The 72,089-nt window shown below is 39.9% G+C and overlaps 5 protein-coding genes across 5 annotated transcripts; all 5 read left to right on the top strand.

Annotated features, from left to right (window-relative positions):
- The first annotated feature begins 15,886 nt into the window (after positions 1 to 15,886).
- LOC127203070 (vomeronasal type-1 receptor 4-like) lies at positions 15,887 to 16,819 on the top strand. The gene has a single exon (XM_051161881.1). The coding sequence runs from the start codon at positions 15,887 to 15,889 to the stop codon at positions 16,817 to 16,819; it is 933 nt and encodes a 310-aa protein (XP_051017838.1).
- Positions 16,820 to 28,952: 12,133 nt separating this feature from the next.
- Positions 28,953 to 32,917, top strand: LOC127203575 (vomeronasal type-1 receptor 4-like). Its single transcript, XM_051162398.1, has 2 exons — positions 28,953 to 28,966; positions 32,014 to 32,917. The coding sequence occupies exons 1-2, from the start codon at positions 28,953 to 28,955 to the stop codon at positions 32,915 to 32,917; spliced, it is 918 nt and encodes a 305-aa protein (XP_051018355.1).
- A 10,895-nt stretch (positions 32,918 to 43,812) lies between these two features.
- On the top strand, positions 43,813 to 44,724 carry LOC127203601 (vomeronasal type-1 receptor 4-like). The gene has a single exon (XM_051162426.1). It carries the CDS (start codon positions 43,822 to 43,824, stop codon positions 44,722 to 44,724), a length of 903 nt encoding a protein of 300 aa, XP_051018383.1. The 5' UTR covers positions 43,813 to 43,821.
- Positions 44,725 to 51,434: 6,710 nt separating this feature from the next.
- Positions 51,435 to 52,337, top strand: LOC127203573 (vomeronasal type-1 receptor 4-like). Its single transcript, XM_051162396.1, has one exon. The coding sequence runs from the start codon at positions 51,435 to 51,437 to the stop codon at positions 52,335 to 52,337; it is 903 nt and encodes a 300-aa protein (XP_051018353.1).
- Positions 52,338 to 57,953: 5,616 nt separating this feature from the next.
- On the top strand, positions 57,954 to 58,892 carry LOC127203069 (vomeronasal type-1 receptor 4-like). The gene has a single exon (XM_051161880.1). It carries the CDS (start codon positions 57,960 to 57,962, stop codon positions 58,890 to 58,892), a length of 933 nt encoding a protein of 310 aa, XP_051017837.1. The 5' UTR covers positions 57,954 to 57,959.
- Positions 58,893 to 72,089: the final 13,197 nt, after the last annotated feature.

The raw sequence follows: 72,089 nt of genomic DNA, 5'->3' as shown, positions 1-72,089 counted from the left end.
AGGGAGTTCCTTGATAGAATTTTGGGTGTCACTTCTGTATACTATCACATCATCTGTGAATAGAGACACATTCACTTCTTCCTTTCCAATTTATATTCGCTTGATCTACTTCAGTTTTCTTATTGCTCTCACTAGACCTTCAAGAACTATATTAAAGAGATAGAGTGGACAGCATTGTCTTGTCCCTGATTTTGGTGGAACTGTGTTGAGTTTCTCTCCGTTTAATTTGATATTGGCTATTGGCTTGCTGTATATTTCCTTTATTGTGTTTAGGTATGGGCCTTATATGACAGATCTCTCCAAGACTTTTATCATGAAATGGTGTTGGATTTTGTTAAAGGTTTTATAAGCATCGAATGAGATGATCAGGTGGGGATTTTTTTCAGTTTGTTTATATAGTGGATTATATTGATAAATTTTCATATGTTAAACTATCTCTGCATCTCTGGGATAAAGACTACTTGATTGTGGTGGATGATTTTTTTATGTGTTCTTAAATTTGCTTTGGAATTATTTCCTTGAGTATTTTTGCATCAATGCTCATGAGGGATATTGGTCTGAAATTATATTTCTTGGTCTAATCTTTGTGTCATTTATGGTGACTGTAACTTTATAGAATGAGTTTGTCAATGTTCATTGTGTTTCTATTTTGTGGAATAGTTTGAGAAGTATTGGTATTTGCTCTGCTTTGAAGGTCTGGTGGAATTCTGCATTAAAGTCACCTGGCCCTGATCCTTTGTTGATTTGTTTGTTTTGTTGCTTGGTTGGGAGACTTCTAATGACTGTTTCTACCTTCTTAGGGGTAAAGGCTTATTTATATTAGTAATCTGACCTTGATTTAATTTTGGTAAATGGAATCTACAAAGAAATTTGTCCATTTTGTTTCATTTTTGTGGAGTATATAGTCTTTTGAAGTAAGACCTAAGGAGTCTTCAGATTTCTTTAGTGTCTGGTGTTATACCCCACTCCCATTTATTTCTATTTTGTTAATTTGGATATTATCTCTCTGCCTTTTTCTACTTTGGCTAACAGTCTGTCTGTCTTATTGATTTTCTAGAAGAACAAGCTTTTAGTGTCATTGATTCTTTGTGTTGTTTTCATTGTTTCTAATTTATTTATTTCAACTGTGAGTTGGATTATTTCTTGTCATCTATTCTTCTTTGGTACATTTGCTTCTCTTTGTTCTAGAACTTTCAGGTGTGCTATTAACTTGCTTATATGAAAACTCTCCAATATTTTATGAAGGCACTGAATGCTACGAATTTTCCTCTTAGCATTACTTTAATTGTGCCCCATTTGGATGTGTTGTACCTTCATTTTAGCTGAGTTCTAGAAAGACTTTAATTTCTTTCTTCCCTAACCCAATGGTCATTGAGTACAGAGATCTTCAGTTTCTATGAATTGCTATGCTTTTTGTTGTTTTTATTGTTGTTGAGGTAAAGCTTTAATCCATGGTGATCTGGTAGAATACACGGGGTTATTTCAGTCTTCTTGTATCTGTTGAAGCTTGCTTTGTGACTGACTACGTAATCAACTTTGTAGAAGATTCTGTATGGTGCTGAGAAGAAGATATATTCTTTTGTCTTTAGGTGAAATGTACAGTCGATATTTTAGGTTCATTGGAACCATAATGTTCATTAGTTTCAATATTTCTTTTTGTTTAATTTCTGTCTCTTTGACCTACCTATCCATATTCAGAGTCTGTATTTTGCAGGTTTAGTGACTGTGTAAAGGAAAATACTTTTCACATAGCAGCCTAGAATGAATTGTACATGGAGATTTTTAAAATAAATGTGCTTATTTAATAAAAAGTTTTATAGCACATTATATAAATTCTATTATAGATTCATGTGTTCTACAAATAAGTATATTTAGACTTTTTCTTGCTTATTTAACATTGGTTTTTTTGTCCAATTTCTATAACTATGCTTTCTCTTTAAAATGAATCAGATATGTTCATTTAATAACAGAAACACAGCTATTGTGGCAGCACATGTACAACACAAATACAAGCACATTAGATGCAAAAGAAGGTAGTTCTTTGTGGGTTCCAGGCTTCCCTTGTCTACAAAGTGAGTTAGAGGACACCTAGGGGTATATAGTAAGACTCTGTCTCATCCATGAAATAAATAAATGGAAGATGGATAGATAGATAGATAGATAGAGATAGAGATGATAGAAGGTGATAGACAGATGATAGATAAAGGATGATAGAAGATGATAGATAGATAGTTAGATAGATAGATAGATAGATAGATAGATAGATAGATAGATGATAGATGATTAAATTGAAATAAAAGCTAAGTTGATTAGACAAAATATACAGATTGCACCTTAAGACACATTGGGGTACACTAGAACTTTCTGAAAAGAACTTCAAAAACACAGACACAGGAAGTAGCCCTAGTTATAAACAGATGACACTATATGAAATTTAAAAGTTTCTGTACACTACAACAAATTCTCAACAGAGCACACAAGCAGCCCTCATAAATTGATAAAAAATGTTTATCATCTATAAATCAGACAAGAAACTAAAATGTAGAATATATAAAGAACTGTAGAAACTAAGTGCCAATGAGACCAAACTACCAATTATCAGAGAGTTAATGAATTGAATAATGTTTTTCTCTCGATAAATACAAATGGCTATTAGCTATTTTTAAAGTGTGGTCAACCATGCCCCCTGGAGGGGGAGACCTGGTGGCACTCAGAGGAAGGACAGCAGGTTACCAAGAAGAGACTTGATACCCTATGAGCATATACAGGGGGAGGTAATCCCCCTCAGGAACAGTCATAGGGGAGGGGAATAATGGGAAAATGGGGGGGGGGGGAGGGAGGAATGGGAGGATACAAGGAATGGGATAAACATTGAGATGTAACAAAAATAAATTAATAAAAAATAAATAAAATAAAATAAAATAAAATAAAAAGAATGTAAAATATTAGGTAATATCACTCAAACTCAGGGAAAAAACATCTTATTCCTGTTCACATACATATCTTAGCCTATAATGTATATATGTAAAAAACTGTAAATGTAGTTGCAGTATGCTCTTTAGAAAGGAAACTAGTTGGTAAGATAATGCAAAATTCAGACAACAGGACAATTTCAACATGAACTTGAATAGAAATATAGTGGTATTTCCCTTTTCAACTCTGTCAGTTGTCATTTTCTTTCTTTTGTTGTGAATAAGTGGAGAATATTCAATTATTGCTGAAAGGGTAAAACTCTAAACAAAGATCCATGGCTTTATAATTGTGACTCTAACAGCAAAAATGCTTTACTGACACGTACAGAAATTGGGATTAGCCAAGTATTTGCTTGAATGGCAACTTCATCATAATTGTATAGTGATTTTATTTTGATTTATTTCCTTACATTAAATTAATTTTTGAGACAAGGTTTCTCTGTGTAGCTTTGGCCCTGGACTCACTTTGTAGACCAGGCTAACCTCAAACTCACAGAGATCCACCTGCCACTGTCTGCCTGAGTGCTGGGATTACAGGAGTGCACTACCACGGCTGACTGATTTTTATTTTTTTTAAAAAAGGAATTGTTTATGACAATAAATCTGCCCCATCCTAGAGATGTAGATATATCTCAACATATACTCATCAATAAATATATTTCATCACATGGACCGTCTCAGAGACTGAAAACACATGATTATCTCATTAGATTCAGAAATAGCCTTTGATAATTCCTATCATCACTTCATTATAAAAATCATGGGGAAGATAAGAATGCAGCGATTATACCTTAACATAGTAAAGGCTATATGTAACAAATTTCAGGCCAATATAATACCAAACTGGGAAACTCCAAGTATTCCATTATTATTCAGAAGAAGACAAGAATATTTACACTCACCATGGCTAATCAATACAATGCTCTGAGTGAAACTCATAAGCTGAACAAATTCAATAAGAGAAAGAAATAAAGGGATGCAAATAGGAAAACACATTGAAATACAATCTATTTGTAAATAACATGATTAATATAACTTTATACATAAGAGCCCTCCCCTGCCCCAAAGTCTCTACCAAAAACTCCTAGTGATCTTAATCTTTCAATAAAGCGTCTACAGATTTATCACCAATATTGTCAGTCATGTTACACACATTATCAACTGTTAGTCTGTGTTGGTCTGTGTTGGCAAGAGATCACTTCAGGTGTCACATGCTGATTTCCCATTAGCTGTGAAGTGAAGAAGAACCTTGAAGTGAAGACTGTGATGTTCATCACTGATAGGTCAGGAGCAGGCAGAACTATTGTTCTTTAGTCAAAACCAAGAACGACAGCACAAGCCAAAGTAAAATTCCTTCTTAAGTTTCAGAGAATAGATAGGAGTCAAGAAAGTACACAGGTGATGTCATAGGAGACCAGATAATGCAAAAAAGTGGAATCCACAATCCAAACTACTGTCATAGCTCCCAGGAACTTCTTAAACTGAGGAACCAGGACTCTTAATAGCAAGACTCATTGCCTTCATTGAATGCTTCCAATTATGTTTACCATCCTAAAGTATGTATAGTCTATCTCAATATTGCCACAACTGAGCTATCACCTCAACACACAACTTTCTATTGGAAGATATTTTATATTTGATTCATGTAAGCAAAGAAAATCGTGTGGCATGTGAAACATGGATGGACGAAAATTAAACACAAAAAAATTCTTTGTGTAGAAGAGGTCAAAGAAAAGATGTACACATGATTTGGTTAAAGGTGTCCTAAAAATAAAAAAAAAATAATTGCTGTATGGTCATGGGTTGGTGATCAGTGGGACCCATGAAAGTGATGGAAGCACTGGAGATGTTTAAAACTTGAGCACCATAGCATTCAGAACTGGGACACAGGATGCAGGGGGATGAAATAAGGTAGATGAGTTGGAAAGCACAGACCAAGAGAATGGGAGACACAAATAATGAACAGGGACTGAAGGTTATGGAGATGACTTCTTGGTGTTTGAACTAAACAAAGATCTTTCCAAGGAGTTCACAAGATGAAGCAGTCACAATATAGAAGTGAGACGGTTGGGAGACTTTACAGGATGATGGGTGCATGGTGAATCTCTGCATGTCACAGGGATAGAAAGAGAGTCCATATACATAATGTTTTGGCAATGGTACCTGAAAAATTCTGAACTATTTTGTGACCCCAAATATCGAATGGTAATGCAAAGCACACACCAAATTTTAGAGAGTAGGTTGCATAAATACCAACTGTCCAGAATCTAAGTACTGCCCATGCTTAACTATAGGCATAGTGATAGCTGCCAATATGTGAAGGGTCTTTTCAGACATATGGGTGTTAGATTGAGTAATCTGTAATATGTATAGATGTGTCCTTGGAAGGACCCCTTCTGTGAGAGCCATTATACTTATAATAAATGTACTACAATATAAATCATTTAACAGGAAAGTCTTGCTATGTTGTTTACAAATGTCACATAGACAACAGTGTAGGACTGTCCGGACATGCAGTGACTACATTATCATCTCACTCTCAGATCACAACATTCACAGCTGTACATGTTTAGGCTCCCAAAGCAGATACTCAAATATTTTCCTGTGGCATATTTTAAGCCACTCTATCTGTGCCGAAGATGAATACTGTGATCACCATTTTCTCAAAATATTCCAAAGCACAGATTCTCACAAGTTCTTGAACCCTGACTCAGAAGCATCTCTACTGGTAAACTTTCATAGCGCTAGAAAATGCTATGCGGATTTAGTTAGGAGAAAATACATCAATGGTCTTACCCACCCACTGCTGGATTCTACATACTTCAATACTGACCTTCAGGCCATATGTGCCCATTGTTGCAATAGTGGCTTGAGTGGTATGAGGAGACTAAATATTCATGAACAGATTTTTTAGACCTCTTCTATAGGAATTACTTTTATGCCTAGCACTGTCATCTTAGTGAATAATCCATGGCTTGGACTCATAGCATTACTTCTATGTACAGAAAACCTTGTTCAAGGACTGTCTCCGCTAATGTATGGCTCAGAAGAACAGCCATGATTTAACTTTCTATGATTTAACCCCATTTATACTGAATGAAAAAAAAAAACATAACCTGGACATTTCCAGAAGTAATCTGGCAACATAGGAACTGGGGTAAGCAGAATAGAGAGTCAGATAATAGCTTAAGATTATTTTGCAGAACATATTGTCATTTAGGAAAGGGTGAAGGTCAAGACACTCTGGGTGTGGAACAAGGCCTATTCTAGGAAACAGAGAGGTTTTTTTTTTTTTTTTTTTTTTCCGAGACAGGGTCTCTTTGTTTCGCCTTGGCTGTCCTCCACTCATTTTGTAGACCAGGCTGGCCTTGAACTCACATCAATCCACCTGCCTCTGCCTCCCAAGTGCTGGGATTAAAGGCGTGAGCCACCACACCCAGCAGAGAGTTTTATAGTAAAAAGAAATGAACTTATTTTGAACTTATAACAAGAAGACTACTGATATTAAGAAGAGTTGGTCTCATGTCCCCTGGATGGGGAGACCTGGTGGCACTCAGAAGAAGGATAGCAGGCTACCAAGAAGAGACTTGATACCCTATGAGCATATACAGGGGGAGAAAGTCCCCCCTCGGTCACAGTCATAGGGGAAGGAGTAAGGGGAAAATGGGAAGGAGGGGGGAATGGGAGGATACAAGGGATGGGATAACAATTTAGATATAATATGAATAAATTAATAAAATGTATTAAAAAGAAGAAGAGTTGGTCTCATTTACTACATAGGGAATATCTAATAAAGTGGCTCCTATATTCTTATCTTTATATCAGAAATTAGTATATCTCTCAGCCCTCATTGGAGAAGCTTTTTGTTAGCATTCTTTGATAATTGATGCAGAGGCCCACATTTGTTCAAGATATTGAGAATAAGAGACTGTGGAATGCCCAGACAAAAATGGAATATGTATGTCCCACCTCTTCCTTTCACGACTCAGAGATCATTATGGGAGAACAGCCCATGTTCGATACTTTCTGGTGGTGGATGACTCCTAAGAAGCAGGTTTTGGGGAGGAATGGGAGGATACAAGGGATGGGATAAACATTGAGATGTAACAAGAATAAATTAATTTTAAAAAAAGAAAAAATAATAATAATAATAAAAGAAGGGAGACGCAAAGCCCTGTCTACCTGCGGCTCACACACACACACACACACACACACACACACACACACACACACACACAAAAAAGAAGCAGGTTTTGTCCAGACAGAACAGAGCACTTGCATGTGTGAATTCATGTGTTATGACTGTATGCACAAAGCCTGCACAAGGTCAACTAGAAAAATACCAGCAGAGTGGAGGATGTCAGGGCGCACCACTCCTAGCTGAAGGGCTAATGGCCATAAATGGCTTCTGGGAGAGAAAATGTCAGATCTCTTTAAGATGTCGATATTTTAGATGTTACACGGGATTACATAGATTTCCCTGCACTAGGCACGTAGTAGCACCACTAAGTAGACTCAGTGATTTGTCTGTTTCTTTGTTTTAAAGAACAGGTAAAGTTTGGAGGAAGCTGAGGTGGGTTGTTAAGAAAGGAATTGGAAGGGAATATTCGTTTACAGACTTTAATAAAGCACATGTGCATGTATAAAGAACTCAAACATTTTAAGTAATAAATGTTGTAAATTTCCTAAAAACTAACTATGCTGATTTGTGTTGGAAGGTATCCATGAGGCATGGACTCCAAATTAACACAGAGACTTCTCTCACTTTCTCATGAATCTGATGTCAACGTTTCTAGCACCTTCCACAGGAGACCTGGTCACCTTCTGGGATCATAAAAACACAGTCATGTCTAAAAGTATTTTATGCCTTTGGATAAACTCTCTCTCACACACACAAACACACACACACACAAAAAAAAAAAAAAAACAAAAAAAACAAAAAAAAACTTTCTCTAAAGTGTCATTGCTAATTAACACATGGAAGTTTTTCATAGATGACCTTATCTCCCAAAGCCAGCACTGTCATTGCCACTGCAACCTAAATGAAAATTGCAGCCCTTGAGGGAGGTGAGGTCATAGAGTCACAGACCCCTTCCCCAGGCTTGAGATGACTCTCTTACTCTCTTACTCTCTTACATCACTGCTTATTAACGAGTCTGGATCGGCCTAACGAACCCACCACCCTGCAGGGGCACCAAGCCAAGTGAGTACTTTGTATTTCAGTCGGAGCTGCTAAGGCAGCCAAAAGGAGAGGGCTGCATAGTTGCTCAGGTCTAGGACATCTGAGGTAGGAATAGATCCTTGGAACAGTCATGGAAGGCACAAGAAGAATTCCATAGATAAGATGTTAGCGAAACGAAACAGCACACCTAATGTTGTGCCAGTCCCTGATGTTCCCTCCAATAATTTAAGTTCCTAACTCAGGGTTAACTGTGCTTATCACCAGGAAACGAAGTCGATCTCTGCAGGTGCTGATGGATTGTGCTAATAAGTCAATATGATAATCCGCCTTACCTTATATGATGTGTAAACTATCTTTTAAGTATTATTATTATTATTATAAATGGACTTGTTATGGTTTCAAGCCATAGTCAATATTCTAATGGAAATATAAGCCGAGCGCAATAATGAGAAGTGTGGGGTATGAATATGTTTGTGAAGTGATAAAAATATTCATATGTCACATAACATTTATGATCTGGTCATAAAGCAGTAACTAAGTCTGTCTTGAATGGCCATTGATAGTTTGAAGCCTCTCTCTCTTTTGAACTTGGGAAGGCAGCATGGAAAGGGAGGTACAGTAGAAGTGTTGAGACAAGAGCCAGAACCAAAGGGGGCTTGAGTTATTTCCCTTGGCTTAATCATATTCTACCATTAAGCACAGCCTGGTGGCGTGTCTTTACCATGATTTACCATTGCTGCTAGTAGAAGACAGAGGCTTGTGCATGATACAATAGGGTTCTACCCCTTAGCTAAATTTGTATTTACACCAAGTGTTACATCTCATTGGACAATGTTTAAAGTTTCACATCCTTCAGATTTCAGTTTATTATCTCACATGCATCTCCTCTATTTGAATGGATAATAAATTTTTAAAGAATGTCACCAAGATAAGAAATTAGCAAATAAACCAAGTGTGTAGTGAAAACCTTTAATCCCAGCATTTGGAGGAAGGGGCAGGCAGATATTTGTGATTTTTGAGGCCAGCATGTTCTGCACAGTGAGTTCCAGGACAGCTAGAGCTACATTGTGAGATTCCCATCATGAGAAAAATACATTTAAAAAAGGAAATACATGCTGGATTTTGAATGAAGTGTTTTAGTGATTTAATCTTCATCACATGGTATTATTTGTTAAACATATGTTGGTGTTTTATGCTGCATTGTGTACAGGGTAATAGTAGTAGCAATACATCTGTTCTTATGATAGCTTTTACTTCTTCAATGACAATTCATATTTCTAGTTGCATATTAAATATCAAGTCCATAATGTACTTCTGATATCAAACTGAGGCATTGGACGAACACCTTTCTGTCAACTCAGACCACACTGAGAACAATGCATTGTAATAAGAGCTGACAAGAACTAGCACTTGGCATTAGCCTATGAAATAAATCTTTAAGTTAAAGTGAAAACTTATTTTAGAAATAGTTTACGTATCTATTTTTATTTTGTGTGCATGAATATTTTTCCTGTAGGTAAATATGGATACTATGATAATTCAATGCCTGCAGAGGAGAGTAGACTGTTTCAGAATTCAGGGAATTGTAATTATAAGCAGTTGTGAGCCACCACGTCGGTGCTGTGAGCCAAACACATCCTCTGAAATAGCAGCAAGTGTTCCTTACCACTGAAATATCTTTCTAGTCTCTCAAAAGCAAAACTTTTTGTAGCAAAAAGCAAAGAGATGTCATTTACTAGGGGGTTTCCATGAGTTTATAGGCTTTCTGTTGCTTCTGTTGTTATTGAGTTCCAGATTTAATTCGTGGTGGTCTGATGAGACATAAAGGATTTTGATTTTATGGTATTTCTTGAGGTATCTTTGCTTGTATCTTTGCCTGGTGACCAAGTATATGGTCAATTCTGGAGACGGTTTTATGTGATGCTGAGAAGGTGTATTCTTTTGTGTTTGGGTGAAATGTTCTGTAGAGGCCGGTTAAGTCCATTTGATTCATGATGTCTATTGGTTTCATCATTTCTCCATTTAGTTTCTGTCTTGATGATCTGTCTATTTGGGAGAGTGTGGTATTGAAGTCTCCCATTATTATTGTGTGGGTTTCAATGTGTGATTTAAGCTTTTAGTAATGTTTCTTTTACAAATGTGAGTGTTCCAGAATTTGGGGCATAGATGCTCAAAACTGAGACATCCTCTTGGTGGATTTCTCCTTTGGTGAGTATGAAGTGGCCTTCCCTGGCTCTTTTGATTACAGTTGGTTTAAAATCTGTTTTTTTCAGATACTAGAATGCCTATTCCAGCTTGCTTCTTGGGTCCATTTGCTTGGAATACAATTTTCCACTCCTATACTCTAAGGTAATGTCTCTCTTTATTGCTAAGGTGTGTTTCTTGTATGCAGCAGAATGATGGGTCCTATTTTTTTTATCCATTCTGTTAATCTGTATCTCTTTATTGTGGAGTTCAGGCCATTGATGTTGAGTGATATTAATGAGCAATGGTTACTGGTTCCTGTTTTTATTTTTATGTTAGTGGTAGTAGAGTGAGTGTGTACGTCTTCTTTCTTTAGGTTTTGTGGATGTGGGGTTGTTTATTTCCTTTGTTTTCCTGGAGAAAATTAGCCCCTTTTGGTTGGAGTTTTCCTTCTAGTATCTTTTGTAGGTCTAGATTTGTGATTGTGCATTGTTTAAACTTGGATTTGTCCTGGAATATCTTGTTTTCTCCATCTATGGTGATTGAAAGTTTTACTGGGTATATTAGTATGAGTTGGCATCCATGGTATTTTTGTGTTTGCATGAAATCTGTTCTGGCCTTTCTTGCCTTCATTGTCTCTGTTGAGAAGTTTGGTGTGATTCTGATAGGTTTGTCTTTGATTGTGACTTGGCCTTTTTCTCTTACAGTTTCTTTGTTCTGTATGTTTAGTGTTTTGATTATTATATTGCAGGACTATTTTCTTTTCTGATCCAATCGATTTGGAGTTCTGTAAGTTTCTTCTATACTTATGGGCATTTCTTTCTTTAGGTTGTGGAGGTTTTCTTCTATGATTTAGTTGAAAATATTTTCTGGGCCTTGGAACTGGGAGTCTTCTTTTTCTTCTATCCCTATTACTCTTAAGTTTGGCATTTTCATAGTGTCCCAGATTTCTTGGATGTTCTGAGTGAGGAGCTTTTTAGATTTAACATTTTCTTTAATGGTTGTACCGAGTTCTTCAGTCATATCCTCTATCCCTGAGATTCTTTCTTCCATCTCTTGAAATCTGTTTGTGATGCTTATGTCTGTAGACCTTGTCCTCTCCCCTACTTTTTCCATTTCCAGGATTGTCTCAGATTGTGTCTTCTTTATTGCTTCTATCACCATTTTTAGGCCTTGAATCCTTTTATTCATTCCTTTTTCCTGTTTGGTTGTAGTTTCTTTAAGCTATTTGCTTAATTCTTTCCTCTCTCTCTCTCTCTCTCTCTCTCTCTCTATATATATATATATATATATATATATATATATATATATATATATATATATATATATATATATATAGTCTTGTCTAGTTTGAGGAATTTATTTTCCTCCTTTAAAGCCTCTATACTTTTCATAACCTCAGGTTTAAAATCTTTTTCCTGTGCGTCTGACGTGATAGTATACCCAGGGTATGTTGTGGTGGTAGAATTGCTGGTTTCTGATGTTATCAAGTGGTCTTGGGAGCTGTTGATTGTGTTCTTTTGCTGATCTCTTCCCATTGTGGTATCGCTGGTGTGAGCTGGCTTGGTCTTCTCTGATAGAGAGTTTAGAGGTAGATATGTACAATGGGGCTTAGGTCTTGTACCCTGTCTACTTCTGCTGAGGTCCTTGACTCTGATGGCTCCATGTTTATGACCTGGGGAGGTCAGGCACCTCTGTTGAGATCACTGTCTCTGATGGCTCCCTGATTGTGCACCAAGTGAGCTAGCGAGCAGGCAGGAAGCTATCTGAGCAGACGGCTGCTCCAATGACCCTGTTTACCCACAGGGTCAGATGTCAATGTGTGACCCTAGTGCTTTAGGACCCCACAACTCTGTCTGGGCTCCAGGGGTTAGTGAATGTGCTCCTTGCCAAATCACAGAGTGCAAAGGTGCTTGGAGGGAGCAGGGAACGTTCTGTAAATTAGCCTGGGGTCCTGAGTTCAGAATCACTTCCTTTCTATGCTGCGAGGTCTTCTGTGGTCAAGCAACACCAGACACTAGATTCCAGCAGACTCTGGCTCTCTTTTAGATTTCTGTGGTCCAGCAACGCTGGATTCTGAAGTTCCAGCAGTTTACAGCTGTCTCTGGGTTCTGGTGGCCAGAAACTGCACTTCTGCCAGGCAAGCTGCTGCCAGATGCTGGAGCATGCATGTGCCTGCCTGCAGGGACCAAGGAAGTTTTTGTGAGTTGTCCTGAGGACTTGAGGAGAGAACCAATTGTTTTCTAGGCTGTGGGGTCTTCTGTGGTCCAGCAAACCCAAATGCTAGAGTTCCTGCAATCTACTGCTCTCTCTGGGACCTGGTGGGCAGAGGCTGTGCTCCAGCCTAGCTAGTCACATCCAGACCCTGGATCTTACACACCAGCTGGGTCCTGGGTATTTTCTGTGAGTTATTTTTTTAAGAGGTGCAGTCTTCTGTGGTTGAGAAACCCCTGCCGCTGGAGTTCCAACTGTCTACAGCTGTCTCTAAGTCCTGGTGACCAGAGGCTGAACTCTTGCCAGGCAAGCTGTGGCTAGTCTCTGGATCACGGGTGCGTGTGGGCCAGGGATCTTTCGGTGGGTTAGCCTGAGGACAGATTCTCCCATGCTCTGCACAGTTTGCATTTCTCTCACACAGGGTACAACAGCACTGGTGTTTTGTATTCCTCAGCTCAGTCCGTAGGTTGCTGTAGAGTCAGTGCTGTCCTGTTGGCCAAGTAAGATGTGTGTTCAGCCCCACCAGATTGGATCTACCCTCTAAAATCCACTTATAAGTGAGTATGTACCATGGGTGTCTTTCTGGGTCTGGATTACCTCACTCAGGGTAATGTTTTCTGGTTCTAGGCATTTGCCTTCTGATTTCGAGATTTCTTTGTTTCCATAGCTGAGTAGTATTCCATTGTGTAAATGTACCACAGTTTCTTTATCTGCTCTTCAGTTGAGGGACATCTAGGTTGTTGACATATTCTGGCTACTATGAATAAAGCTGCTTTGAACATAGTTGACCTAATGTCTTTCTTGTATGGTGGGTCCTCTTTTGGTGTAGCTTGGGTCCTGAGGTAGAGCTATTTCCCAATTTTCTGAAAAGGTGCCAGAATGATTTCCAAAGTAGAAGTGTACTGTCATGTAAAATTTGTCCCATCTGTCTCCACTAACTCCGTGTTCCATTCACATTTCTCCTATTCTTTTTTTTTCTTCTATTATTTTTTTTAGTTAATTTATTCTTGTTACATCTCAATGGTTATTCCATCCCTTGTATCCTCCCATTCTTCCCTCCCTCCCATTTTCCCCTTACTCCCCTGCCTTATGACTGTGCCTGAGGGGGACTTCCTCCCCCTTTATATGCTCATAGAGTATCGAGTCTCTTCTTGGTAGCCTGCTATCCTTCCTCTAAGTACCACCAGGTCTCCCCCTCCAGGGGACATGGTCAAATATGAGGCACCAGAGTACGTGTGAAAGTCATACCCCACTCTCCACTCAACTGTGGAGAATGTCCTGTCCATTGGCTAGATCTGGGTAGGGGTTTGAAGTTTATGCCCTGTATTGTCCTTGGCTGATGCCATAGTTTGAGTGGGACCCCTGGGCCCAAATCTGCCTATCATCTGGGACAGAGGGAAGGACATCCTATTGGGACTCTAGATGAGAGAAGCATGGGAGAATAGCAAATAGAAGGATCCAGAGGGTCCTAGAAACCTACAAGAAGAACATTATGATAGGCAGATTTGGGCCCAGGGGTCCCGCTCAAACTATGGCACCAGCCAAGGACAATACAGGCCATAAACCTCAAACCCCTACCCAGATCTAGCCAATGGACAGGACATTTCTCCTATTCTATTACCATATGTTGTGTGACCTTCAGAAGACTCCCTCATGGATGCTCTTTTGAACCCTCCAATGAACCACATTTTAGTTTTGTGGTTTCAACACCAGCTCCCTCCCACATAATCGTACATTTTTAAAATTATAAGCTATAGCATATTGAGATAGAAAATACACTCTGATCTTTTTTTAAATTTTTTATTATTAATTTATTCTTGTTACATCTCAATGGTTATCTCATCCCTTGTGTCCTCTCATTCTTCCCTCCCTTCCATTTTCCCATTATTCCCCTCCCCTATGACTGTTCTTGAGGGGGATTACCTCCCTCTGTATATGCTCATAGGGTATCAAGTCTCTTCTTGGTAACCTGCTGTCCTTCCTCTGAGTGCCATCAGGTCTCCCCCTCCAGGGGACATGGTCAAATGTGAGGCACCAAAGTACATGAGAAAGTCATATCCCACTCTCCACTCAAGTGTGGAGAATGTTCTGACCATTGGCTAGATCTGGGTAGGGGTTTAAAGTTTACTGCCTGTATTTAAAGGTACTTTATCTCACTTAATAGAACACTTTCTACTGAGCCAGTGTATGAGAAAAAGGAGACTCTACCTATGTGGTAGTTCCTAAGGTCTCCTAAGTTCATTTCCCTGTGTTGTTTTAATTTCTTCACGTTCCATGCTTCGCTGTGAACTCTATTCCAGTTCTTGATTGGCCAGCTGACTGTCCTGGCATAACTGTTGACTGTATAGAGTGACATTTTCCTCACTGGTGTTTATTGGTTCATCCTGGTAATGATTCACAGCTGCAAGTGGGTCTCTCCTGACAACTTCTTGTGTAGGAATGAAGTGTGGTGTCCTAAGCATTTTCTCCCACTGCTCTGCACTGATGGGCTGCCTACATCACTGCCTTCTTTCTTACTGCTTCCACTCTAGTCTTTTGAGTGGTGCATGATTATTCATTCAATATTTGCCCAGTAGCCATCATTAATGATATTTTTGTCCTCCTCCTTAATATTTTAGCTGACTTTACCTATCTTTATTCTGTTGAGGGTTCTGTGAGATTTCATCACACTGGATGTCACAAGACATTTATAACAAGACCCACAAATACATACGTGTCTATGTGGTGTGATTTTGCATAAAAGTTAGCAGCTCCTAATACAATATATGTTGTCATTTGAACCATCATCTGAATACATATTTTGCTTTTAATAAAATTTTCCTATCTATGGCCATAAATATATTCTGAATGGCATTCTAAGTTTTTGATTGCTCACAACTTAATATCCAATGAGATATTCCTTAACAATTGATATACTTGTGTTTTGCATTAATCATTAAAATGTTCTTTTTTTATGATATGGCTAGAAAATACCAGTATGTTCATACAGTCTTGGGTTACACTTCTTAGTACTGGCTTTCTCTTTTTATTGCTTCTCACAGACCAAATAACTTTGCTCATTGTGGTGCATATTCTACGACTATGAGGTCATATCTCACATCTCCATGTGTGTCCTGAGGCCTCAGCAAACTTACAATGGTATACATTAAAGTAATAATTTCTGCTTTCAGAAATTTCAAGAAAGCCTTGTTATGTAGTCTATGCTGGTATTGTATCCCTGAGCTCTAAGGATCTTTCTGATTTAGCCTCTCAGTAGCTCTTTGTATTACTAATATGTTTCCCTCATTTTGAACAGGATCACAAAAATGCGTGTAGCCACAGTGTAAAGAGAATCATGCCCAACCACAGAATGGACTTTTGGAATCTGACAATAAAAATCATTTTCTTATCACAAACTACAGCTGGAGTTCTGGGAAATTTCTCTCTTATTTCCTACTATCTCTTCCACTGTGGAGAACGTATATTAAAGCCCAGAGATTTGATTTTCGTAAACCTAATGGCAGCCAATGCCTTGGTAGTTCTCTCTACAGGAGTGCCCCACACAATGGCAGCTTTGGGGTTGAAGAAGTTTTTAAATGAGATTGGGTGCAGATTGGTTTTGTACATTGAAAGAGTCGCACGAAGCGTGTCCATCAGCACCACCTGCCTTTTGAGTGTCTTTCAGGCCTTCACCATCAGACGCAAGGAATCCTGTTGTAAGGATCAAAAACTCAAAGATGCCAAGTACATTGGATGCTACATTTTTTCCCTCTGGTTCTTATACCTGTTGGTTAATTTCTTTTTTTGTGCATACACATTGCTCAAAAGACATAACAAAAACCTGACAGGAAACCAAGACTTTGGGTATTGCTTCATTGGAGGATATGATGAACTCAACGGCTTACTCTACGCAGTCTTGGTATTATGTCCTGAGATCTTCTTTTCTGTGGTCATTTCCTGGTCCAGCAGCTCCATGATTGTCATTCTATATAGACACAAACAGAGGGTCCAACACATCCACAACACTCATGTTTCCAGCAGAAACTCCCCTGAATCCAGAGCCACAAAGAACATCCTGACCTTGGTGTCTACCTTTCTGGCTTTTTATACTCTCTCCTCCATCTTAAGAGGCTGCATTTCTCTTTTGTATACTCACACTAGGTGGCTGGTGAACATCACTCACCTCACTTCTCTGTGCTTTCCCTCGTTTGGACCTTTTGTTCTTATGAATCATTACTCTGTCATGCCCAGACTCAGTTTGGTCTGGATAAGGAATAAAACCTGTTAATCTTATTTTAATTATTTAAATGACATGTTCTGCTTGGTGCCTAGTTATTAACTCACACTCTTCCCCAAAAGTTCAACACAGAAAATTAAATCAGTAGTAGCATTCTTCTTTTTAAGATTAGTCAAAATGATCTTGAGAATTTGTCAGATGGTTGAATCAGCACCCTACATGAACTGATAATGTGTGTGTGTGTGTGTGTGTGTGTGTGTGTGTGTGTGTGTGTGTGTGTGTCCCATTCCAATCTTTAACTTGGAGCTTGAAAGTCTTCTCTTCCCACACCTGATGTACAAAGAAGGCATCAAAAATCTGTCAATAAAACTGACCTTCTTGTTGTTTTCATTCTGTCAGGGCAGCTTGGCTGCTTTGCAATTTCACTTGTGGGTCCTATATTATAACTACAAGGGAAACTGATACCATAACTGGCCACAAATGTGTTCTTTGGGGAACCCTTGTCCCATCACATTGAAAAATAGGATTAATATCTTTCATCTTGTATAGGAATCTATTCAAAATGAATGATGGCTTTGACATGATTTTGAATTGTGATTGCTTCTGCTTCATTGAGAGGTTTTTTTTGTTTGTTTGTTTGTTTGTTTTTTGGGGTTTTTTTTTGTTTGTTTGTTTTGTTTTGTTTTGTTTTTATCACCAGGGATATTTGACTGTAAATTCCTTTTTTTACTGTTCTCCATTTATCTGGTTTGGCATCTTCGTCAAAAGTGCTTTTAAAAAAATTAATGCAGCCATTACAGAAATCAGTGTTTTTGGTTTCCCAAAAAGTTAAAAATGGAACTCCTGTTTGACCCCGCTGTTCCACTTTGTGGCCTATGTCCAGAGAACTCCATATGGTACCACAGAGATGTTTGCACATCAAAAATCATTGCTGCTCTATTCATTGAAGCAAAGAAATGGGGCCCTCCTACATATTCATAAACAGATAAAACATATTAATTTTTCATATATATGTGTATATAGAGAGAGATTACTATAATTCAACTACAATGAAAGTCAGAATCATAAAATTGATTGATTGATAATAGATAATATCAAGACAGGTCACCCAAACTTATAAAAAATAAATCGCATGTTTCCTTCATATGCAGATCCATTCCTATAATGTCTACATGTCTATATGCAAATAGGTATAACTTTGTTATAAGATTTAGGAAAGATACCAAGAACTGTAATATTAGATGACGGGCAGGTGAAAGGATCCCTAATTTATAAAAGAGGATATAAAGTTGCTTATATTTCTATTTTTAATGCTGTCAGTTTATTTTCTTTCTGGTGCATAGGGGTGTAAAAATGGAATTCCTGGTGACAGTGTAAAATCCTAAGCAAAGCTCCACTGTGGGACCCAGCTATTAAGGTAGTCTGGAATTTCCAGATAGCCTCTGAGCTAAGTTTAAGGAGATGGACTCCCTTTCTCAGCGGGGTTCCCTTTCTGCATTATCTGGGGAACCCCAGAACCTCCAAGGAACATCGCATAGCCCTCAGAGAGATGACAAGCCCAATCGTTTTCTGATAAGAAACTCATTCAGCAAACACCTGGGGGTTCCTGGAGATACCAACCCTAGGCTAATAAGCCGTCTTGGTGTCTTGGCTCTCAACCAGTTATCTTTCACCGTTCCTGGAGTTCTTTCCCAACCATAGGATAATTAAGTACTGCTTTCCATGTCTTATGATAGAGCTGTTTGTTGCACGGAGATAAAGTATCCCTGGTACTTCTAGCCCCAGCAAATCAATCACGCTCACCCCTGAAACCCCACCCACTGCCCAAGGTTTATAATGTTCCTGGTTCACGAAATAAATGTTTGCTCTTTCACTCCACTCCTGTACCATGGCCATTTGCGATTAGTCATTTACTCTGGGGAAGGAGGGGCTCCCAGAATGCCTTGAGCCTGGATACAAATCAGGCAGCCTTTCGGCCCTCACGGGCTTCTGGATTGCCTGGGTCTTTACTGCTGGTCAGTCTGTCATGTGCTTCTGGCCACAATGAGCTTCCACTGTTTTAGATACACTAATAGCTTTCAACATGCCAAGGGGTCTTCTCTCGCGGACCGTCTCAATCCGGTATAGGTACTCGGGGTTGGGAGTTCTCGAAGCCTTGGTGGGCAAAGAGAGGCCAGTGACAAACAAAAACAAACCTAGAGGTTCAAGGCCAGCCTGGTCTACAGAGCAAGTCCAGGACAGGCAAAGCTGAAACTCTCTCTTGAAAAAGCAAAAAAAAAAAAAAAAAAAAAAAGACAAAAAAATTGAAGGAAATAGAAAAGCCCCTTAAAGAATTCCAAGTAAGCCACAACAACCACACATGCACACAAACACACACACACACAGAGAGAGAGAGAGAGAGAGAGAAAGAGAGAGAGAGAGAGAGAGAGAGAGAGAGAGAGGAGGGGGGAGAGAGAGAGAGAGATCAAGAAAATGTATAAAACCTTAGAATGGATATAGAAGCAATAAAATAAAACAAAAACGGGAAATTCTGAAAATGAAAAAATTAAATGAACAGGAAATACAGAAGCATGCATGTCCCACATAACAAATGACATGGAATTGAAGATCTCAGGTGTTAAAGATACAATAAAGAAAGAGCTACATCAGTCAAAGAAAATGTTAAATCTAAAACATTCCTGACACAAAACAGCCAGGAAATCTGGGTCAGTATGAAAAGACCAATGACAAAAATATTTAAAATATGTAAGAATAAGAACACGGCTGAAATGCTCAGAAAATATTTTCAACAAAATCATAGAATATTAATCTATAGAAAAAGATGTCTATAAAAGTAGAAGAGGCATACAGAACACTAAAGAAGTGGGACCAGAAAAAAAAGTCCCTTCAGCATATAATAATCAAAATTCCAACCATCGACAATAAACAAAGAATACTAAAATCTTCAAGGGAAAAAGGCCAAGTAAGATATAAACTTGTACCTATTGGAATTATACCCAACTTCTAAATGAAGACAACCAAATCCAGAAGGAAACAGAGAGATGTTCTGCAGGTTCTAAGAAACCACAGATTCCAGCCCAGAACTCCATACCAGTGAAACTTTCAGTCACTATAGAAAGAAATAGCCAGATACTTAAAGATAACGTCAAATTTAAATAATATTCACAAATCCTCCCCTACAGAAAGTTCTAGGAGGAAAACTCTAATTAAGAGGGTTAACTACACCCACGAAAAGACACAAAACAGGTAATTGCACTCCAGCAAACTAAGAGAAGTGTGCAAGTGTTCACATGAACACATGTGCATATACAAACACACACACACATATCTATATATATCTACATATAGATATATATGTAATTAATATGAGGGTTTGTGACTAGTCTTATCAGATATTTTTACGCTGTGTTTGGGTGGACAGCCCCGGAAGGCCTGCCCTTTTCTGAAGGGGCAAGAAAGAGCAGTTGATCTCATCTGAGGAAGAAGTGAGGGGCAGAGAGGACAGGAAAGAAGTGAAGGATAGAGAAACAGTGATGGGGCTATACTAAAATCAAAAATTAAATTAAAAGTAAAACAATGAAAAATTATATATATATATATATATATATATATATATATATATATATATATATCCTCTTACTTTTAATTAGTATATACAATGTTTTGCTTCCATGTAAGCTATTTTACATATTTCATTTTGATTTACTCTTCCCCAACATATCTCTTGATCTCCATTTTACTGCTATACCCTATTATATGCCCCAACCTGCAGGGTTCGACTAAAACTCGGGAGGGAGGTCACCTGTTGAGAAATGCAAGACACAAGGAAGGAGAGCAAGTCTGACTGATCAAGCTCTCAACTTTATTAGTCAGGCAGCAGCTTTTATGATTCAGAAGGCAGGGAAGCATGTCGCTATAGCAACGCAGTTGCGGGTTTTTCTCAAAACATTGGGAATTCCAGGCAGGGTCATAATGTCCTGCCACACAGGGCATCTTGCTTTTTCTTCATCTAGCTTTAGTCTAACTGTTGACTCACAGCAGGGTCACTCCATCCCTATCTGTCTTTAGCTGCTGACTCACAACAGGGTCAGCTAGTTTCTGGTGAAAGGTAAGCTCTGGGAAAGACAGAGACTTAAAGGTGCAGACTTGGACAAGATGGCTGAACATTGGTCATATGGCCTATCGTTGCCAACAATTATACTTAATTCCCACTTACAATCTATTTGCTTAGTTTCTCTCACTTCTGATTTTTTTTTTTATTCTAGTCACATAGACACACTCAGCTTTTAAGAATTTTGTGTATGGGTACTGTATTTACGTAATTACCTCCCATCTCTCGCCCTTCACCAACGTCATCCTTGATCAGTTGCTGCCTCTCACGCCTCTTTTCCTTACGCCATTCTTTCGTCTCACTTCTGTAGCTAAGCTTTCTATGTGAAGTGGATCAAACACCTGAATTAAAAACCGAAACAAGTCTGTGTGTGGTTGCACATGTCTTTAGTTTCTACACACTGGAGAGGCAGAGACACTTGGATCTTTAAGAATTTGAGGGCAGCCTGGTCTATATAGTGAGTTCCAGGACAGCCAGTGCTATTTGGGGGGGGGGCAATCTGTCTCAAAAAATTAAATAAATCAAATAGGTAGAACCTTAAAATAGAAGAAATGTAAGGAATACTCTTTAAGACTTTGGTGGTATACCAGAACTTTCTAAACAGAACTATGATGACAGTAAAACAAGAATTTGACCCCAATATAAACCGATTGCAGTAAGTGAAATTAAAACTTTTCTGTACAGCACAGTACACTGTCAGCAGAGCACACAGATACCCCCCCCCCGAAATGGTAGTTAATCTTTATCAACTGTGGTTCAGACAAAAAATACCTAATATCCAGAATTTATAAAGCAATGCAGAACCTAAATGCAAAGAGAACAAAACTGTCAAGGTGGCAATGAATCGAACAACTTTTCAAAGAATGAATACAAATTGCCAATAACTTTTAAAAACTGTTCAACACCCTTCTCTGTAAACATGAAGCAGTATAGTCATACAGCATTTTACCATTTTCATATCTTAATGACAAAGGACATATTGGAGCCTAAAATTACCAGTTTGGAAATTTTTCCATTCAGCACCTGAAGCAAAGGTGCTGAGCTGTGGCAGAGGGAGGCTTCCGTTGCCTAATGGCCATTTTTATTATAGACACAGGAAAACATGAGACAGAAAACCCAAGTTGGTTTGTGGGTGCCTATCAGTGTTTTCAATTTAATTATTGAGAGAGAGAGGTGGGAGGGATATTCCTAGACTGATATATATTACAGTACCTAATTGTTTGAGGCCTAAAAGAGCCAGCAAAATCCAAGCTTTCAGTCTCTCTAAACAAGATGGCATCTGTCAGCACACTGTCGAAAGAGAACTTAAACAAAGAAGGTAAGAAGCCTGGGAACAAAGAAAGCAAGAATCGTGGCCTTGTTGCCCGTTGTGTCCCAGAATACAAACACTGATGCATTGCTCTGACAAAAGAAAGAAACACAGTAAGACGAGCAAAGCAGAGTCTGCAGAATGTGCTAAACTTTTAGCCACAAGAATGAAGGATGCCAAGGAAAACCATCAGGAAGAGACTGACAAGAGAAAAGTCTGGCCTCACGAGGCTATGCATTGCCCATACCTATCTGATACACCTACAACCCAACTGCACAAACAGCTCAGGGATCAAAGTGGAGATATTGAAAAGATTGCAAGAGACAGAGGAACAGAAAGTTTGCTGTGGGACTCCATCTCCTGTAAATGTGATAGGGATGAAATTCATGAAGTCTCGTCAATGGGGCTACCTACACAAGAATGGAATAAGTAGACAGGAAGGGCAGGTTAGCAGCTTCCAAAATGAGAAAAATGACAGAGACAGTTTGCTGCCTGAACAGTCACCCAAAACTGTAATGTCGGAGCATCATCTTCAGCCTTCTTTCCCTATTATATCTGACAGACATATTTGTGAGGCAGAAACTATTGAGGACTTGCTTACTTACCCTGTCTTAGCAGAGTTTGGCTATAGACTCTGCCTGCATCCAAGCTTTTCCATTTTTAGGCACGATTCTGTCTGTGGCAGAAATGAGGACATTTTGCCCAGTGGCTTGTTTGCCACATTTGAAGACATCTCCATGAGGAAGTTCACTGATGCTCATCATCTTCTTTGAGGTAGGCTGGGTGTTGACAGAAGTTCACCTGTCTTATTTTCAAGGAATCTTTAAAATAATAAAAGAAATCTTTTAATGTCATATTCTGTATGTCTTTGAGGGTTTTGAAGACCTTGTCTTTCTCTGGAGTCATGTCTATCTGCTGTACCTAAGATGTATATTCTTGTGGAAAAAAAGTAGATTAGCAACTGGTATGTCCATGATTTAATATATAGATTCATATTTATCTGTTAAACCTAGGATGTATATTCTTGTGATAAAAATAGACTAGTAAATGACATAACCATGATTTTTATTAACAATGAACTTGTATTACTTAATTATCCTACGCAGCGTGCAATAGCACTTTCAAAATATTGGAAGTAAGCCTTGTATTACAGTTGAGTTTTATGGGTACAATACTTCATTACTATTAAAGTAGTTATATATATATATGTATATATATATGCATATATATATAATGTGTTATGACAGTATGCACAAAACCTATAAAAGATAAAGCTAGACAAAACTTCAGCAGAGAAGAAGCGGTCAGGAAATCCCACATCTAGCTGAAGAGATATTGGCCACATATGGCTTCTGGGAAAGGAAATGAGAAGTTTATTTAAGGGTTTTGAGTGTTAGAGGCTATCTATGCTTCTATTTATGCCTCAGAACGAGGCACATACTAGTGCACTAAGTAAACTAAGTGATGTTTTTTGTCTTCTTGTTTGTTTTATGGAACATATGAAATTTGAATAGAATGCTGGTGGGGGGATGAGAAAGAAATTGAAGAAAAGATGATGGTGGATGAAGTTGAATAAGACACATATGAAAGTACACAATATTCAAAGAAAGATTTAGGTGATAAGAATGGAAAAAAAGATTTCTAAATCTTTTTTAAAGAACATAGTGTATTTTTGTTCAAAGTAGTCATTAGAGCCTGGTACCAGTGAAATAGAGGGACTTCTTTAACTCTCTCCTGAATCTTTCTCAAAGTTTCTAGCAACTTTGACAGAAGGAGCTGTAAACCTTCAGGGATCATGGCACATCAGTGCCTTCTCAAAACACCTTTTTTTCTCTGTAGAGATGTTCACAAGCAACTCTTGAGTATCTTTGTTAGTTAGCGACTGGAAAAGATTCATGAAGGATTTTGAATCCCAAAGCCAGCACTGTCATTGGCATGGGTTGAAATGAAAATTGCAGTTCTGGTGGGAGGTGATGTCACAGAGACCCAGATCTCTGCCTCAGGTTGCAGCTGCCTCTTACATCACTGCTTATTAATGAGTCTGTGACGTGCGCAGTGGACCCATCTTGCAGAGGCAAGAAGCCAAGTGAGTATGTTGTATTTCAGTCTGAGCTGCAGAGGCAGCAAAGAAAAGAGGGCATCATAGTTGCTCATTTCTAGTATTAGAAGTCTGGGGTATAAACAGACCTGAGGAACAGACAAAGAGCGCACAAGAATAGTTCCAAAACTAAGATGTTCGTGAGAAAAGACAGCACACTTAACCAAGTTCCAGTCCCTGCTGTTTCCTCCAGGATTTAAGTCCCTGACTGAGGGTGACTGTGCTTATAACCAGGGAATGAAGTCCATCTGGAAGCATGCTAAATACAGAATTATGGTAATAAGTCAATGTGATAATTCAGCATACATAGTCTATATGATGTATTGACTATCTTTGCACTATAATTATTATAGTTTAGCTTACCATAGTTTCACCTCGATAAGACACATTTGAACGGAAATATAAGAAGCACATGAACCTGGAAGATATGGGATGTGCACCTGTTTCTGGAGTAAAAGGTATTCTTTTTTTCCCATAGGTTTTCATTTTTATTTTTATTTTATTTTTAATATATCTTATTAATTTATTCATATTACATCTCAATTGTTATCCCATCCCTTGTATCCTCCCATTCCTCCTTCCCTCCCACTTTCCCCTTACTCCCCTCCCCTATGACTGTGACTGAGGGGGACCTCCTCCCCCTGTATATGCTCATAGGGTATCAAGTCTCTTCTTGGTAGCCTGCTATCCTTCCTCTGAGTGCTGCAAGGCCTCCCCATCCAGGGGACGTGATCAAATATGGGGCACCAGAGTATTCTTATGCAAACCTATGTTTATATATTATAGATGCAGTAACTGGGTTTGTAGTAAATGACCAGGAGCAAAAGGACTGGATTGAAACTTCCCTCTTGTTCTTGGAAATGTAACATAAAATGGAAATTATGGTATGAGTATCAGCAATGATAGCCAGGACCAAATGTGCCTTGAGTCATCTCTCCCGGTTCATTCAAACTCTACTGGAAAGTCTAAGCCGATGTCGTGCCTTCCCATGCTGTTTATTGCTATTGTTGTTGATGGGAAAATGAGGCTTTGTACAGGGCAGGGCTGAGCTCTACACCTCAGCTATGTTTGTATCACACTTAGCTCATTATTTCTATTCGGACAATGCTTAAGTGTTCATGGTTTTCCAATTACTTTCTACTCATCTCACATGCATCCCTTCTGTTTGTGTGCATTATAAGTTTTATTCAGATATATTCACCAAGTGCATGCATAATGTTAAAGAAATTATTTTACTAACAAAAATTTTTGTGCTACTTCAGCATACATTTTTGTTTCATGCTGCATATTTTAGAGAGTTGGTGGCATTAGTAATTTATTTGTAGCTACTAATACAGCATTTACCCCTACAATGAAAACAATGACTATTTCTGGTGGCATTTGAAGCATCAGGTCCATCTGGTGACTGTGAGCTGAAACTGGGTAGTGGAACAATTTTCTGTCACAACAGAAACCATATTTAGAACACTGCATTTTAGTAAAAATCTCAGAAATCTTATTTGCACTTGGCATTTGCCAATAAACTATATCTTCATCTCAAAATGAGAACTTATATTTTAAAAGATCTATTCGCCTATTCTATTTTTGTGCCTAGTGCTTTGCCTGAACGTATGTGTGCACACTATGAGAATGCAGTGCCTGCAGAGGATAGGAATGTGTGTCACGACCTCAGGAAATAGAACTACAGGTAGCTAAGAGCATCCTTCTGGGTTCTGACAAGCATCCCAAGTCCTCTCCAACAGCATTAGCTGTTCCTTACCACTGAGATATCCTTCTAGTTGCCCATCTGAAAACTTTTTTACATCCAAAATCATAAAATAAACATCAACAAGGTGAACAGAATGTTAAATTGTGTCTAAAACCTGCATTTAAGACTAGAGTGTGTTTGAGGATGGACCTCCTGGCTTTGTGATAAGGGACTTAAGTGACTGTACATGTTTCACACTACCCATGGTTAAGACTGTGCAGTATCCACTCTGACACCAGGAGCTTTTGGATTCAGTTATCATTTGTGCTTCTAACATCTGGTCTGGACAGTGGAAATAAGCCTACATCAGGCAGTCCGCTAAAATGAGAAAGAAGGTATAAATTCAGTGGATAGTAGTGATTCATAAATTGTTATTGCTGCTTATCATTTAAAGCACATAATTAATAAAATGGCATCTGCCATTCCTTATAATGTTCAGGATCCAAAAGGAGAGAGTAAAGAAAAATCAGTAGAGAGCCACTGTGAAGTCTACCTGTAATCCACAAAAAGGAAAATGTCTAAGATTGAGTATGGGGATGGGTTTTTTTTAAAATCATGGCTCAGTACAGAAATACATGAAAATTGAGGAACACTCTGCATCAGAACTACCTACATAGGAGAGTCTTCAGAATGGGGAAGGAAGAAAACTCTCATAACCTAGCTCATGGGGTCCCTGAAAGTTGATCTGATGTGATTTAATGAACAGTGTGAAACTTATCACTTCTCTTTAAGTCAAAGAGTGCTCATATTATTAAATAGCAGATAAATAAGTTTCTGAGTGACTGGCTCTTTCCGTTTGCTACAGGCATATTATCTCTGGCTAATATTTCAGCTAATGAAAGGGACCAAAAGACAATAGAAGATGGTCATGCGTGATGGAACTAGAGACATAAGAGGCAGCTTTCACTCTCTAGTTCACTGAATGGGATAAGACAGTGTTCACTGTTGAGTTAAGAAAGGCATAAATTACTTCACTTACCAGGAAACTGGGACAGAGGGGAGGACATCCTATTGGGACTCTAAATGAGAGAAGCATGGGAGAATAGCAAAGTAGAAGGATCCAGAGGGTCCTAGAAACCTACAAGTAGAACATTATGATAGGCAGATTTGGGCCCAGGGGTCCCGCTCAAACTAAGGCACCAGCCAAGGACAATACAGGCAGTAAACTTTAAACCCCTACCCAGATCTAGCCAATGGTCAGAACATTCTCCACAGTTGAATGGAGAGTGGAATATGACTTTCTCACGTACTCTGGTGCCTCACATTTGACCATGTCCCCTGGAGGGGGAGACCTGGTGGCACTCAGAGGAAGGATAGCAGGTTACCAAGAAGAGACTTGATACCCTATGAGCATATACAGGGGGAGGTAATCCCCCTCAGGAACAGTCATAGGGGAGGGGAAAAATGGGAAAATGGGAGGGAGGGAAGAATGGGAGGATACAAGGGATGGGATAACCATTGAGATGTAACAAGAATAAATTAATAAAAAAAAAAAGAAAAAAAGGCATAAATTCATTGGGATCTCAGCACTGATATTGATGCCTTTACGTGCTGCGTTGATCGACAACATGAAACAAGAATTGATGGAAAGGCTGTAGAAGTTGAGTGACATGTTTTGGTATACATGCAATAAAAATAAGCTAATGTCCTTTAAAAATTATATTTGCCATTATACATTGAATTCTTGAGAAAATAAAATGAAAAATTTACAAGAGAGAATACTGTGTTTCAAGGAATGTGACCGGTGTGACAGCACTGCTCCTTCAGGTGCAGAATCCTACGGCTTTGAAGACAAACAGCCATTTCCAGAATTGAGCAGGGTGACCTCACAGATCTAAACAAAGGAGTATTATCACTCTGTGGTGGGTGTTGGTCACTGTTCTTTTCCTTTTTTTAAATATTTCTTTTTACTTCACTACACAGAATAGAGGTGGACATCCAAATACTCAAATTTCAGGCATGTCATGCACGTAGCTTTTGGTCACTGTCATTGGAGGAGTTTCAAAGGCCACAGTATTTCTTACGTTGAAGCATCTTTTCAATAATTTTACTTTTGTCCATCCTCACAGATGTGGTGGGGTTGGTCCACTGGCATTATCTTCTGAGCAATATGCGTGGTCTCTCAGTAAATACACTTCCAGGTATGTAGAGCTTTAAGAAGCTTCATTTGATGTTGTTGGTTTTTTCGTTTGTTTGTTTGTTTTTGTTTGTTTTCGTTTTGTTTTGTTTTGCTAGACTCTGTTGGACCCTGTGTATCCTAAATAATGTTATATTTGCTAGGTATATAGTCATAAAATGGAGCACCAAAAACATAAATAAGAAACAGGTTTGTGTTTTTGCTCTAACGGCATTTCAATGGACTCACATCTCAGTCAGCATCAATGTTCACACATATCAGAGGTGTTTGTTGGCACCATGATCTCAAAATGTCATTCCATGAGAGTTATGTACAGACAGCAACTGCCATCTAACAAGCATCCTGAACTCGAACAAAATTTCTCTCTTTCTTTCCTTCCTTCATTCCTTTCTTTTGTTTTTGGCATGTACTTTTCCAACTAATAAAATAAAAATTATATCCGTACACGTCAGGAGAATTTCACAAGTGAAGTACAAATTGGAACAAATTAGAGTAAATACAGGAATGTCAATTTTTCTAAAGTTCTCTTTAATTAACTAAGCAAATAGCAGTTTGAATGAATCAGACTTTGTGGTAAACATTTCTTATGTTAGATCACACTTTACTTATGCAGTGGGCTTAAGAAGTGGAGTACATCAATAATTACTGTCTATTTTGATGTATTTATTAGTTCATATGATTATGTACAAGTATCATTTTCTTCCTCAACAATGGTGTTTGGAATTTTTTAAATGATCTAAAATTGTTTACAGTTAGGAAACACTTTAGTGTACTACCTCAGAATGCCAAATAGAAGGTATAATTCAATCATCTTTGTTAAAGAAAAAAATCAATTTCAAGAAAGATTGTTAACTGTTCAATTTTATCTTATTGGTTTTTCTTAAGCCTTGTTATAGAAACCTTGAGAAAATTTTGATTTGGAGACATGAGGAATAGAATTGTGTTTGTTTGTAAAATGGCTGTGATCCAGAACTTGACTGTCTGTCCATTGTTGTAGGTGGTGGTATTTGGAATAGCCTGTCAATTTTAAAACATTGTATTCTTCGCTCTCTTTTGACTTAAGTGCTGTGACTTAGCTGCTTTTCATTGCACTCAGGACTATGTTTTTTTCCCAAGGGTAACTTTTCTCTCTCTTCAGCCTTCTTGTAAACTTTGTTTTCTCCAGTCATCAGATATTGATCAAAGTTTCCAAAACATTTTCTTTTAATTTCTGGGCAGTTTCAGCATCATGCCACTACTGATTGCTGTGGTCACTCTTGCTAGAGTAGAAACAGCTTCTCTCATCACTCTTGGTTTTATTCCTCCATTTCTCCATAGTAACTGGTGCCAGAGAACCCTGAAATATATTTCTTCCTTGTCTTTCCCTGTAGCTGTTTTTATTTTATTATTACTATTATCATTATGAAAAGATGCACTGTGTCCTCATTCGTCTTCTCTGAAATGCCTTACTCTTCCTGATTTTCCGAGTATGTGTTTTTGTTCAAGATCTTTGTAGAACTTCTAGCTCTGAGTTTCGATATTTAGATTCTCCTGTTGGAGTTGCTTAGCCACCTGCAGATGATGCTTATCCAATCACTCTTGCTGAATGTTTGATACCAAATCCTGCTCATCCTCCTGTTCTTACAGGCCGTGAGTGGCGGTAGAGTCCTCAAGCAGAGCAAAATCTGCACACACTTAGTTTATGCTGTGGAACCATCAATGCAAATGTTAGTGTGGTGGCTGCTTGGCTTCTAGTGGCCTCAGTACATGTGCACCCAGCAGCCAGCAGTAGTCACCCATACTCCTTCGGTTATGAGGCCATAGCATCTCCAAAGGCTGGAACTGGTATGTATGGTTCTATTCTGTGTGTAACAATTAATTGGTCATGGGCTGCATGGACATGTGTAGGTGATCTGTGGGTCAAAGCTTCCATGATCCTTACTAGACAATGTAAAAAGTCAACTTATTTGTGTGGTTATTCTTAAAATTGAGATTGCTGCGACCCAGAGATTTTCCCCCTTCCATGTTAGCATGTCTGTTGTTATTCTTGTTTAAGTTTGTTTAGGCCGCCATGTTGTGGCTTTATGGGAATAGCTCCCCTGACATTCCTAGAAGATGAAATCACACAGTAAATATCTGTTCCTCTGGCTCTTACAATCTGTCTGCCTTTTCTACCACAATGTTCTCTGAGTCTCACGCGCAAGAATTATATTGCATTATAGATGAGTCAGCTGGGTGTTGGCACCAAACACCCGCTTGTTTTTTGAATTTCAGTCAGCAGGGATTGTTTCTAATGACCTTATTTTGCAGAGAGAATTTTTCCCGGACGGTTTAGAACTACAGCAAGAGAGGATTACTAAGTGGAGGAGAAATTAGTCTTTCCTAGAGAAGAGTCCCCATTTGGTTATGTGGCATCAAATGGGGAGCCCTGACATCCTATGCATACAATAGACATTATACAGGCTGAGAAGAGATGCCTAGAGTGCATTTTACAGGGAGTTTTAAGGCAAAGAAGCACAAAAAACAGATCGCTGTAGCTACCGATATTGCATCAGAGCTCCTAGGAGTCTTAAAGACACACGGAGCCTATGAAAGGTGATGCCCTGGCAGAAAAGAACCTGCAGAGCCCACAATATCTCCAGAAAAAAGTAGGTAAAAAAAAACAGGTAAGTCTCAAGAGAAGATGCTTTTAAAAAGTGAACTCACAAAACTGTGAAGTAAGATGAGTGAGCAAGCTGAGTGCAGTTGACAATGACAATGAGAAATCTATACTTTTCTTGTTGCTTCTCAGCCAGCAGGCCTCAAAGCACAAAGGTCTTGACTGAAGAGATAGGGGGCCACCTGCACTGGCAACAGGGTGATAGGCAAGGGCATAGTGTTCTCACAGAAACAAGTCAATACTGAATAGAGCTGGTCCGAGGCCCCAAAAGCTGCCCCCCCCCAGTATGGAGCCACTGCCTAGGAGGCCTGGACTATTTAACACGTTGGAAGATGGAGACCACAGGGCAGTGGCAAGTGAGGACTGGGAGGGCTAGGAACTGAGTGTGATAGGAGTTCATGACGTGGATCTCCCAAAAATGTCAATAAAAATATTAAGTTTAAAAAAAAAAAAGACAAAGAAGCCAGAAAACCAACATGCTGGTTGTCAATTTCAAGTAAAGCAAGCAAACAGTTTGACAGAATATATTTTGCCCCTCAGTTTGTAGAACAGGGTTAGGTACATTCACAAGGAACTTTTCATGAAGGGAGCTACAAGGGGGTGTTTCAGTTTAAGATTAAACAAAAGATGGCTCCAGCTGAGGCAGAAATGAAGGAACCTTTCCTATGTCACAAGAAAATAGATCTATTCTGAGTAGCATTACAACTTTCTCATTAGGTATGTTTTAATTTTAGGCAAGATAGACATTAATAATTGATAAAATTAAGAGTTGGAAATTATTGAAATTGTTCTTTTACATTATAACTATCAAATATGAGTAGGTGCTGGAATTCTCTTTGATTGTATACATTGTCACTTTTTTACTGTTTTCACAGGCCAACATTACATTGTCCTGAATGGTGCATTTTCTATGAAAGTTGATGGCTCTCCTTCCATCCACATGTCTATACTGAGGTATTGTGCAATATCAGAGTAACATACATGGAACTTAAGTATTCTTGTCAAATTTGGGGGAATAACATATTTTTATGTAATGTAGGCTGGCCTTGAATTCCTGAGCTTACAGGATTTTTGTTTCAGCCTCACAGTAGCTTCATGCTTTCAAGGATTCCTCTTCCTCCCTAAATTACATCATTTGCTTTTACTCATTTTCACCAGAGATATATCCATGGCTGTAATCTCAAGGAAATTGTGTAGAATCCCAGGATGGACATCTGGAATCTGATCAACAGAATCATTTTCTTATTACAAACTACAATTGGAATTCTGGGGAATTTCTCTCTTATTTTCTACTATCTAATCCTTTACTACAGACAATGCACACTAAAGCCCACAGATTTGATTCTCATGCACATAATGACAGCCAATGCCTTGATCATTCTCTCTTCTGGGGTGCCTCACACAATGGCAGCATTTGGGTTGAAGCCGTTCTTGAATAATTTGGCATGCAGGCTCCTAGTGTACACTCAAGTACTTGGCAGGAGTGTGTCCATTAGCACCACTTGTCTTTTGAGTGTATTCCAGGCCATGACCATCAGTCCCAGGGAATCTTGTTGGAAGGATCATAAAGCCAGATCTGCCAGGTACATTGGATGCTCCATTTCCATCCTTTGGGTCATCTCCATATTGACAACTTTCCTCTCCTGTGTGCACACATTTATCACTATGAATAATAAAAACATTACAAGAAAACGGGATTTGGGATATTGCTCTAGTGTAGAGCATAATGAAGTCAGTGACCCACTCTATACAGCACTGATAGTGTGCCCAGAAATCTTTCTTTCTGTGCTAATTGTCTGGTGCAGCATGTCCATGGTTCTCTTTTTGTACAGACACAAGCAGAGAGTTCAACACATCCGCAGCACTCGTGGCTCCAGCAGAACCTCGCCCGATGCCAGGGCCACCCAGAACATCTTGGGCCTAGTGTCTACCTTCATGGTTTTTTATACACTTTCCTCCATCTTACACGGCTGCATTTCTCTTTTGTATAATCATAATTGGTGGCTGCCGACCATCAACCGTGTCATTTACCTGTGTTTTCCATCTTTTGCACCCTTTGTGCTTATGAATCCTTCCTCAATTTTGTCCAGGTTTATAAAGTCTGGATAAGAAATAAAAATTATTTAATCCTAACTTAAGTATTGAAATGATATGTTTCATGTGGTACCCAGGTTTTTTGTTTTGTTTTGTTTTGGGGTTTTTTGTTTGTTTGGTAGCTTGGTTGGTTGGTTGGTTGATTGGTTGGTTTGTTTTCTTTTTACTCACACATTACCATAAAAAGGTAAATACAGAAGAATGTTAACCAGGTAGCACCTCGTCTTTCTAAGGTTAAGCAACATGAGGGTGGGAGTTTTGTCAGTTAGTTGAATTAGCAGCTTAGATCATTGTATGCTCAACACGTTCTCCTAGAATTTTCCTCTTGCTGACCTGCTATGCAGAGGAGCTGCAGATGAAATTGCCTGCCTAGTGTCTTTCATCCTGTCAGGGCATCTTTAATTTCAAGAAAGACTGAAACCGTAGCTGGCCATGAACTTGTGCTTCAGGAAACCCCAGTCCAGTCCTAACTGCTTCATCCTGCAGCAGTACCAAAAACCTCCTTTGGTCATAACTTGTTGGAGACAATAGGCCATATGACCAATGTTCAGCCATCTTGTCCAAGTCTGCACCTTTAAGTCTCTGTCTTTCCCAGAGCTTACCTTTCACCAGAAACTAGCTGAACCTGTCGTGAGTCAGAAGCGAAAGACAGATAGGGATGGAGTGACCCTGTTGTGAGTCTACAGTTAGACTAAAGCTAGATAAAGACAAAGCAAGATACCCTGTGTGGCAGGACATTATGACCCTGCCTGAAATTCCCCGTGTTTTGAGAAAAACCCGCAAATGCGTTGCTATAGCGATATGCTTCCCTGCCTTCTGAACTACAAAAGCTGCTGCCTGACTAATAAAGTTGAGAGTTTGATCAATCAGACTTGCTCTCCTTTCTTGTGTCTTGCATTCTTAACAGGTGACCTCCCTCCTGAGTTTTAGTCAAACCCCGCAGGTCAGATCAATAACTTCTCCAAAAGACTGCTTACTCTTGATTCACAGAAATTCCTGCTGAGTTTCTCTGAACCTTTAGCAACAGTTCTCATCAATATTTGGCAAGAAGAAAACTACCTTCCCTATCTATGCAGCAAAGCAAAGCCACCCCATTCTAATGTTTTGTACCTTGTACAAAAACCAATTTGAAATCAAGAACTGTTTTCATGTTATCTAGGAATTTTCTTTACTAGTATTTCATTGAGAATTTTTATATCTGTATTCTGCAGAGATATTTGTCTATATTTTTCTCTTTCTGTTGCGTATTTTTCTTGATATTAACATCTGGGTAATCCTGGTTTCATCAAAAGAGTTTGAAAGATGACCTTCGGTTTTGGGTTTTTTTCCCTCACTGAGTTGAGTAATATTGGTGTTAGTTTTTGGAACGTACAGCAGCATTCTGCTCTGAATACATGTGGATACAGTGCTTTTTAGTTGAGACCTCTTTGAAATTACTGCTTCAGTCTTTGTCATAAATTATGTTGCCGTAATTTTGTCAATTTCTGCCCAGGTTCTTTATTTGTTCCATGGATTTGACTGTTTTTCCGCCAGAGCCAAGTTCTTTTAACCATCATGGTTCTGTAGTGTACTTTGAGGTCAAGTATTGTGACCTTGTAGGTTTGTTCTTAACCCTTAGCATTGCCTTAGTTATTTGTTTTGTGATGCTGTAATTATTCTAAATTTTTTTCTTGACTTGTATATTCTGGCATCAGAGGTTCTGATAAGTGTTGCATTAAATTTGTAGGTTAATATTTTTTGGAAAAATATTTTATTGAAAGGTTATTGATTTTTTTTTCCGCTGATAACCTATCTTGGAAGTTGTTTTCCATCTTTTTAGTCCTGACAGCTTTTCCCCATCTTTTCTCCCAACGAGATATGCTTTCTTTCTGCCTCTCATCAGAAATGCAAACAGGTTTATAAGGGACAATAATAGCATATAGTAATTTTTTAAAAAATGAATACATCAGAGTTGGAGAAAAGAAAGAAACGAGGGAAATATGTCAAGAGAAAGCATAAGAATCAGACACTGTCTCCTCTAGTGCCTGAGATTCGATCCACCCAGTCTCATATTCAACAAAACAGCAAGAAAGATGCTGTGCCCTCCCTTTCCTCACAATCCTCATCCCCAATGCCTTTCCAAGACTTTCTTCCCCCAAATTTTCTTCCCTCAGCTCATTCCAATACCCCAGCTTTCAACATCAGTAGACATTCTTTGAAAACACACCAGCTAAACAGAAATGCGGGGAAATTAAGATTACTAAAGATCTTCACCATTCCCCTTTTCCCCCAAATTCAATCGCTCAGGAACATCTTGTAAGTGAGTACATACCGTGTGTTTCTCCTGGGCTTGGGTTTCCTCACACAATGTGATATTTTCTAGTTGTAGCCCCCCAATCTTCATCATAAAAGTGTCTTTTCTCGGTCCATGGTGATTAACATATGGGGCCTACCATCCTTCAAAATGCTGAGAATAAGCTGCTCTGGAATACGCAGCTAAAAACCGAGTATCTATATCATGCCTCTCCTCTCAAGACTCAGGGATCATCATGGGAGACATAGCAGAAGGAGTCTAAGCATGCAGGTGGTAGATTATTCCAAGGAATCAGGTTCTGTCCAGACAGAACAGAGCACTTGTACACACGAATTCACTTGTTAGGACAGTAGGTACAAACCCTGAGAAAGATCAACCAACACCACAGCCCAGCAGAGAGGAAGGAGGTCAGGAAGACCTCCTATCTAGCTGAATAGATATTGGCTGCAGGTGGCTTCTGGGAAAGGAAGCGACAGACTTATACAATAGTTTGAGTTTTAGAGGCTAGCCAGGCTTCTATCTGTGCGTTGGCACTCGACACATACCAATTCATTAAGTAAGCTAAAGGGTTTTTTGTTTGTTTGTTTTGTTTTTTGTTTGGTTGGTTGGCTTTTGTTGTTGTTGTTGTTTTGTTTTGTTTTGTTTTAACACATCCAGGTTAAAGGAAACAGTCGTAGGTAGGAAAATCAGATAAAGACTTGGATGTGGATAATGTTGAGAGACTAGACTAAAGCATTTAAACAAGTACATAATAATCAAAGAAATATTTAGGACATAAGCGTTTTAAATCTTTTTTTAAAAAAAGAATATAGTTTATTATTGTTGGAAGTAGTCATTAATGCCTGCTACCCCAGGGACAGAGAGGTGTCTCTAACTTTGTCCTGAAACTGCCTCAGAGTTTCTACCATCTTTCACAGGAGACCTGGTCAGCCTTCAGAGATCATGAAAGCTCAGTGTCTTCTCGAAAGCACTTTTGTTCTTTAGCGACTGGAGACAATTCCTAATTGTTTTTTGAATCCCAAAGCCAGCACTGTCATTGCCATTGAGTTGAAATGAAAATTGCAGTTCAGGTGGGAAGTGGGATGGCATTGTCACAGGCCTCTACCTCAGGACTCGGGTGACTTATTAATGAGTCCCTGCTTATTATGATTCTGGGATGTGCCCAATGAACGCACCGTCCTGTGGAGGCAAGAATTCAGGTGAGTACACTGAATTTCAGTCTGAGTTACAGGGGAAGCAGAGAAGAGGCCTGTGTAGTTGCCCATGTCTATCTAGTATTGGAGACCTGCGGTAGAAACGGATCTGTTGAACAGACAGAGAAGGCAGGGGATTAATTCCGTAGGTAAGATGTTAGTTTAAAAAAAAAGAGAGAGCACACCTTACCTTGTGCCAGCCCCTGCTGATTCCTCCAATAATTTAAGTCCCTAACTGAGGGTGACCGTGCTTACCAACAGGCAACGCAGTCTATCTGTGAAGGTGCTGGAGGATTGTGGTAATGAGTCAATGTGATAACTCACATTACCTAACATGATATTTACACTCTCTTTGCATAATGGTTATTATAGTTGAACTTATGGTTGAACCATAGTTTCGCCTCCATAGGAAACATTTGACTTGAAATATAAGAAGCACACGGACCTGGAAGATATTGGACGTGAGTCCCATTCTGGGGTAAACGCTATTCTTATGTAAACATGTACTGATAAGTTATAGGTGCCGCAACTGGGTTTTGTATTGAATGACCAGTGGCAAAAAGGCCTGCTTTGAAACCTCCCTCTTGCACTCGGGAAGGTACCATAGAAGGAGACTTATGATATGAGCATCAGCAACGACAGTCAGGACCAAATGAGTCGTGAGTCATTTCTCCTGGTTGAATCATACTATACTCTTAAATGCAAACTGATGCCCTGCTTTCCGTAGCTATTATTGGTTTTCTTTTTTAAATGAAAATGAGGCTTTGTGCAGGGCAGAGCTGAGCTCTCCACCCCAGTTATATTTGTATCACGCTTAGTTCTTTATTTCAGTCTGGGCAACGTCAAAGTGTTCACAGATTTCTAATTCCCTTTCACACATCTCACATGATTCTCCTCTGTTTCAGTGTATTGTGTGTTTCATAGTAATGCATTCATCAATATAAAAAGCACAAAGTATATAGAGAATGTTAAAGGAAATGTTTTTAATAACTCAAATTTCTTCTAGTGCAATTTCAGCATGCATCTGAGTTTCATGTTGCATATTTTACAGACTAATGGCATTAGGAAGTAATTTGTTGTTACCAATACAAGCTTGACTCCTGCAATGAAAACAATGCATATTTCTGCTGGCATTATAAGTATCAGGTCTATATTATGCTTGTGAAATGCAACTCAGAGGTATGACAGTTTTCTCTCACATGACAGACCATATTTAGAATGCTGCATTTTAGTAAAATCTCAGAAGCTTCAGTAGCACTTGGCATTTGCATAATAAAAAATATTTCAAAATGAGAATTTATTTTTTAAAGATTTATTTATGTATTCATTTATTTATTTTTGTGCCTAAGGTTTTCCCTGAATCTATGTATGTGACTATAAAAATGCAATGCCAGAAGAGGACAGAAGAGGAATCAGGACCTCTGGAAATAGTAACAGGCCGATATGAGCATCCATGTGGGTTATGATCAGCAACCCAGGTCCTTTCGAACAGCAGCAAGTGTTCCTTATCACTGAGCCATCTCTCTAGTTCCTCCAAACAAAAACTGTTTACAACCAAAGTCACAAAATAAAAATCAACCAAGTGAACAGAATGTCAAGTGAGGAACATTTTTTTATTAATTTATTCATATTACATCTCAATTGTTAGCCCTTTCCCTGTTTCCTCCCATTCTTCCCTCCCTCCCATTTCTCCCCTTCTCCCCTCCCCTATGTCTGTGACTGAGGGAGACCTCCTCCCCCTATATATGCTCTCAGAATATCAAGTCTCTTCTTGGTAACTAGCTATCCTTCCTCTGAGTGCGACCAGGTCTCCCCATCCGGGGGACATGGTCAGAAAAGGGGCACCAGAGTTCGTGTGAGAGTCAGATCTCACTCTCCACTTAACGGTGGAGAGTATCATGTTCGTCGGCTAGGTCTTGGTAGGGGTTCGAAGCTTACTGCCTATATTCTCCTTGGCTGGTGCCTTAGTTTGAGGAGGACCCCAGTAACCAGATCTGCCTGTCATAAAGTTCTTCTTGTAGGTTTCCAGAACCCTATGGGTCCTACTATTTCGTGAGGAACATTTAAGACTAGAGTGCTTGAGGGAATTAGGTGACTGTGTTTGTACCACATTAGACATGTTTAAGATCTCCCAGTACAAAGAGCTTGTGGGTTTAAATAGATACTTACTTTTTTTGTTTCTAAATTCTGGTCTTGACCATGGAAATAAAAGTATCATCCACATGAGACAGTTACTAAGATCAAAGATGCCAAACTTATTGGACATATAATAATTCATAAACTGAATGTTGTTTGCCATTTACACACACAATTAATTTTTTAAAAACCTACATCTGCCATTTATTATAAGATTGAGGATGCAAGAGGAGGGAGTACAGGAAAAAGCAGTAGAAAGCCACAATGAAGTCTAACCTATAATCCATAGAAAGCAAAAGACCTATCATAAGTATGGAGATAAAATATTTATCGTGGCTCAGTACAGGATTCTGTGAAAACAAGAAAATACTCTGCATCAGAACTGCCTACATTGGCGGGACTTCAGAACGAGGAAGGAAAGCATCTCTCACAACCTGGCTGATAAGGTCCCTGAAAACTGATCTGGTGTGATCAATGTGGAAAACATTGGAAGAAGAAAAATTGAACAATGCAACTTACCACTTCTCTTTGAGATAAAAAGGTACTACACATTTTATTCGATAAGCAGAAAAGTTGTGGAGTGACTGGCTCTTTCCACTTACTACAGACACCTTATCTCTGGCTGATATTTCAGTCAATTTAAGGTACTGAAAGATAATAGAAGACAGTCAGCAATGGTTGAGGGAACTGGATACATGAGAGGCAGCTTTTGCTCTCTAGTTTGCTGAGTGGGTTAAGACTGTTTTCACTGTTAAGAAAGGCATAAAATCAGTGGGACCTCAAGCACCTGTATTGGTCTTTAGGTGCTGTGTTAATCCGCAGCATGAGACATGACTAGGTATTAAGGCTGCAGGATTTGAATAACACACATTGGTATGCATACAATAAAAAATGGGACAGCCTCTTTTAAAATTGTATTTCCCATAATAGCCATTGTACATCGAACTCTTCAGAAAAACGTAACAAAGTGAATATTCACCAGGGAGAACACTGGATGTCAGTGGATGTGACAAAAGCAACCACACTGCTCCTTCGGGTGCAGAATCTTATGGCTCTGAAGACGAACAGTCATATATAGGATTAAGCAGAGTCACCTCACAGATCTGAACACACAGGAGGAGTGCCTCAATGTGGTGGCTGTTGGTCACTGTTTCTTTCCTTTAGCATGTCCCCTTACTTCACTACACTGAATCAAATGGCGGGGGGTGGATACCAAAATACTCAAATCTCAAACACATGGTACAGATAGTCTTTGGTCGTTATCAATGAAGGTGTCTCAAGGGCCACGGCATGTCTTAGATCGAAGCATCTTGTCAATAATTGTAAGAGTTTCACTCCTCACGGATGTGGTGCAGTGGGTTCACTGTCATCATATTCCTGGGAATGTTCACAGCCTCTCAGTAAGCACAGCTCCAAGGAGATAAAGCTTTAAAGAGCTTCAAGGGATTCTGGTCTTTTACTTGACACTTGTTGAACAGTGTGTATCCAAAAGAATATCATATTCACGACGTGTATGTTCAGATGGAGCATCAGAAACACGAATATGTTTGTGATACTGTTGTGAGAACTTTTCACTGGACTTGCGCCTTGGTCACGATCAGTGTTCACAAATACTGGATGATGTGTGCTGGCATCATGGTATCAAACTGTGAGTTCATGAGGGTTATGTACAGACCTCAACTTCCAGTATCTATTAACAACCAACCTATATCTAAACAAAATTTCTTCCTCTCCTTCCGTCTTTTCTTCCTTCATTCCTTTCTTTTGATTGTGACATGACATGCACTCTTTCCAAATAATGAATAAAAAAAAAATCTTAACCATAACTTTCAATGGAATGTCACAAGAAAAGCACTTGGAACATAGTCGATACAGTACCAAAAAAACAAACAAAAAAACTATAAAATTCTCATATGCTTCCTTTAATTAACTAACCAAAACAGACCTCTGCTGCACGTTCAATGGATCATGCCTGTTTGTTAACATTTCTGAGGTTAGACCACATTTTACCTGTGTGGGGCTTTAATAAATGAACCCCTACATCAATAACTATTATACATTTGAAGTATTTATGAGTTCATATATGACTTTGTAAATGCATTCTTTTCTTGCTCAACAATGGCATTTAGAACTCTTTATAAGTGACCTAAAATTGTTTAGAGTTAGGGAAACACTTGAGAGTAACTCGCCAGATTGCCTTCATAGAAGGAAACTCACCCTTGTGGAATTTATCATTCAGTCATATTTGCTACAGAAAGATCAATTCAAGAGAGGCTTATAATTTTTATCCTTTTATTGTTTGTTTTTACTTTTTGTTATAGAACCTTTTATGTGAGGACTTTGATTTAGAAAAATGACAACTGGCATTGTGTTGGCTTGAAAAATGGCTGTGATGCAGAACCTCAAAGTCCATCATTGGTGATGGTGTTCGGGGTGGCCTGTCAGTCTTAGAATATTGCGTTCATCGGTGTCCTTCAACTTTGAGTGTTTTAGCTTAGCTGCTTTTCTTTGCACTTGGGGTCATACTTTGACTTTTTCCAAGGATGACTTTTCTCCCTCTTTAGCCTTCTTGTAAACTTAGTTTTCTTCAGTTGTCAGATACTGAGCAGAACTTCCAATAGTTTTTCTTGGAACGTCTGGGCAATATCATGATCGTGCCACTCCGGATCCCTGTGCTCACTGTTGCTAGAGAAGACATAGCTTCCTTTCATGACTCTTGGCTTTATTCCTCCAGTTCTCTATAGTAACTGGCTCCAAAGAACTCTAAAATATATTTCTTCCTTTTTATGTCCCTGTAACTATTATTGTTATTATTATTACTATTATTATTATTATTACTGTTTTTATTATTATTATTATTATTATTATTATTATTATCACCATCATCATTATTATGTAAAAGTTGCTATGTCTTCATTGGTCTTCTGCCAAATGCTTCATCTCTCAGTCTTGATTGCCAGCTTCTCCTCATTTCTTGAGCAGTTTTTTTTTCATCCTTTTCATTAAGACCTTTGTATCTTCTGCCTCTGAGCTTGTATTTTTAGCTCTTCCTCTTGGACTTGCTTAGCAGCCTACAGACAAACAATGCTGATCCAAATAGCTCTGCTGAAAGTTTGATGCCGAATGCTGCTCAATCTCCTGTTCTTACAGGCTGAGAGCCATGGTGTGCCTCTCGAGCACAGCAAAATCTTTGCACATTTTATTCGTGCTGTGGAACCATCAATGCAAATCTTGGCATGGGGGTTGCTTGGCCTCTGGTACATAGTAGCCTCAGTACATGGCCACCCGGAAGCAGCCACCAGACATGAGGCCATAGGAATTCCTAAGGCTGAAATTGATATGTATAATTCTATTTCGTGTGTAACAATTAATTGATCATGGGCTGCCACTGGTCATGAATGGGTCAAAGCTTCCATGACTGTTACTAGATATTACAGAAAGTCAAGTTGTGTGGTTATTCTCAAATTTGAGGTTGCTGGGGCACAGAGATTTCCCTCTTCTGTGTTCGCATGTCAGTTGGTGTTCTTGCTCTTGTTTCTTTAGGCCACTATGTTGAGACTTCATGGGAGTAGCCTCTCTGACATATCTAGAAGATGAAGTGACACAGCAGCTGTCTGTGCTTCTGACTATTATGGTCTGTCTTTCTGCCTCTTCTACCATAAAGGTCCCTGAACCTCATGTGCAGGAGCCAAGTTATAAATGGATCAACTGGTGCTTGGCACCAAGCAATCACATGTTTTATGTATTTCTGTCAGTTGTGATTTTTTTTCTAAGGATATTATTTTGCAAAAAGAAATTTTCCCCTAGGGTTTAGAACTACAGCAAGGAAGGATTGCTGGGATGGGGAAAGAAGCCTTTTTTAGGGGAGAGGCCCCAACTGGTTATCCAGTATCAAATGATGAACTCAGAAATCATGTACATACTAAGGGCATTATATAGACTGAGCAGAGATGCGTAGATTATACAAAGAAAACAGATCAGGGCAGCCACCAGTATTGCAGCACAGCTCCTAGGAGTTTCAAAGACCCATGGATGCTAGGAAAGCTTATGCCCTGGCAGAAAAGGAATCTGCATAGTCCACCATATCTCCAGAACCAATTAGAATAAAAAGGTAAGTGTTATGAGAAGATGCTTTTAAAAAGTGAACCCACGAAGCTGGAGATTAAGGTTGCCAAACAGAGCTGAGCGTAGCTGAGAATGAGGATCTACTTCTTCTCGCTGTTTCTCAGTCAGGAGGCCTCAAGGACGAAGGTCTTGCCTGATGAGCCATAGGGCTGCCTACACTGACAAGGGGGTGATAGGTAAGAATATGCTTCTCTCACAGAAACAGGGCAATACTGAGCAGGGCTGGCCCTAGGCTCCACAAGCCAATCCCCAGCCTGGAGGCATTGCCTCTGTTGCCTATGTTGTTTGCCTCACTTGGAAATGGAGAACACAGTACAGAGGCAAAGGAACAATTGGGAGGACTTGGAATTGAGTGTGATAGGAGCTCCTGATGTCAAATTCCCAAAACTATCAGTAAAAATACTATATCAAAAAAGGCAAAGAAGCTGGAAAACCCACAGGCTGGTTGACAGTTGAAGGGATACATATAGCAAGCAAGCAATTTAGCAGAACACATTTTTCCCTTGTCCCCTCCAGTTGATAAAAAAGGCTTGGGTACTTTCCCATGGGATTTTTATAAAAGGGGAAAAATGGGGGACGTGTATCAGTTTCAGGTTAAACAAAATATGGTTCTAGCTGAGACAAGGTGGAAGAACATTTGCCGTGTCACCAGACCATGGATAGATTCTGAGTAGTATTACAACTTTCACATTAGTTATGATTTAATTAAAGATACATAATAATTAATATAATTAAGATTTTGATCATTATTGAAACCGTCCTCTCTTACATCATAACTAGCAAATATGAGTAGGTTATGGAATTGTTGGTCTGCGATGTTGCTTTCTCACTGTTTTTCACAGGCCAACATGACCTTGTGCTGAATGTTGTTGCATATTCTATGAAACTTCATGGCTTTCCTTTGATCAATATGTCCACGTTAAGGAATTAAGTGATATCACTAAGACACAAGGAACCTAACTATGCTTGTCAACTTTTGGAGGATGTCTTTCCATGTCACGTAGCCTGGCCTTGAATTCCTGAGCTTAAAAGACTCTGTTTCAGTTTCACAGTAGCTCCAAGAGTTCCAAGGTGTCCTCTCCCTCCACGAACTACAGCATTTGTTTTTTATTCATTTTGGCCAGAGGAATATCCATGGTTGTAATCTCAAAGAAACTGTGTAGAATCCCAGGATGGACTTCTGGAATCTGGCCAACGGAATCATTTTCTTATTACAAACTACAATTGGAATTCTGGGGAATTTCTCTCTTATTTTCTACTATCTAATCCTTTACTACAGACAATGCACACTAAAGCCCACAGATTTGATTCTCATGCACATAATGGTAGCCAATGCCTTGATCATTCTCTCTTTTGGGGTGCCCCACACAATGGCAGCATTTGGGTTGAAGCCGTTCTTGAATGATTTGGCATGCAGGCTCCTAGTGTACACTCAAGTACTTGGCAGGAGTGTGTCCATTAGCACCACTTGTCTTTTGAGTGTATTCCAGGCCATGACCATCAGTCCCAGGGAATCTTGTTGGAAGGATCATAAAGCCAGATCTGCCAGGTACATTGGATGCTCCATTTCCATCCTTTGGGTCATCTCCATATTGACAACTTTCCTCTCCTGTGCGCACACATTTATCACTGTGAACAGTAAGAACATTACAAGAAAACGGGATTTGGGATATTGCTCTAGTGTAGAGCATAATGAAATCAGTGACCCACTCTATACAGCACTGATAGTGTGCCCAGAAATCTTTCTTTCTGTGCTAATTGTCTGGTGCAGCATGTCCATGGTTCTCTTTTTGTACAGACACAAGCAGAGAGTTCAACACATCCGCAGCACTCGTGGCTCCAGCAGAACCTCGCCCGACGCCAGGGCCACCCAGAACATCTTGGGCCTAGTGTCTACCTTCATGGTTTTTTATACCGTTTCTTCCATCTTACACGGCTGCATTTCTCTTTTGTATAATCATAATTGGTGGCTGCCGACCATCAACCGTGTCATTTGTCTGTGTTTTCCATCTTTTGCACCCTTTGTGCTTATGAATCCTTCCTCAATTTTGTCCAGGTTTATAAAGTCTGGATAAGAAATAAAAATTAATTAATCCTAACTTAAGTATTGAAATGATATGTTTCATGTGGTACCCAGTTTTTTTGTTGTTGTTGTTGTTTTGTTCTGGGGTTTTTTGTTTGTTTGGTAGCTTGCTTGCTTGGTTGGTTGGTTGGTTGGTTGGTTGGTTGGTTGGTTTTCTTTTTACTCACACATTACCATAAAAAGGTAAATACAGAAGAATGTTAACCAGGTAGCACCTCGTCTTTCTAAAGTTAAGCAACATGAGGGTGGGAGTTTTGTCAGTTAGTTGAATTAGCAGCTTAGATTATTCTATACTTAACACTTTCTCCTAAAATTTTCCTCTTGCTGACCTGCTATGCAGAGGAGCTGCAGATGAAATTGCCTGCCTAGTGTCTTTCATCCTGTCAGGGCATCTTTAATTTCAAGAAAGACTGAAACCGTAGCTGGCCATGAACTTGTGCTTCAGGAAACCCCAGTCCAGTCCTAACTGCTTCATCCTGCAGCAGTACCAAAAACCTCCTTTGGTCATAACTTGTTGGAGACAATAGTCCATATGACCAATGTTCAGCCATCTTGTCCAAGTCTGCACCTTTAAGTCTCTGTCTTTCCCAGAGCTTACCTTTCACCAGAAACTAGCTGAACCTGTCGTGAGTCAGAAGCGAAAGACAGATAGGGATGGAGTGACCCTGTTGTGAGTCTACAGTTAGACTAAAGCTAGATAAAGACAAAGCAAGATACCCTGTGTGGCAGGACATTATGACCCTGCCTGAAATTCCCCCTGTTTTGAGAAAAACCCGCAAATGCGTTGCTATAGCGATATGCTTCCCTCCCTTCTGAACTACAAAAGCTGCTGCCTGACTAATAAAGTTGAGAGTTTGATCAATCAGACTTGCTCTCCTTTCTTGTGTCTTGCATTCTTAACAGGTGACCTCCCTCCTGAGTTTTAGTCAAACCCCGCAGGTCAGATCAATAACTTCTCCAAAAGACTGCTTGCTCTTGATTCACAGAAATTCCTGCTGAGTTTCTCTGAACCTTTAGCAACAGTTCTCATCAATACTTTGCAAGAAGAAAACTACCTTCCCTATCTACGCAGCAAAGCAAAGCCACCCCATTCTAATGTTTTGTACCTTGTACAAAAACCAATTTGAAATCTAGAACTGTTTTCATGTTATCTTGGAATTTTCTTTGCTAGTAATTCATTGAGAATTTTTATATCTGTATTCTGCAGAGATATTTGTCTATATTTTTCTCTTTCTGTTGCATATTTTTCTTGATATTAACATCTGGGTAATCCTGGTTTCATCAAAAGAGTTTGGAAGATGACTTTTGGTTTTGGGTTTTTTTCCCTCACTGAGTTGAGTAATATTGGTGTTAGTTTTTGAAACGTACAGCAGCATTCTGCTCTGAATACATGTGGATACAGTGCTTTTTAGTTGAGACCTTTTTGAAATTTCTGCTTCAGTCTTTGTCATAAATTATGTTGCCGTAATTTTGTCAATTTCTATCCAGGTTCTTTATTTTGTTCCATGGATTTGACTGTTTTTCCGCCAGAGCCAAGTTCTTTTAACCATCATGTCTCTATAGTGTACTTTGAGGTCAAGTATTGTGACCTTGTAGGTTTGTTCTTAACCCTTAGCATTGCCTTAGTTATTTGTTTTGTGATGCTGTAATTATTCTAAATTTTTTTCTTGACTTGTATATTCTGGCATCAGAGGTTCTGATAAGTGTTGCATTAAATTTGTAGGTTAATATTTTTTGGAAAAATATTTTATTGAAAGGTTATTGATTTTTTTTCCGCTGATAACCTATCTTGGAAGTTATTTTCCATCTTTTTAGTCCTGACAGCTTTTCCCCATCTTTTCTCCCAACAAGATATGCTTTCTTTCTGCCTCTCATCAGAAATGCAAACAGGTTTATAAGGGACAATAATAGCATATAGTAATTTAAAAAAAAATGAATACATCAGAGTTGGAGAAAAGAAAGAAACAAGGGAAATATGTCAAGAGAAAGCATAAGAATCAGACACTGTCTCCTCTAGTGCCTGAGATTCGATCCACCCAGTCTCATATTCAGCTAAACAGCAAGAAAGATGCTGTGCCCTCCCTTTCCTCACAATCCTCATCCCCAATGCCTTTCCAAGACTTTCTTCCCCCAAATTTTCTTCCCTCAGCTCATTCCAATACCCCAGCTTTCAACATCAGTAGACATTCTTTGAAAACACACCAGCTAAACAGAAATGCGGGGAAATTAAGATTACTAAAGATCTTCACCATTCCCCTTTTCCCCTAAATTCAATCGCTCAGGAACATCTTGTAAGTGAGTACATACCGTGTGTTTCTCCTGGGCTTGGGTTTCCTCACACAATGTGATATTTTCTAGTTGTAGCCCCCCAATCTTCATCATAAAAGTGTCTTTTCTCGGTCCATGGTGATTAACATATGGGGCCTACCATCCTTCAAAATGCTGAGAATAAGCTGCTCTGGAATACGCAGCTAAAAACCGAGTATCTATATCATGCCTCTCCTCTCAAGACTCAGGGATCATCATGGGAGACATAGCAGAAGGAGTCTAAGCATGCAGGTGGTAGATTATTCCAAGGAATCAGGTTCTGTCCAGACAGAACAGAGCACTTGTACACACGAATTCACTTGTTAGGACAGTAGGTACAAACCCTGAGAAAGATCAACCAACACCACAGCCCAGCAGAGAGGAAGGAGGTCAGGAAGACCTCCTATCTAGCTGAATAGATATTGGCTGCAGGTGGCTTCTGGGAAAGGAAGCGACAGACTTATACAATAGTTTGAGTTTTAGAGGCTAGCCAGGCTTCTATCTGTGCGTCGGCACTCGACACATACCAATTCATTAAGTAAGCTAAAGGGTTTTTTGTTTGTTTGTTTTGTTTTTTGTTTGTTTGGTTGGCTTTTGTTGTTGTTGTTGTTTTGTTTTGTTTTGTTTTAACACATCCAGGTTAAAGGAAACAGTCGTAGGTAGGAAAATCAGATAAAGACTTGGATGTGGATAATGTTGAGAGACTAGACTAAAGCATTTAAACAAGTACATAATAATCAAAGAAATATTTAGGACATAAGCGTTTTAAACCTTTTTTAAAAAAAAGAATATAGTTTATTATTGTTGGAAGTAGTCATTAATGCCTGCTACCCCAGGGACAGAGAGGTGTCTCTAACTTTGTCCTGAAACTGCCTCAGAGTTTCTACCATCTTTCACAGGAGACCTGGTCAGCCTTCAGAGATCATGAAAGCTCACGTCTTCTCAAAAGCGCTTTTGTTCTTTAGCGACTGGAGACAATTCCTAATTGTTTTTTGAATCCCAAAGCCAGCACTGTCATTGCCATTGAGTTGAAATGAAAATTGCAGTTCAGGTGGGAAGTGGGATGGCATTGTCACAGGCCTCTACCTCAGGACTCGGGTGACTTATTAATGAGTCCCTGCTTATTATGATTCTGGGATGTGCCCAATGAACGCACCGTCCTGTGGAGGCAAGAATTCAGGTGAGTACACTGAATTTCAGTCTGAGTTACAGAGGAAACAGAGAAGAGGCCTGTGTAGTTGCCCATGTCTATCTAGTATTGGAGACCTGCGGTAGAAACGGATCTGTTGAACAGACAGAGAAGGCAGGGGATTAATTCCGTAGGTAAGATGTTAGTTTAAAAAAAAAGAGAGAGCACACCTTACCTTGTGCCAGCCCCTGCTGATTCCTTCAATAATTTAAGTCCCTAACTGAGGGTGACCGTGCTTACCAACAGGCAACGCAGTCTATCTGTGAAGGTGCTGGAGGATTGTGGTAATAAGTCAATGTGATAACTCACCTTACCTAACATGATATTTACACTCTCTTTGCATAATGGTTATTATAGTTGAACTTATGGTTGAACCATAGTTTCGCCTCCATAGGAAACATTTGACTTGAAATATAAGAAGCACACGGACCTGGAAGATATTGGACGTGAGTCCCATTCTGGGGTAAACACTATTCTTATGTAAACATGTATTGATAAGTTATAGGTGCCGCAACTGGGTTTTGTATTGAATGACCAGTGGCAAAAAGGCCTGCTTTGAAACCTCCCTCTTGCACTCGGGAAGGTACCATAGAAGGAGACTTACGCTATGAGCATCAGCAATGACAGTCAGGACCAAATGAGTCGTGAGTCATTTCTCCTGGTTGAATCATACTATACTCTTAAATGCAAACTGATGCCCTGCTTTCCGTAGCTATTATTGGTTTTCTTTTTTAATTGAAAATGAGGCTTTTTGCAGGGCAGAGCTGAGCTCTCCACCTCAGTTATATTTGCATCACGCTTAGTTCTTTATTTCAGTCTGGACAACGTCAAAGTGTTCACAGTTTTCTAATTCCCTTTCACACATCTCACATGATTCTCCTCTGTTTCAGTGTATTGTGTGTTTTATTGTAATACAGTAATCAATATAAAAAGCACAAAGTATATAGAGAATGTTAAAGGAAATGATTTTAATAACTCAAATTTCTTCTAGTGCCATTTCAGCATGCATCTGAGTTTCATGTTGCATATTTTACTGACTAATGGAAGTAATTTGTTGTTACCAGTACAAGCTCTGCTCCTGCAATGAAAACAATGCAAATTTCTGTGGGCATTGTAAGTATCAAGTCTATATTGTGCTTGTGAAATGCAACTCAGAGGTATGACAGTGTTCTCTCACATGACAGACGATATTTAGAATGCTGCATTTGGTTACCAAGAAGAGACTTAATACCCTATGAGCATAGACAGGGGGAGGTAATCCCCCTCAGGAACAGTCATAGGGGAGGGGAATAAGGGGAAAATGGGAGGGAGGGACGAATGGGAGGATACAAGGAATGGGATAACCATTGAGATGTAACAAGAATAAATAAATAAATAAATAAAAATTTTACATGCAAATAAAAAAATAGAATGCTGCATTTTAGTAAAATCTCAGAAGCCTTACCAGAACTTGGCATTTGCATATTAAATATGTTTTTTTGGCATTTGCATATTAAATAAACCTTTATTTCAAAATGAGAAGTTATTTTTTAAAATTTTCTTCATGTATTATTCTTTATTTATTTTTGAGCCTAATGTCTTGCCTGGATCTATGTATGTGACTATGAAAATGCAATGCCTGAAGAGGAGAGAAGAGGATTCACAACCTCTGGAAATAGTCACAGGCAGATATGAGCATCCATGTGGGTTGTGATCAACACCCCTGGTCCTCTCGAACAGCAGCAAGTGTTCCTTACCACTGAGCCATCTCTCTAGTTCCTCCAAACGAGAACTGTTTACAACCAAAGTCACAAAATAAAAACCAACCAAGTGAACAGAATGTCAAGTGAGGAACATTTAAGACTAGAGTGTTTGAGGGAATTAGGTGACTGTGTTTGCACCACAGTGGACATGTTTAAGATCTCCCAGTATCCACTCTGACACAAAGTGCTTGTGGATTTAAAGAGACACTTACCTTTTCTGTTTCTAAGTTCTGGTCTTGACAATGGAAATAGAAGTACCATCCACATGAGACAGTTATTAAAATTAAAGATGCCAAACTCATTGGACACTTGATAACTCATAAATTGACATTGCTGCTTGCCATTTGTATACATAACTAACAAAAACATTTGCCATCTCTTATAAGATTTAGGGTGCAAGAGCAGGGAGTACAGAAAACAATGGCAGAAAGCCACAATGAAGTCTAACCTATAATCCACAGAAAGCAAAAGATCTATGACAAAGTATGGAGATAAAATATTTATCGTGGCTCAGTGCAGGATTCTGTGAAAACGAGAAAATACTCTGCATCAGAACTGCCTGCGTTGGGGGGACTTCAGAAGGAGGAAGGAAGGCATCTCTCACAACCTGGCTCATGTGCAGGAGCTGAATTACAGATGGTGGCACCAGGCAATCACGTCTTTTATGAATTTCCATCAGTTGTGATTTTTTTCCTAAGGATTTTATTTTGCAAAAGGAAAATTTTCCCTAGGGTTTAGAGCTGCAGCCAGGAAGGATTGCTGTGAGGGGGAAAGCAGCCTTTTTTAGAGGAGAGGCCCCAACTGGTTATCCAGTATCAAATGATGAACTCAGAAATCATGTACATACTAAGGGCATTATATAGACTGAGCAGAGATGCATAGATTATACAAAGAAAACAGATCAGGGCAGCCACCAGTATTGCAGCACAGCTCCTAGGAGTTTCAAAGACCCATGGATGCTAGGAAAGCTTATGCCCTGGCAGAAAAGGAATCTGCATAGTACACCATATCTCCAGAACAACTAAGAATAAAAAGGTTAGTGTTATGAGAAGATGCTTTTAAAAAGTGAATCTACGATGTAGGTTATGGAATTGTTTGTCTGCGATGTTGCTTTTTCACTGTTTTTTACAGGCCAATATTACCCTGTCCTGAATGTTGTTGCATTTTCTATGAAACTTCATGGCTTTCCTTTGACCAATATGTCTAGGTTAAGGTATTAAGTGGTATCACTAAAATACATGGAACTTAACTATGCTTGTCAAAATTTGGAGGAGGATGTCTTCTTATGTCACGTAGCCTGGCCTTGAATTCCTGAGCTTAAAAGACTCTGTTTCAGTTTCACAGTAGCTCCATGAGTTCCAAGGTGTCCTCTTCCTCCACGAACTACAGCATTTGTTTTTTATTCATTTTGGCGAGAGGAATATCCATGGCTGTAATCTCAAAGAAACTGTGTAGAATCCCAGGATGGACTTCTGGAATCTGGCCAACGGAATCATTTTCTTATTACAAACTACAATTGGAATTCTGGGGAATTTCTCTCTTATTTTCTACTATCTAATCCTTTACTACAGACAATGCACACTAAAGCCCACAGATTTGATTCTCATGCACATAATGGCAGCCAATGCCTTGATCATTCTCTCTTTTGGGGTGCCCCACACAATGGCAGCATTTGGGATGAAACCGTTCTTGAATGATTTGGCATGCAGGCTCCTAGTGTACACTCAAGTACTTGGCAGGAGTGTGTCCATTAGCACCACTTGTCTTTTGAGTGTATTCCAGGCCATGACCATCAGTCCCAGGGAATCTTGTTGGAAGGATCATAAAGTCAGATCTGCCAGGTACATTGGATGCTCCATTTCCATCCTTTGGGTCATCTCCATATTGACAACTTTCCTCTCCTGTGTGCACACATTTATCACTATGAATAGTAAAAACATTACAAGAAAATGGGATTTTGGATATTGCTCTAGTGTAGAGCGTAATGAAGTCAGTGACTCACTCTATGCAGCACTGATAGTGTGCCCAGAAATCTTTCTTTCTGTGCTAACTGCCTGGTGCAGCATGTCCATGGTTGTCATTCTGTACAGACACAAGCGGAGAGTCCAACACATCCGCAGCAGCCATGGCTCCAGCAGAACCTCCCCCGACTCCAGGGCCATGCAGAACATCCTGCTCCAAGTGTCCACCTTTGTGGCTTTTTATACTCTCTCCTCCATCTTACAAGGCTGCACTGCTCTTCTCTATGATCACAATCGGTGGCTGATCAACATTAATCGTTTCACTTCTCTGTGTTATCCATCTTTTGGACCCCTTGTTCTTTTGAATCCTTGCTCAATTTTGTCCAGGCTTATAAAGTCTGGATAAGAAATAACAATTATTTAATCTTATTTCAAGTATCGAACCAATATGCTTCGTGTGGTATCCAGAGTTTTATTCACACATTACCATTAGAAGGTCAATACAGAACGTTAAGCAGGCAGTGCCTTGTCTTTCTAAGGTTAACCAACATGAGTGTGGGAATTAGCAGCCTAAATGACTCTGATCACACTGTGCTTGGCTCATCGTACTGTCAACTCTTTCTCCTAGACTCTTCTTCCTGCCCATCTGATGCCCAAAGGGAGCTAGCAAAGAAGCTGATGGCTAAACTGAAAGCAATTTCATCCTGCTAATTTCATTAGCAGCTTTCATCCTGTCATGACATCTTCGATGCTTGGTGATTTCACTGAGAGGCTGAGTACCCTAAAGTCTAAGTGCAAGAAAGACTGAAACTATAGCTGGACATGAATTTGTGCTTCAGGAGACCTCAGTGCTGCAGACACAACTGCCTCGTCCTGCACCAGTACCAGAAAAACACCTTTGGCCATAACTTCTCCAACAGACTGCTTGCGGTTTCACAGAAATTCCTCGGTAGTTTCTCTGAACTGCTAACAACAATTCTCATCAAGATTTGCAAGAAGAAAAACACCTCCCCCATCCACATAGCAAAACAAAGCCACGCCACTCTTTTATGTTTTGTACCTTGTACAAAAATTGAACTTTAAAATCAATCATTGGTTTTGATGTTCCTTGAATTTTCTTTGCTAGTATTTCATCGAGAACTTTTTACACCCATCTTTGGCAGGGAGACCGGTCTGAAATTGTCTCCTTTTGTTGTGTAGTTTCCTGATTTTAATACCCTGGTTAATTCTGGTTTCATCAAAAGTGTTTGAAAGAATCTTTTCCTTTTCTGATTTTTTTTTCTCACTGATTTGAGTAGTATAGGTTTGTTTCGTTTTGTTTTGTTTTGTTTTGTTTTGTTTTTTAATGCCTAGCAGAATTCTGCTGTGAATCTACCTGGACACAAGCGCTTTTTAGTTGAAACATGTTTAAAATTACTGCTTTAGTTTTCATCATATATTAGGTTGCCAGAATTTTGCCAATTTATATCCAGTTTCTCTGTTTTGTTCCACGGGTTTGACTGTTTTTATGCCAATGTGAAGTTGTCTTTATTACTACGGCCCTGTAATATACTTTGAGGGCAAGTGTTCTGATATTCTAGGTTTATTCTCAACCCTTAGGATTGCCTTAGTTATTTGTAGTATTTGTGATGTTATACTAACTCTAGATTTCTTTTCTTCATTTGTAAATTATGACACTGGAATTTGATAGACGTTGCATTAAATCTGTAGGTTACTACTTGGCAGGGGGAGCTCTCTCATTGAAAAGACTTTTTCTTATTTTCTCTTTTGTTTTGTTTTTGTGTTTATTTGCTGTTGTTTGTTTGTTTTTGAGACAGGGTTTCTCTGTGTAGCCTTGGCAGTCTTAGACTCACTTTATAGACTAGGCTGGCCTCAAACTCAGACATCTGCCTGCCTCTGCCTCCAGGAGTGCTGGGATTACAGGCCAGCTGAGTTGTGTTTTTTTGTTTTGTTTTGTTTTGTTTTTGTAATGGGTCTTGAGCATTGTTTTCCATCCCTCCACTCTCTACAGTTCTTTCTCGCCTCTCCTTCCAACTAGTTATACTTTCTTAATGTCTATCATGAGACTACAAACAGCTTTCTAAGGGATAATAAAAACATAAGATAAATTTAAATTTTTTACACATTAGACTTAGAGAGAAAACAAAGAACAGAAGTGAAGTGGGTCAAAAGAGCAAAATAATCATACGGTATCTCTGATAATCCTTGAGATCCAATCCACCTAGTCTCATATCCATCCAGCTCCGTAGCGAGAAAGCTGCCGCGGCCTCCCTTTCTTCCCTGTGCTCGTCCTTAGTGGTTCTCAAATACCTTCTCCCGCCAATTCATGCCGATATTCTCGCTTCCAACACCAGCAGGCATCCATTGGAAACATACCAGCTAAACAGAAATGCGGGGGCGGAGGGGGAATTAAGCATACTGAAAACCTTCATCAACTCCCCTTCCCCCCATAATCCAATCCCCCAGTCTAATCCTTAAACTGCAAAAGGACACCAGATGCCGCCGTCTCCACACACCCCCATATCTTGTTTGTGACCCACAGATCATCTACTCCTCACCTCCCTCCCACTAGTCATCACTTGATTTAACCGCCCTCCCAACTCAAGCAGGCACCTCCTGGTAACCCACAAATCATTCCTACAATAAAACCACGTATTTCGGCTACCAACCTTTTCTACCCTGTCTCCCGAGATCTACACGCCCCACCACCACCAGTTTCACCCCCAGGCTCTGCATCAAAACTTCTACAACAGTCTTCCGTTTCACTGTTCACATCTCATGTGAGTCCCATAGATCGTCCCCTTCTTCTTCTTCTTCTTCTTCTTCTTCTTCTTCTTCTTCTTCTTCTTCTTCTTCTTCTTCTTCTTCTTCTTCTTCTTCTTCTCTCATTTAAAATTATTTTTTAAAACGTATTCACTTTACACCCCAATCTTAGCCCCCATCCTTTGTTTCTTCCTGGTCCCACCCTTCCTCCCTCCTCACCCCCCATTCTCCTCCCCTAGTCCTCACAGATGGGGAGCCCTTATCCCCTACCAACTGGACCCAGCCTGTCAAGTCTAGTCAGAACTGTCTGAATCCGCTATGTCTCCGGCATGATAAAGCATCCTGCCAGGGAAGTGCTCAAAGTGCAGGCAACAGAGTCTATGACAGGGACAGCCTCTGCTTTCCTGAATAAAGGACCCGTATGGAGACTGAGCTGTCTATCTGCTCAATCTGAGTGGAGGCCCTAGGTTCTCTCCGTACAAGGTCCTTGCTCAGTGCATTAGTCTCTGCAGCCCACCCTGGGCCCAGATTTATTGGCTCGGTTGGTCTTCTTGTGGAGCTCCTGTCCATTCTGGGACCTTCTATTCCTCACTCATCTCTATAGGACACCCTGTGCTCTGCCCAAACTTCGGCTGTGAGGTTCAGCTGCTTTGATCCCCTGCTGGGTGGAGTTTTTCAGAAGACAGCTATGGTAGGCTCCCATCCTGTTCCCTCTATTCAACTGCTACAAGGGTCTTTTCTATTTGCCCGTCTGAGTGAGAATTAAACATATTTCCCATGATCCTCCACGTTACTTAGCTTCTTTAGTTCTGTGGACTGTAATATGGTTATCCTGTGTTATATGGCTAATATCTCCATATAAGTGAGTACATACCAGGCATGTCCTTCTGGGTCACTTCACTCAGAATGATCTTTTCCAGCTCCAACTATTTATCTGCAAATTTCATAATGACCCATGTTTTTGATAGCTGAATAGCATTCTTTTGTGTAGAGATGACGGTTTCTTTGTATATTCTTCAGTTGAGGAACATCTGGGTTGTTTCTAGATTCTGGTTCTTATGAGTTAAGTGGCTATGAACATAGTTGAGCAAATGTCCCTGTTGTATGGTGGAGCATCTTTTGGGTCCATGCCCAGGAGTGGTATAGCTGGGTCTTGAGGTAGAGCTGTTCCCAATTTTCTGAGAAAGTATTCAATTGATATCTAAAGTGGTTGCAAAGTTTGTATTCCCATCATCAATGGAGGAGTGTTCTCTTTTCTCCACATCCTCGCTATCATGTGCTATCACTTGAGATTTTTATCTTAATCATTCTGATGGGTATAAGTTGGAATCTCAGAGTTGTTTTGATTTGCATTTCCCCAAGGATGTTGAGCATTTCTTTTTCTTTCTTTCTTTCTTTCTTTTTTCTTCTTTTTTTTTTTTTTTTTTTTTTTTTTTTTGCAACAAAATCAGCGAGGATTATATTTACTAACAGCAGAGAGGCGCAGTCTTTGTCTCTTCCTCAAAGAGGAATATTGCTTCTATGTCAACCAGTTAGTTACAGTAAAAGACAAGATCTGACAACTTCAGACAGATCACTAAAGTCATAAGAAACTGTTGATCCTTGACAGTCCAATATAGAGTTGAATATTATCTTTCTTAACCCCACATCTCCTCCTTTTCTTTTTAAATATATTTTATTAATTTATTCATATTACATCTCAATTGTTATCCCATCCCTTGTATCCTCCCAGTCCTCCCTCCCTCCCATTTTCCCCTTATACTAGAGCCATCTGTATAAGGAGCAGTGTATATATTGTCTTCTCATGCTATTCCAACACGTTAGTATTTCCTGTTGCATTTGGTGCAGAGTAACAGTGTGAGTTAATCCTCTGCAGTTGCCACTTTATCTTCTACCTCTGAAATGCTAGCAATGCATATTTCCAGTGCCTTCATAAGCATCAGGTCCATCTTGTGCTTATGAAACCAAAATGGGGGATGCGACAGCTATCATGTCAGACCACACATAGAACACTTTATTTTATTAAAATCCAAAACATTTTACTTGCACTTGGCATTTGCCTATGAAATAAAACTCAATTCCAAAATGAATCTTATTTTCAAAAAGATTTACCTGTCTATTGTTATTTTGTGTGCATGAATGTTTTGCCTGAGTGTGTGTGTGTGTGTGTGTATGTGAGAGAGAGAGAGAGAGAGAGAGAGAGAGAGAGAGAGAGAGAGAGAGAGAGAGGGGAGAATGAGAATATATCTGTATTAAGCAACTGCCCGAAGAGAATCACTTCTCACAGAGCATTCATGAAAGCATTTTACAGGGGACTTTTAAAGGCAAGTAACCCAGAAAAACTACATCCTAGCTAGCAGTGGAAAGGGGTGAATAATCCAAACAAGCATTTTAACTGAAGCCCAAAACATGCAGTTAACTGGAGGATGCTGACCCCCAGCTTCTAGACAGGTATTAGGGTACTTAACCATATGACTTCTGATGAAATAGTTAAAAAGAGGCCAAGCAATTTTCAGGCTGAACAAAAGATGGCCCCAGATGAGACAAAACTGAGAAACCTTTTTCCTGTCAAGACCACCGGCATATTTTGATTGGTATTATAAATATCCAATTATTTATATTTTAATTATAGTGGTGACTATACAGTAAAAATTGATGTGTTTGAAGTTTGTGATCGTTATTGAAGCTGTCTTACTTTGTGACTAATCAAATATCATTATACTCGAGGAAACTTGCATTTGTTTGCATTGGACAGTCACGTTTCGTTGGTTCTCACAGGTCATCATCATCACCATCACATCATCCAGAATTATGCATTTTGAATAAAAGCAGGTAGCTCCCTATGAGCATATACAGAGGGAGGAGGTCCCCCTCAGTCACAGTCATAGGGGAGGGGATAAAGCAAAAGTGGGAGTGAGGGAGGAATGGGAGGATGCAAGGGATGGGATAACAATTGAGATGTAATATTTATAAATAACATATATTTTTTTAAAAAGCAGGTAGCTCCCCTTCCATAAATATTTGCATTCTACGGCACTAAGAAATCTCAAAGTGACATACGTGGAAACTAACAATTCATGTCAATATGTTGGGGATGAGGCCTTTTTGTGTGGTCTAGGAAGACCTTGAACACCTGAGCTTATGGGATCCTTTCTTTCAGTCTTTTGGTAACTCCATGGATTAAAAGGCTTCCTCCTCCACATCAAGCTGCAAACTTTTGGCCTCGTTCATTTGGCCAGAAGAATACCTTTGGCCAAATCACAAGATGGATTTCTGGAATCTGACAGTCAGAATCACTTTCTTGTCGCAAATCACAGTTGGAATTCTGGGGAATGTCTCTCTTCTGTTCTACTACCTAGTGCTTTACCTCAGAAACCGCACATTAAAGCCCACAGACTTGATTCTCATGCACATAATGGCGGCCAATGTCTTGATCATTCTCTCCTCAGGGGTGCCCCACACAATGGTAGCTTTCACGTGGACGCGGTTCTTGAATGATTTTGGATGCAGGCTCCTAATACACATTCAAGCATTTGGCCGGACTGTGTCCATTGGCACTACCTGCCTTCTGAGTGCCTTCCGGGCCATGACCATCAGCCCCAGAGGATCCTGTTGGAAGCATCATAAAGTCAGAGCTGCCAAGTACATTGGCTGCTCCGTTTCCCTCCTTTGGGTCTTGTATATGTTGATAAATTCCATTATCTTTGTGTACCCATTTATCCAAAGACATAGCAAAAACATGACCAGAAAACTAGATTTTGGAGACTGTTCCATTATAGGGAGTGATGACATCAGTGACTCTCTCTATGCAGTCTTGGTGGTGTGCCCTGAAGTAGTCTTTGTGATGCTCTTCACCTGGTCCAGTACCTCCCTGGTTGTCATTCTGTACAGACACAAGCAGAGAGTTCAACACATCCACAGCTCTCGTGGTTCCAGCCGAGCCTCCCCTGAGTCCAGAGCCACCCAAAGCATCTTGATCCTGGTGTCCACCTTTCTGGCTTTTGATACTCTCTCCTCCATCTTAAAAGGGTGCATTGCTTTTTTGTATAATCACAATTGGTGGCTAATGACCATGGATCACCTCACCTCTCTGTGTTTTCCCTCTTCTGGACCCTTTATTCTTATGAATCATTACTGTTTTGTGCCCAGACTCCATTTTGTCTGGAGAAGAAATAACTCTATTATTTTAAGTATGTAAACAATGTTTTTTTTTAGCAATGTCTAGTTTTTTATTCACCATCATCCTCAACATGTCAACTTATGTCCTTGGTCTCTGTTAAGTTATGTGTACTTATCTATTTGTGTTAATGCTAGTGACAAGTTGTTTTTATCACTATGGCTGTGTCACTATGACACTTTAAAGTCAAGGGCTGTGATCTTTCATCTTTTTGTTGTTGTTGTTTTGTTTTTTGTTAGTTTATTGGTTGGTCTTATTTTTGTTTTTGTTTTTTGAGACAACCAGCTTTTCTCTTACCCCTTAGGATTGTCTTCGCTCTCTGTGGTATAGGCTGGCTTCATATTCATATAAGTAGTAGTTTTTGTCTCAACTTGTATATTATGACATCAGAATTTTGATAGGCATTTCATTAAAGCTATAGCTTAAATTTTTAAAAATATCATTTCATTGAAACAATATTTTTTCTCACATAATATATCTTGATTATGATTTTTCTGCCTTCCACTCCTTTTGGTTCCTTCCTACCTCCTGTCTCTCTTCTCACAAATTCCCTTTCTGTCTCTCATTAGAAAAAAATCAGGCTTCTAAGGGATAATAAAAAAATAAAGATGAATCAGAAACTAATACATCAGAGTTGGACGAGATGAACAAGCAGAAGGAAACAATCCCAAGAGAATGCATAAGAATCAGAGACACACTTGTTTCCACACACACATTTACCCAAAAAACACTAACCTGGAAGCAATGTGTGTGTGTGTGTGTGTGTGTGTGTGTGTGTGTGTGTGTGTGTGGTGTGTATTATCTATTGAGATATGTGTACATATATGTGTATATATATATGTGTGTGTGTATGTATGTATGTATGTACATAAGAACCTGGTGCACACCTGTGCAGGTCCTGTGCCTATTGACTCTGTCTCTGTAAGTTCATGAGTTTTGATATTTTCTTGGCATCCTCCATCCTCTCTTTGTCTTATACTCTTTACCCATCCTCTTTCATAGGGATTCATGAGCCCTGAGAGGAGACATTTGAAACTGACATCCCATTTAGCACTGAATGTTCCAAGCTCTCACATTCTCTGCATAATCTTTGGCTGTGAGTCTCTGTATTTGTTTCCATCTGTTGCAGGAGGAAGTCCCTTGATGATAGGAAAGCAAGGCTCTGGTCTATGGGTATAGCATAATGCCTTTAAGAGTCATTTTATTGCTACTTAAAATAAAACAGCATTATTTGGTTTTACTCTAGGTCCCCAGGCTATATAGTCTCTGGTTCTTGGCCATCCAAGCAATGTCTGGTATGGGTTCTATCTTGTGTAATGACCCTTATATCAAATCAGATATTGGTGGGTACTTCCACAAGTTTTGTGCCATCATTGTCATAGCATATTTTGAATACAGGACAGCACTGTAGATCAAAGGCTTTGTGGCCGGCTTGGTGTTTACATTTCTCTTTTTGGTAGTCATCAGAGTAGCTTCCCTTACCAAAGATACTAGAACTTAGGGGTGAAGGAGCTACATAGACACCAGCTCAACTTCTCTATTTTAAGAGATGTGTAGTTGTTTTTTCAGCTATGGGTCTCTGCCATCAATTTATGGAGCACCTATATTCTTGGCAACAGTCTAGGTGCTTGAAGATTCCAATCTGATACCTTTGGCCAACAACTCAATTAGATGTTACCCAATCCTGGTATGGGAAGGTCCATTTGGTCACAACAAATGGCCAGTTGGGATTCTGCCCCACCCCCATTATTGGACAGTTTAGTTAGATTGCCTTCGTATATACAGTTTCTACTGTATTAGGTTTCCATACTGTCGTCAAATGGCTCTTAATTTCAGCTGTCTCTGACCCTGTATTCCCTCCATTATCTTCTTTACATGTCTCCTTATCCACTTGATTCTTCTGTTCTTCTTCCCCATGCACCCATAACTATCTATCAGTAAGATCTACATGTACTAATGTCTACTAATAAGATCTATCTGTACCCCCTAGGCCCTTACTCTAGCTCTAAGCTCTATAGTTCTATGGATTGTAGCTTGTTATCACTGTCTTAAAAGCTAATGTCCACATGTAAAGAATACATGGTATATCTGTCTTTCTACATCCAGAATATCTCACTGAGGACAATTTTTTTTTCCAGTTCCATTCATTTGTCTGCACATTTCACAGTGTCATTTTTTAATGCCTATCCCCACTGTATAAAATATACATTTTCTTTATTCATTCTTCCATTGAGGGACCTCTAGGTTGTTTACAATTTCCAGCTATTATGAAGAGAGCAGCAATGAACATAGTTGAGCAAATATCTCTAGAGTAAAACTGAAGCATCCTTTGGGTGCGTGCCCAAGAGTAGTACAGCTATACCTTGGGATAGATGGATTTCCATCTTCCTGAGGAACTGTCACATTGATTTCCATAAAGGTTATATAAGTTGGCACCCCCACCAGCAATTGATGAGTGTCCCCTTTACATCAGCATGGGCCGCCACAGAATCCACACCAGAGCCATGAATGGAGTGTTAAAGATCCAGTAACACTCTGTTTTTCACATCTTTCTCCCTTTAGATGGGAAAAGTGCCACGCTTCTAAGGATCTTATTAGGATAAGCACCTTGGATCTCCTGTCTGATTACAGGATTAATCAATCTGCCAACATTCACTGGTCATGTAGGGTATTGTGTTTACAGAACACAGAGATTGGTAAAAAGTACATTTCAAAGAAGCTAATCTGGTTCCCAGGTTGCTCTCTAGATCTCAAAGGTCTATATCTTCCAATTTAAAAATAAGTTGACTCCATCACATGGCCACAAAGGTCTCAGTCCATTATGTTATAACCTAAAATTCGAATCTCTTCACAATCTCAACTCCACAGTCCTGAATTTACCAACTAAATTATAAAGTTGTAGTACAATCCATCCAGGAGCACAGTTCATCTTCACCTGTGGACTGCACAACCTAGGAAACTCATCATGTGCTCTCAAATTAAAAAGATGGCTGAGCCTAGAGAGCAGTTATATGCACATTATTTCAAAGGGGAGAAAAATTGAAGGGGTTAAAATAAATGTCCAATCACAAGAAGAGTTGAAATCTCTATGAATCTGGCAAATTGAGCAAGATATCAGGGTCTGAGAATACCTGTGGCTAGACCCAAGCAAACTGGGCTACTCTCTGCTCAAACAAACTTCCATCATTAACGTTAGCAAAAGATTGCAGCTCAGAGCTGTCAGCCTGTTTCGTAAGTGCGAAACGTTAAGAGCTCCTAAAATCTTTGTGCTGATCTAGTTTTTTTGTCAACTAGACACAAACCAGTCACCTGGGAAGTGGGGACCTCTTAGATTAGCCCGCGGGCATATTTATGGATCAGGCTAAGCAAGCTACAGGGAGCCAGTCAGTAAGTGGCCTTCTCTATTGGCCTCTGCTTTCGTTCCTGCCTCCAGGCTCCTGTTTTGAGTGTCTCCCTTGGCTTCTCCTGATGAGGGTCTATAACCTGTACCCAGATAAACCTTTCCCTTCCACAAGGTGGTTTTTGATTGTATTTATCACAGCAACAGAAAGAAAGCTGGGCCACCCTCCAATTTTATATGCATTGTTCTTTTAGATAGAAGGTGATAGTCCCTTTACTGGGGTTAAATACTCTGGTTGTAGTAAGGGAAGCCTGTGTCTCAGTCCCTTCAAAAGCTTTGAATGACAGACCGCTCTGACTTCTTGATCTTGATACATGAGCAGATGCCGTTCAGCCCCATGCTGAGCTGCCTCTTCAGAACATGCTTTCTGACAACAAACCTCTTCATTTCGGGGACTTCTGTCATATAGATGGGTTGGCAATTTCCAAAATCAAGTCTTGAGTTTTTCTCTTCAGACTTCATTATACTTATGATCAAAAATGTTTTGTTAAAAGTCCATTTTAAAAAAATCATACATGAATATCTGCAACAGCTGCTTTTTAATATTTAGAAGATAGGACGGGTAAAAAAATGACAGATATGATAAATAGATAATTGTGGTAAATCCGCACTACTAGTGATCAGTAACAAATGAGCTGTCCATACACATAACGCAAATGCATGTCAAACTAGTTACAAGGACGAACAGCAGACAAAATGCACATAAAACATTGGCAGTCACATTTACGTAAGCCTTTTGAAGAAGAATTTATGAATAGGAAAATCGGAGTTGCCTAGGATTGAGTGAAGGGGTGTGAGGAAAGGCACTGAGAAGGATTGTGAAGGAGCACATGGTAACTTGAGAGCTCTGGGATATGTTCAACATCACCTTTACAAAGCCTCACATTTTCTTCGTCATTATTTTATCTCTGTCAGTATATGTAAATTCCTTTAAGAACTTCTTTTCTAGACCAACTCCAATAGAGATCTATTTTCTCACAGGTATGGTCACTATCTCCCTTGGCTTTGCTTGGTATCATACTTTAGGTAGCATTATCTCCTATTTGTCCTCTATCACTGTGGATTTTACTGTAATGTCTACTTTCAGGCAACTTTAGACACACCATGTGTTATTTGCATGATTTCTCTCGGGCCCTAAGAAATCCCATCTTTCAACTTTCAGAGTAGTTTTACAGTATATAAATAGATATTGAACTATATAATTATACAACTATAGACAGTATGCTGATTATATCCCATAATGCTGATAAAAATAGTCCATTTGAAATCCTAGATCACCCACTGACACTGGCAAATCAAACAAGTGGATATGAATATAGTAATCCCACCATATCACCACAAATAACTTAGGACGTCCTCCTTCCCCCGTGGTAAGCAATGAAGGCCATTTCCACTGGTAACCAAGAATTCTGGATACTCACAAACATTACATTCTTGAATCTCACCACTCTCCTCTTTGGGTTACTGCTTACACAGCAAAGACATTTGGCAAAGATCTCAGGGAGGCATAAGAATCCAGAAAAAAAAAAATCTATACTGAACTAGTGACGTCCGTCCTACTAAGTGACACCAGTACTTTATGCTGAAGAATTCCACAAACCTTCTGACCATACGCAGCTATCATGAGTAGAACGTTTAGGTGTGTTCTCACCATGTGAATTTCCACTGTAGTTAAAAGAAATTTCTCCATAATTCCAAATGTTCGCACTTGTATTCAGTTGCACACTGGCTTATACAGCTGGTGGCCTGTATCCCAATCCCAGCTCTGGAGAACACAGCCCCATAAGTGTCCTCAACCATGCAAGGAGACACAGTGCAAGTGCTAGAAATGAGATGCATGATCCACGCTGCTCCCAAACACATGGCACGTTGTCACAATGCTGGTTTGTGGGTCTTAGGATAACTCTGAAATCTAGCCAAGTCAGATCCCAAAAAATACTTAAAGTCGTTTCCTATGAAGCTTTTTTTTTTTTTTTTTAACAATAGAAGTTAATCCAGAACTAGACTGAGACTTGGTCTCCAGCAATCCACTATTCCATTTAAAATGAGAGACTGTTTATCTCTTTAGTTTGTCAGATCCTACTTCTGTTTTCAGTACACTCTAACGGCAACTAAGATGAAAGGTAACCTAAACTCTAAGGCATTTATTATTGGAAACTAGAGTAATAGGAGGCTCTGGCGGGATGACTTAAAAGATGGGCAAAGTCCATCATATTACAAAGTTCATAAAGACCTAGAGATATAATGGCACATGTCTAGACTCAGCTGAGGAAAGAGAAGTTCAAGACCAGCTTAGAGAATATAGCAACACTGTCTCAAAGAAGTAAATAGAACGATTTTCACACTAGAACGTCTACAAAGGAAATCATCTCTGCACAGCTTAGATCCTCTTGGCTGGTGACTGGCCACATTAGACAACTTTACCAGTCAGATAGGACACACTGAGGAATCTTACTATTGTCTTGTGCTTCACAGTTACTGTAGGGACTGGCCAGAGAAAGTAAGTCTCGTCTTCTCAGAGGATGTTAGAGTGACTAAGCTGGAGCACGTACGGTTTCAACTCTATATACTGAGTGACAGAACTCTGGCAAGTTACTTGAGCCAACCAGAAAAATACACCATTGCTCTTGAGATCTTCCTACATGCCTGCCATTCATAAAGCATCTCCCTGACATGATTGTTCACCATTGAGAGCACTCCTAAAGTCTTCTTGCGGGCATGAATCTTTTGGTGCCGATTCAGGTGAGAGCTTACACTGTAGGCTTTCCCGCATTCCTTGCACTCGTATGGCCTTTCTCCAGAGTGAACTTTCTGGTGCTGAACAATGTGGGAGGTTCGGGTGAAATCTTTCCCACACCTACTTGTTGGGGGATGATGGTCTGATGTATTTGGATGCTGATAACTGCTTGCTGTCTCTGTGACCCACCTTTTGCTTAATAAAAAGCCATCCCACCTTGGCAGGGCAAAGGAGATAGGTGGGGCTAGGAGAGAGTGGGATTCTTGGAAAAAGAAAGACTGCCACAAGGGGAAAGAAGAGAGACCTGAAGGGAAGAGAGGAAGGCCGCCGTGGGTTAGATGGAGGAGAAGCATATGGCCAGTGTGGATGGAGAATTTGGCCCAGATGAAGAACATTAGCAAGTATATGGGATTACAGATGGGAGGTAGCTTGATAGAAATTATTAGAAACAGATGGCATGGGATTGAGGCAGGGATCCCATGTCTGCCCCACTATGGGAAGTAGTTTAGAGGATTAATGCCTGCCCTGCCCCAGGTTAACACGGCTATTTTAAAATATAACCAGTGTCAGTGTCTTAACTGATTGTTCTCCGGGCATACTGATAATACTGGTAATACAGATAAGTTTAAAAACAATGCCTACTGCACACAAAAGGCCTCTCCCCAGTATAAACCCTTTGGTGTGCAATAACATCAGAGCTTCTACTAAAAAAAATTCCCACATTCAGGGCACTCAAAAGGCTTTGTCTCAGTGTGAATTCTCCGGTGTATAATGACGGCGTATCCGTGCCCAAAGGATTTCCCACAACCACTGCAGTCATAAGGATTTTCTCCAGTGCGGATACTTTCATGTTGGACAAGTATAGATTTGTGTCTGAAGACTTTGCCACAATCATTGCACTTATAAGACCTCAAACCCACTATGAACCCTCTGGTGTACTATCAGGTTGGAGTGATGGCTAACGTACCTCCCACATTTCTCCAGTGTGGATTCTCTTATGCTGAGTGACACTGTCTTTTTGACTAAAGGTTTTTCCACACTCGTTACACTCATAAGGCTTTTCCACTACGGATCCTCTGGCGCTGTACAAGTGTTAATCTTTGCGGCTAAAATCTTTCCCACACTCACGGCACTTATAATGCATCTGCCCAACATGAAAGTCTTCCCCATTGTTAGTGACCCCTGGTGTCTTCTTGCTATGGGTGACCTCTTGCTGATGACCAATCACACAGTCCGGAAGGTTCCTTACAGCTCCACCTCACACCCAGAGGACTTCTCTCATGACTAAGGCTCCACATGACCTCTGAAATTCTTAATCAACAAGGCTTTGTTTTTGTCTTTTGGTGAAGAATTCTCTACAGCATAATGCTTTGAGTTCTGGCAAAAGTTTTCACCGAACCAGAACTGTCTCTCACGTGCCCTGCACGAATAAATTCTAAGTGCAGTGTGGATTCCGTGGTGTTCCTCCACAGCCAAAAGACCATGCAAAATGGCACCACATATGTTACAACAGCAAGCTGTCTGTGTGAAGAAGGAGCCTGCCTTTGGGGGGGGGGCTAACATGCGCCCCTCCTACAGAAGTGATCGGTGCATCCTTCAGTGCACACCAACAACCTGAAGGCAGCAAAAAGCAGGGGTGATGCACACTTTGAAATATGTGTTGTCTTAGTTAGGGTTATTATCGCTGTGGTGCAACGCCATGACTAGAAGCAAGTTTTGGGGTGGGAGGGAGGAGGGGGGTGGTCCATTTGGCTTACTCTTTCACAGCACTCCTCATCACCAAACAGGAAGTTAAGACAGGACCTCAAACAGGCCAGAAACCGGAAGGCAGGAATTGATGCTGAGGCTGTGGATTGGTGCTGCTCACCAGCTTGTTCCCCGTGGCTGTTGCCCTCTTAGAGAAACCAGCACAGAGATGGCACCATCTACAGCGACTGCACCCTCCCGCCCAATCGCTAATTAAGAAGACATCTTATAGCTGAACCATATAGAGGCGATCCCTCAATTGAGGTTTCCTCCTTTCAGATGACTCTAGTGTGTGTCAAGTTGACATAAAACTAGCCAGGGCATAAGTCTAGCTTAAGTGCCTATGGCTTTTGTCAGGACAAAAGTAGGACCAGGTGTATAGTATTCTGTATAATGCTGGAATCCAGTGATCATAGAATAAAAAAGGCAGAAAGAGAGGGGGCTGAAAAGATGCCTCAGAGGTTAAGAGCACTGACTGCTCTTCCAAAGGTCATGAGTTCAATTCCCAGAAACCATATATTGGCTCACAATCATCTGTAACACGATCTGTATCCATAATAAATAAATAAATTAAATAAATAAAAGAAAGGCAGAGAGATAAAGGCACAAGAGTAAAGTTAGTACAAGGAGAAAAAGTAGCCTCCATATTAGTTCTATAAAAATGCCTTTTTAAAGGGGCTTTGACTGCTAGTAACAGGTCAGAGTCATGCATAAGTGTATGTCCTGGCCCAGGAATATTTGCTTTAAAATAAGTGGCTTATATGCAAGGATGACTAAAGAATTAGGTGCCCATCTGATGATTTTAGCTCAGGCCAACGACTATAGTTCAGACCAATACTGGAAAGGACTGCAGAGAAAGCAATAGAAGGCACTTGTGTTAGAGAGTAGGGGAGGGAGGCCCTGGGTCAAAAATTAGAGCAAGGATAACAAAAGCATCCAGGTGGAGAGAAAAAGATAGAAAGAAGGTGTGGCCTCTGGCTTGGCATCAAACGGTAGTGGGCACAGACAGATCTCTGATGCTATATGAAAAGCAGCTGGAAGCTGTGCTTTCCTCCAGTTCTCACTGACCAGAGTTGAGCCGAGCCCCTTCTGCTGGGCTTAGAGTCCCCCACCCACCCACCCCCGCAGTCAGGTGCCCAGGACTCTCCTGCTTGCCATAGTTCAGGAACCATAAAGGATCTGGAAGATAGAAGTCACCAGGGAAATACAGGTGACTATAAAAAAACCGCCCATGCAAGACTGGAAGGAAAATGCAATAAAACAAAGCCTGTCCTTGCAAGGACAATCCAATGGACTCCGCACACAATGACTGTGATGGCTGAAATTGTTATTTGCTGACCCAAGAAAATGTTAGACAAAAGTGATGAGACGTTGGACTCCTGAAGTATTCTGACTACAGACAAAGTTCTGTCACCGAGGAGGAAGCATCTACAGGGATGACCTTATGGTCCAAGAGCCCCAGACATGTCCTGGCAAGTCTCCAGGCCATAAGACGTGAAGGACAAAGGGATGGAGAAGAAAATTTATCGCATATGAGGCTTGGCACCCAGAGGACTCACATGAGGGAGTCAAGGAAACAGTAACGGCCCAGATAGGGTAAGAAAAGACCAAGCCTTGTAATTTAAAAAGAAGAAGAGGAGGAGGAACGTGGGGTATCCCACAAACGTAGGATAACTTCCCTATGTGGGAGATGGTAAATATGAAATGCAGAATACATATCACAATAGGAAAATGTCCAATTTTCATCAAGGAGCTCCCACTTTAACCAACAAGAACACCTAGGCTAAGTCACATGATCCGGAGCAAACCGGAAAACTACCCCTGGGTTTCCTGTTTCACATCTCAAACACCACATAAAACAACCCCCACAATAACTCTGTGTGTCATGCCTCACCTGTGAAGTCTCAGGACACTCACTCTTTCTGCAGGATGCTGTACCAGAACACTTGCCAAACGTTCAGGCTAGTTACACTGTGAGACATCTTGGATTTTCCAAGCCCAAAACAATTCTGTCTCTGTCTCTCTCTCTCATCTCTCTGTCTTTCTGTCTCTTCTTCTTCTTCTTCTTCTTCTTCTTCTTCTTCTTCTTCTTCTTCTTCTTCTTCATCTTCTTCCTTCTTCTTCTTTCTCTCTCTCTCTCTCTGATTTTTTTTTTTTTTTTTTGAGACAGGGTTTCTTTGTGTAGCCTTGGCTGTCCTAGACTCCCTTTGTAGACCAGGCTGGCCTCAAATTCAGAGATCTGCCTGCCTCTGCCTCTGCCTCCCCTAGTGCTGGGATTACAGACATGGGCCACTGTGCCCAGCTCAAACCCAATTCTTAATCCTTCTGAAAAATATCCACCATTTTAACGTATTATTTTTAATCTTTCAGATGTTTATGAAATGAGGTGAGGAGTAGTGGGAAACCTCTTCACTCCCTACTTTCAAAACTGCACTTGATACTGCAGGAACAGGAGATGGTTTCATCTCCAAACTTATCTCCAGACTTCAGTGACCATCCAGAATTCGTTCCAAGCTCCTCCCAACGCCGTGCTAGGCCAGTTATTCCCAAAACATTCTTAGAGTCAGTTTCAATAGCATCCTAGCCTGATTCCCTGCTTTGGTCCTTTTCATGCAAACCCCACAGTTGATTGTTTCCTGAGTAAAAAATGGAATACGATTTAAAATTCCGTTTATTTCTTTCCATCATTCAAAAAGGCTCCTCGGTTCCCAAAGGGCACTCGGGACAGGAATGAGTGCTACAATCTCTGCTGCCTGCGTCAAAAGAGCAGGCACATTATTGAGCAGTTCCATGCTCTCGCCACACGCACTCCTGTCCTGTTTAATTTTGCCACATTTCCCTACATTCCAACACCTCATCCTCCCACTCACAAGGGCCCCGATCCTACCTAAAAGCAGGGCCTGCGCAGCAGCCACCTGCAGATATGTGACTTGAAGTTAAGGATGATAGGTGAAGGTTTGAGAACTTAGAACCTACCTGCGCAGGACTAGTGGCCACAGCCATCACCTGTCTGAGAGCCGAACCAAAGTAGGGCGAACAGGGACCGCTGTGGCTGGCCTTAGAGATGGGATCTGCCTGCGCCTTCACCGCCCAAAACTCCCACGGAGGTAAAGGACTCACCTTTTGCGAACTGATGCTAGTCAATTCTGAACCGGTTCCTAAGGTTGGACCTTTTAGCGGGGAAGATGCCCGAGACTCGCCTAAACGGAAATGCCCCCAGCGGCGCGCGATGGATTCTGGGCAATGTAGTTTCTTCAAAGCAACCACCCTCCCCCCCACCCTCCCCCGCCCCCCAAGGGGCGCTGACTTTGAGAGCAGTTGGGGAAAATGTGACTTGGCTGAAGGTTCTGGGAAAGTTCTCGGGGTAAAGAGTGGGACCTCTTTCCTCTGAAAGGGCCCAGAAAATAAAGAGTGCAAACGTTGGCACAAATTATGTTAGATGTTCCCCTAATGAACACAGCACATCAAAATCAGCGTTTAATTGTCCATTCTTATGTTCTTCATTGTCAAAATAAATAAAACATAGAGCTATAAGTCAATCATCCAAACTTCAAAGGTGAGAACTGTCCCAAGCCATAAAGTGGAAGAATGGTTTTCAGAGAGATGTTTGGGAGGGACTATTTGAGCTCCCAAGTAGAGGATCACTTCTTCAGAGATCAATTCCCATGGGGAGGGTCATGGAAAGAAGGCCAATGGGAGGAATTTCAGACTATTCTGAAAGCAGGTAGTCAGTGGAGACAGCGCCTTTCCGTGTGGCATCCAACCAAGGAAGTAATACTCTTATCCTTATGGTACCCACTCATCCTCAGAGGTACATTTTATTTCCGTTTAGGAGTATGCCACCTGTTTGAAAATTTAGAGCCGTTCTAAGCTGTGAGTGTCCCATATGCTTATGTCCCAAATGGTTAGCACGGTCCTAACAGACTGCTCCTGTGCGATAATAACATCAGATTATGGAAATGCGGGACTGGAATAACTGACCTCATTTCACCAACAATTACAATAATGATGTTAGAATTGAAATTGAAGATGATTCGTGGTGGAAGTAGAAGCTTGAATTGTTTAAACAACTAAACGTTAACCACAACCCTGCTGTCTTCACATGTCCATTCATAGCCCTGAGGAAACCAAGGACTGGTGGAAAGAATTAAGGCATTAGGAGAGCTTAAGGCGATACCACAGTCTCAGACAGTCTCAAGCTGAGCACAGGGATGCTGGAAATTTGATCATTTCAGAGCTTAGTCCTAAAATGTAACTTATTTGTGTTCTCGAAAACTGAGTGTGTGAGTGTGTGTCACACACGGAGGAGGCAGGATATGGGATTCCATGTGAGTCTGAGCTACATATCAAGATTTTGTTCCCCTAGGTTAAAATTAAATAGCGATAAGTAATGTTACTAAATGGAATAATTTCCGGAAGTGTTGAGGGCTGCTATACTAATGTGCTTCTTCATACATCTAGAAAATATTTGGTAAATATCTACGACGTTTTAGGAACTATCTTATGCGGGTGGAGCAAATTTGAAAATAATGGGCAAAGACACGTGTCTTATAATGAAGTCTGTTCGGGAAAGAGGAAGACATATGGAAAAACGCAACATTGTATGGAATTCTGGAATGTTATGTACAATAGGGGAGAGGTTAAGGGGGCCGTGGTGATACATAGCTATAACCCCAAGATTTAGGGGGTGTTTCAACAGGAGAATCAAGGCCAGTCTGGGTTTCATAGTGAAAGTCTGTTTCATAGCTACTTCCCATGAATTGAAGCATTCCATCCTGGAGGGAGGAGAAATGGGGAGGCGGGAGGGAATCTAACAAAATTTACAAAGCTCGTAAAATTGTAAGACTCACAAATTTCCTCTGGAAGCTTAAATGGACAGTGAACATTTGCTAGTAAGAGGAGCTGGCCATCTGCGCTGCCGCCAAGCTCTGCCAGGACCTGCAAGGATAAAGCTATTGTGAGTCGTCACCCATGGTGGGATGACCTTGATGGTGCAGCTGTCTTTGACTCACTGGCTTCTCACCTAGTTCCTCATATAACCTCAGGAGACTCGGTGGCTCACTAGCTATACTCTTGACTAGCCTCCGGTCTCTCTGTAACAACGGGCTCCATGGCAAAACCTCTACTAGTCAGTATTCTGCATTCAAACCCATCTTTTACATTTCACAGGAGATAGACATTGTCTTTTTCAGGCTGGCTTATTTCAATAAATAGCCTAAACCTCTATTCATGTTGCTGCAAATTTCAAGATATCATTCCTCTTTATGTATACTCCATGTGTCTGTATTAATTTTCTTAATTGTTCTTTCAGTTGATGAACATCTGCTTTAATTCT

The sequence above is a fragment of the Acomys russatus genome, chromosome 19 (assembly GCF_903995435.1).
Source record: "Acomys russatus chromosome 19, mAcoRus1.1, whole genome shotgun sequence".
Classification (NCBI taxonomy): Eukaryota; Metazoa; Chordata; class Mammalia; order Rodentia; family Muridae; genus Acomys; species Acomys russatus.
This window is presented reverse-complemented; position numbering and strand designations above follow the sequence as displayed.

Bases quoted from the DNA above. Each gene is read 5' to 3' on its own strand.
- LOC127203070 (XM_051161881.1), top strand. From the start codon at position 15,887: ATGCCCAACCACAGAATGGACTTTTGGAATCTGACAATAAAAATCATT.
- LOC127203601 (XM_051162426.1), top strand. From the start codon at position 43,822: ATGGACTTCTGGAATCTGGCCAACGGAATCATTTTCTTATTACAAACT.
- LOC127203573 (XM_051162396.1), top strand. From the start codon at position 51,435: ATGGACTTCTGGAATCTGGCCAACGGAATCATTTTCTTATTACAAACT.
- LOC127203069 (XM_051161880.1), top strand. From the start codon at position 57,960: ATGGATTTCTGGAATCTGACAGTCAGAATCACTTTCTTGTCGCAAATC.